At 37.9% G+C, this 72089-nt stretch overlaps 2 protein-coding genes across 2 annotated transcripts; both read left to right on the forward strand.

Moving 5' to 3' along the window:
- Window positions 1-34365: 34365 nt before the first annotated feature.
- On the forward strand, window positions 34366-36834 carry LOC110916349 (cytochrome P450 71A23). The gene is made up of 2 exons (XM_022161094.2): window positions 34366-35289; window positions 36020-36834. Exons 1-2 carry the CDS (start codon window positions 34393-34395, stop codon window positions 36629-36631), a joined length of 1509 nt encoding a protein of 502 aa, XP_022016786.1. The 5' UTR covers window positions 34366-34392; the 3' UTR covers window positions 36632-36834.
- Window positions 36835-41738: 4904 nt separating this feature from the next.
- LOC110919071 (protein MLP1 homolog) lies at window positions 41739-42345 on the forward strand. Its single transcript, XM_022163347.1, has 2 exons — window positions 41739-41883; window positions 42122-42345. The coding sequence occupies exons 1-2, from the start codon at window positions 41739-41741 to the stop codon at window positions 42343-42345; spliced, it is 369 nt and encodes a 122-aa protein (XP_022019039.1).
- The last annotated feature ends 29744 nt before the right edge of the window (window positions 42346-72089 follow it).

Consider the following 72089-nt stretch of genomic DNA (forward strand, 5'->3'; position numbering starts at 1 on the left):
CATAGATTTTTTTGATCGGACGATCCATAAGCGTTCTCACTGTTCTCACACTTTCTACCGTTTTCTCTAAATCCTGACCCTATATATATAGACGGGATCGGGAGAAAACGATCAAAAGTGTGAGAACGGTGAGAACGCTTCCTGGCCTAACACGTGTCACGCCGCTTAGAAAAGAGCGGAGGGGCTTTTTTGTCCTTTCATCTTCTGCTTTTCCTGTTCCGCTTTTTCCCAATGTTGTTTTAATTTTTGGTTTTTGAGATTTTTGGCGTTAACCAAATTCAATAACTAATGGCGTTTTAATGGGTCCATTGTATCAACATTTTGGCGTTTATGGCGTTATTCACATCGTATGCCATTAGAACCCAGGGGGTAGGAAATCTATTTGAATGGTGTTTTCCAAGGCGTTTAAATAAGTTGGTCTATTGATCTGTTATTTTTAATAAACATTTTGGCGTTTGTGGTATCTTGGCGTTTTACTATTGTTAAATTATATTTCAACCACGGGAAAAAAAATACAAGGGAAGGAAATAAATTAAAAATCCTAATCGGATCTCTTTTCCCAATCTTCAGTGTTATCAGTCTCTCTCTTCTTTAATAGTACAAGAATTGTCATCAAAATATATGGCGTTTTATGTAAAACTTAACAAACCCATGGGTTTGATTTTTTTTGCCTGCTCGTCTGTTGAACTGTCTTTTTTTGTGGATGTTTGGGGACATAGATCTATGGCGTGTGAGTGGGTTTTTCACTTTTTCTTTATCTGGATCTTCATCTTTATAGTGAACCCACTCTTCAGTGTCATTGACCTCTTCTCCTTATCCAAACCTTCTTCAATAACAAAAAATACAAAATGCCATATGACTCGTATCAGTATCTTTTTCCTGAAATTTTGTCCCTCTCATTTAGCAAAATCTTTCTGAGGCACTTCCCTCTGATAACAATTCATTCAGTTTATTTGTTGGCGTTTTACAGTGGGTGGTATTTAGTAGTATTGGCGTTTGTTTTTTTGGTTTGATCAAATGGAAGTTGCTGAGATGCATCATTTTATAGGATGTCTTTTTAGCGCCTAAATTAGGCGGTGCATTATTATAATAAAGTATTTGTCTTTTCAGTTACTGTTTTGTAATTAATGTTTTTGATAAGCTTTATCTCTGAAGTCTGTAACACGTCCCATCTTTCAAGTTTGGCGTTTTAGATTCTTCAGTATTTAATGATTTTGTATTTATTGTTTCTAGTTACATTTTCAAGTTTGCTTTTTATTTTATTTTATTTTATTTTATTTTTTTGGGTTGTTTATAATAATTTTTCAAAGTAATTTTATTAAAGTTTGGCAGTTTTTGGTGGCGTTTAACTGGATGATATCGTTTTAAACAAGCATTTTGGTTGTTTTGACGTTTTTATTATATATGGCGTTTTTATTATATAACAATTAACTGAAAAGGAAAATAAAAAAAAGAATACATAAACAATTGATCTTCCAAATCTTCTCTGTCTCCAGTCTCTTTTTTCTCTTTTCTGAATCACGTTAACTGGCTGGTTCGACTTTCGTATGATTCGTTTTGTTTTTTTTTTTTTGTTTTTCAAGTAGATTTTTGTGTTGCTGTTTGGAAGCACACAGTCTCACATCAGCATCTTTTTCTTGAATATTTGTCCATCTCATGCAGCAAAATATTATTGAGTTTATATCCTTCAGCCAACAATCTTGAATTTTTACAATCAACGATGTTTGATTTTTTTTTAACTTTTTTGACGTCTTACCGATAAAAAGAATGCCACGAAATAAGATCACCTTAAACCTCAAATTTTGATCATGCTAAAATCAATAATGTTTTGCTGTATGAGATGGACAAGATTGTTAATCCTCGGTTAAGAAAGATAACTGACAATGTTGTCCACCCCATACAGCTAAACTTTATTGACAACAAACCACAATAATGTTTTTGTATGTTTTGGCGTTATAAATTTGATGGAAGTTTAGGATAAGTCAATGAGATTTTACTCAATGAAATGGACTATATCCTCACTTTAGGATTTTGTCTATTTCATTGAGCGAAATCTTACTGACAGCAAAACTAAATTTCAAAAAAGCGTTTTTGGGGTTGAAGATATTTGATGTTTGGGTTTTTTAGCGTTTCTAAAGCGAATGGATTATATGAAATATGGCGTTTGGTTTTTGTGTGTGTTTTTAACTGAAGCTCTGAGATGGTGTATATATAGGATTTTTTTGGCGGTTTTTTAGGCGAGATTTTACTCTAATTAAGTTTGGCGTTTTATATTTAATGGTGTTTTACTTAGAATGGTCTGTGATTTTTGTTTTTGGCGTTTTATTTCATGATTTGGTGTTTTGTGTTGAGTAGTCAAAAGACTCTTTTACCCTTAATGAAGCGCGTCCACGTAATAAAATTGATGTTATTTACGAAAACGCCACCGCGCCAATCTAGTCCATAGATTGTTTTGATCGGACTATCGTTAAGCGTTCTCACCGTTCTCACACTTTCTATCGTTTTCTCTAAATCCCGACCCTATATATATATATATATAAATGGGATCAGGAGAAACGCCTAAAAGTGTGAGAACGGTGAGAACGCATTCTGGCCAATAGGTGACGCGGGACATGATCAGGGTCCGAGGGGTTTTTTTGTCTTTTTTAATCTTCTTTTATTTTCCCAACGCGCTATAACATTTTCTGGCGTCTAAGATTATTTTGGCGTTAATTGTATTTATTAAACTTTTTGGCGTTGAATTAATTGTTTTTGTGTCACATAGCTAATTTTTTGGCGTTATAGCGTTTTCTGGTCAATTTTTTTGGCGTTTTGTGGCGTTGTATAATAATTCACTACGAGTCATTAATATTTTCATAAGATTACAATAAGACCAAATGTTTTTTATGGTGTTTAGTGAATTTTTTGGCGTTTAATACATTTGACAATGTGCTTTGCCAGCACCCGTTCTCACAGTTTTCATACTACTAGCGTTTTGCTGTTTGTAATTTTTGGCGTTTTATAAAATAATGTATTTTATTTATAGGGAATTAGATAACAAAACAACAGATAACTTGATAACGAAACAATATAAAATGAAAATAAAAAAAAAATTAAAAACGGTAATCTAATTTCTCTTCCGAATCTTCACTGTTATCAGCCTCTTCTTCTTGAATTTGTTTTGGCGTTTTGAACCTTTTGAATACTTTTGCTAGATGCCAACTTTCCTACATAAACCCCGTCTTTTTCAGACGAAGCTGCTTAGTGGCATCCTGTGTTTTGGTGTGATATTCTTGTTTGGTGGCATGTCATTGAAAATCAACTCTTGCTTGATGTTATTTATAATAATGGGAGTCCAAAATAACATTTTACACTTGTGTTGATCCCTTTATTCCATGCCGATATTCATCAAGAACAAAGCTCACATGACGGCATATCACTGTCATCAGTCTCTTTTTCTTGAATATTTGTCCATCTCATTCAGCAAAAGATTATTGAAATAACCTTCTCAGAAGAAGAATCCATTCAGTGAAAGCTTTTCCATCTGTGGTTATTAAACTAACATTTTTTGGCGTTTTAAAGTGAGTGGTTTCTAGAGGATATGGCATTTGTTTTTCTAGGTGTGATCAATTCATTGTGTATAGACCCCTCACTCATAGGAGTTTTTTGGCGCGTAGTTTAGGCAGGATTTTTTTCATTATAATAAATGATAGTAATAAAGTAACCGTCTTTTCAGTTACTGTTTGTATTTACTGTTTTGATCACCTTTATCAGTTTATAGGTGATAGACGTCCCATCTTCCAAGTTTGGCCTTTTTTTTAAATGGCGTTATGCAAACCAAGATGACAAAATACAATAACGGAGAAAATAAAATATTAAGCAGGAAAAATATTTTTTGTTATCTCTAACGTTTTGTAAGCAATAACCCTTTTTAGTATTTTTTTTGGCGTTTTGCAAATAAATAGAGAAATATATCATTTAATTATCTTAAAAAAGAAGATTACACAGAAGAAAAAAAAATTAAAATCCTTTGTCAGAAGGTACTTTATCCGAAAAGTATCCATCACTTGCGTCATCTTCTTCCTCGGAGTCCTCATCTGGATCTTCATCCATGTCATCACCTTCACCTTCATCGGTTTCTTGTTCCTGAAGATTCTGAACACTTAAACATGTTTTGCATTAACTCCAATTTTGAGTCTATTTCTGTGTTCAAACAAGTGGCGTTATGCAATTCTTCCACGAAACCAAGCCCCTGCTTTGTCATGATGTTTTCAAGCCAGTAAAGTTCCTGCTCTCCGCTGTCGTATATAACGGTCACCATGTCAGTTTCATCATCAAAACGCCATGATGTCATGACAGGGTCCGGCTTTACATCTGCTTTAATTGGTCCAAATTTCCTTGTTAATGCTTTTATAAGCATATGTGTTTCATGGCATTCGTTGTCCAGAGCGATGCCAAGGGATAGGATACCCCTATGTACCTCTTCTTCCATTTTCAAAATTGTCTTGATCGTCCTAACATACACCCTCCTTCTGTTGTCAAAACGCAGGACGAATCGCCTAATTGCCATAGTGTATCTCCACCAAACGTTTGTTGCCATTTTTGGCGTTTTGGTTAAATTGGCGTTTTTGGTTAAAGATGTTTTTGCAGAAATGGATAGATTGAAGTGATTATGGAAGCGATGTTTTTACGTCGTTTATATAATGATGTTTTTGGCGTGAAACTTAGGAGGGAATTTCTTCTAATAAATGTTAATAACTGAAATTAAGTTACTGTGTTGTTTTCTCTTCCTGTAATATCCAACGCGTTTTATCACTAATTTATGGCATTTTATTTTTTTGAATGGTGTGTTATCATTTGATGGTGTTTTGAATTTGAGCGGTAAAAGACCCTTTTACCCTAAATGAAGCGCGTCTCAGATAATAAAATTGATGTTATTTACGAAAATGCCACCGCGGGATTGTTTTGATCTGACGATCCATAAGCGTTCTCTCCGTTCTCACACTTTCCACCGTTTTCTTTAAATCCTGACCCTATATATATATATATATATATATATATATATATAGTAGATGGTTCATGAGAAGAAAATTATTTAAGAATACAAAGAATATGTTTTAAACAATAGAAATTCTCTATTTAATATGTGTACTTAATGATATTGTAAGAGCATATAGGGAAATTTACTATTTTAATTAATTTAGTGTACTCTCTTAAATTAGCTAACTAATTTAACTTGTAAGTCTTTTTTTAATATACTTTTTCAAGACAACCTAATTTAGGTTAATGACACCTTTTTATATGTTTTTGATAAAGTGTAGGATAAATGTTGATAGTGTAGGACATATGTACGATAAATTTTAATATGCGTAGGATAAATTTTGCGTAATTAATGAGAGATAAAATAATCAATAGGAAGAATTATAAACTATTTAATCTTTTACCACTATGCCCTTTTTTTGACATTAAATTTCTTCTCAAAAGATCCTTCCTCTTTTTAACTTGCGTTCATTAGTTTTTTAGGAAACATAATATGCAATTGTTTTCATTTTTTTTTCTTGACATTTTGTTATAAGCTTTGTTGAAAATGAAGTTGTATTCAAAATAGAGTAAGCTATACGAGTGGCGATACCGTATTGCTACCGTGATGAACCAAACGATTCCGACCGACAACATTGTTACCAATATCGGAACTTGTACCGGTATTCGTTTTATGTTTTTCGATCATTTAAAAAATGTGTTGAAATCATTTTAGGCATATTACGACTTTAATTTTTTTGGATTTTTTTTCTTTGGATCACTATAATGAGGGCTGCTACCATAATAAATCGAATCAATATTAACAGAATTCATGTTACATAGCGCGGGGTATTCCACTAGTGTGTGTATATATATTAAAAATAACTTAAATGAACCATAACTATTTATTTTTAAATAATATTTTATATTTCATTATTTCACTAATAATTTCCAGTCGTCACATATATGTATGTGTGTATATATACACACACGGTAAGGATTATGAGAAATTTGTTTTATAGGAAAACTCTATCTAATTATTACTAAACCCAAAACTCTAAATCATAATCTCTAAGAGCATTCACATTCAATCCCTCAATTTACTCTATATTACACTAAAAATCACCATATTTTCTATCTCATTTTTAATTAAATAATACTTTTTATTACCTTTATCATTACATTTTCTCTATTTTCTAGTCACAATCACTTTCAAAATATATTAAAAAATTAAAGGGGTGAATATTGTCCCCTCAAATTTACAGATGAACAGTAATATTTTCTCTCTTCTCCACTTACAACCACCTACACCCACTTTTCATGAAATAACCCCCCCCCCCATAATTTGGGAGGTTGGATGCGAATGCTCTAGACCCCAAAAAACTTGACCTTAAAAGCAAAACTCTAAACCCTAAAAGCTAAAAATTAAATCCTTAAAGCTAATCAATAAACTATATAAATTAAACCTTAAACCGTAAAAAGTAGGGTTGTAATCGAACCGAACGAACATGAAAAAGACCATGTTCGTGTTCGTTCGCTAAGAAAATTAACATGTTCGCGAATCGTTCACGAACGCATACCGAACATAAGTTTCTGTTCGTGTTCGTTCGTTAAGGAAATTAAGTTGTTCACGAAACACTAGTTTCGAACACAAACGAATAAAAACGAATGTAAATGAACATTTAACTTGAAAATAAAAAATAAGTAGTTAAAACAACTTTTAAATGATAAACCAAAATGCAAGAAGTCTACTACAACCATCAAACGAGGAATCAAGTTTAACTAACGTAAACATAATTATGCAGAATTACTTAGACATAATTATTCAAAGTTTTACTAACTTAGACATAATTATTCCAAAAAATGTCTTGAATTTCCAAATTTAAGCTAACAAAGAAAAAAATCGGGTTTCAAGTTTTCAATATGTTTATATAAAATGTTTATTACTTATTATTTTTTAAATATAATTAAACGAACACGAACTTAACGGAACATATTACCAAACGTTCACGAACGCAGTCGAACGAACGAGACCTTTGTTCGTGTTCGTTCGCTAAGCTACCAGGTGAAATTTTTGTTCGTGTTCGTTCGTTAAGCTAATCAAACGAACATAAACGAACTTCCTGCCGAACGGTTCACAAACTGTTCGCTGAACGTTCGGTTCGTTTACTGCCCTACTAAAAAGTAAACCTCCAGAAAAAGTTCAACACAAATATCAATCGGTTTATCGAGTTTTCTTAAGAATAAAGAGTTTTCTCATGATTCTCCTCCTATATATATATATATATATATATATATATATATATATATATATATATATATATATATATGGTGTCATAGTGTGAGATTTATTGGGGAACACTAAAAAAGTGGGAAACCGGGAAACACTCTTAAAAATTTAACTTAACATGTTAAAAATCAATTTTTAAATTTTTTTTCGGCGTTTCTTCTTATAAATACTTGTAGAAGAATTTTTAATAAAAAGAATAAAAAAATAAAAATAAAAATAAAACAGTTAAAAAAAGGCTAATTTATTTTTTACAAAAAATTATTTTTTATTCGAATAGTTTCTACCCATTTTTATAAGAAAAAAAAAGCTAAAAAGGTTTTTAAGAAAAGGGTTATTGGATTTTATCACCCCTAACTATTGGCTATTGTCCGTTGCCACCCCAATTATCACTTTGACCCCCGTCACCCCCAACTTAACACCTAGTGTGTTCTGTCATCACATTGTTAACTGATCACTAACTTTTGATCTTGTTACTATACTTTTGGGGGTGTCATAGGGATCTTAGGAAACCCAAAAAGTATAGTAACAAGATCAAAAGTTAGTGATCAGTTAACGACGTGGTGACAGAACAAATTAAGTGTTAAGTTGGGGGCGGCGAGCGTCAAAGTGATAGTTGGGGGTGGCAGCAGCCAATAACCAATAGTTAGGGGTGATAAAGTCCAATAACTCTTAAAAATTGATTTTTAACATGTTAAGTTAATTTTATAAGATATATATTTTTTAGCTGTTTTTAAATTTTTTATATATTTTTTGTTTTTGATTTTTTTATTAAAAATGTTTCTACATGTATTTTTAAGAAAAAGCATCAAAAAAAATTTAGAAAAACTAATTTTTAACATGTTAAGTATAATTTTTAAGAGTGTTCACCGGTTCCTCATTTTTTTATTGTTTCTCTGTTCTTCACTTTTTTAGTGTTCCCCGGTTCTTCACTTTTTTAGTGTTCCCCGGACCCTCCCCTGGTTCTTCACTTTTTTAAGAGTGTTCACCGGTTCACCATTTTTTATTGCCATTTTAGTCCCTGTGGTTTAGGTCATTTTACCAGTTTAGTCCAAATGTTTCATTTTTAACATCTGGCTCCAAAAAGGTTTCGCTGTTGCCAATTTGATCCAACTGACTTAACCCCATCCATGCTTCTCAGTTATTCAAGAGGTATTTTTGTCATTTTGTCTATTATGTTAATTAAAGGTTTATTTTTGTTCTTTTAACTCTTTTTGGGTTTTTATATAAAACCATATATCTGGTTATAAAACCCAACACCCACCCTCCCCCTTCTACCCCTCTCTGATATAGCTACTAACACCATCACCTCCATCTCAACCTCCACCTCCACCTCCACCTTCACCGGCCGTTGGCATACCTCCACCACTACCACCCCTGCCGGAACAATTCAGTAAGACAACAAATCGGAACAGATCGGAACCGCCAGAACAATTCAGGAAGACAACAAGGGCGGCGGCGGCTAGGTCTCTCCCTCTCTTCGAAACCGCCAGATCGGAATAGATCGGAAAGATAATGGTGGTGGTAAACGGTTCTCTCTCTATCTTTATTTCTCTCTTTCTTTTCTTGGTTCTCTTTTGATTAGCGAGACAGCGGTGTTGGTGTTGTGGTGGTTGATGACGGCGGGGCACGATGGTTGTGGTGGTGAATGGTGGTTGGTGAGGGGCGGATATGGGTGGTAGTGCTGTGGTGGATGTGTTTCAGAGAGGTGGAGATGGGTGGTTGTTATGGTGGTTGTTTTTTAGAGGGGTGGAGATGGGTGGCAATGGTGTGGTGGTGATAATGGTGAGGTGTTGGTGTTGGGTGGTAACAGATAGTAAAAGGAAGAGGGTTAGGGTTTGGTGTTGTGGTGGTTGGTGACGGTGGGGCACGGAGGTTGGTGAGGGGTGGAGATAGGTGGCAGTGGTGTGGTGGTTGTGTTAACTGGGTTTGAAATAGCTGAGCAATCTTTTGGAAATAGCTGAGCAATTTTTTCAGCGATTGTGGTTGTTCTGGTGAGTTCCAAGAAACGATCTAGTGGTGCCGGTGGTGACAGACTAAGGGCATCCAAGATCAGCGGTGGTTTGATTTTGGGTCTGATTTTGATATTTGGTTTGAATTTGGGTTTGATTTTGATGTTGGTGAACGGTGGTGTTATGAGATGGTGGTTAGCGGTGGGTGAAGGGTGTTGTTATAAGATGGTTGTGGTCGATGGTTGTGAGACTTGGTGAATCTCAGATGGTGGTGAAAATTGTGGATCTGTATATTTGTTATATTTATTAAAAATTGTGGATCTGTGTATTTTTTATATTTATTAATAATTTGTTTTATAGACAAAATGACAAAAATACCCCTTGAGTAACTGAGAAGCATGGATGGGGTTAAGTCAGTTGGACTAAAATGGCAACGACGGATCCAGATATAAAAAATGAAACCTTTGAACTAAACTGACAAAATGCTTCAAACCACAGGGACTAAAATGGCAATTAACTCTTATTTATTTTTATATCAGGGACGTATAAATGGTTCTATCATTATTTCCACAAATATTCATATTGATTTGTCTAAGAATGACCGTGTTGATTATTTATGTGGCGAATTGCTCCTTCGTATTAATAAATTAAGTTTGCATTTATTTTAAAGTTAACTAGTATTAATTACTCCGAGTTGTGGCGGGGCGTAAAACCATGTTAAATAGCACCAATGCCATATCACCGTCAGCATTCACCAACACTAAAATTGCGCCGTATTAATGCGAAGAAAATAAGATCGAAGCGTAAAATATAGAAAATAATAATTAAGTCGATCTATGACCCGCACGTTACAACGAACTTGTCAAATAGTAAAAATAGATGACATAAAAACGTTGAACCACACACGCACGTTGCGTCGTGTTAATTCACAAAATTTAGAACGAAGCGTAAAACAAAACATGAAAACGTTGAACCACACACACATTGCACTGTATTAACTCTGAAAATTTAGAAAAAAACGTAAAACGAAAAATTTGCGAAAGATGAAAAGTATAGATGATCAAAGTTGAAGGTAAAAAAGTGATGAGTTTAAATTACAAAAGATGAAAAGTTTTGGGTTAAAAATAAAAAAATCAGATAGTTTTAAGTTGAATGTAATTTATCAAATACTTGTGGATTAAAAGTAAAAAAATCAATTTTTTTTGAAAAAACCCTTAAGGACTAAGTACAACACTAATATGCATAAAATTGATGGTAATTTGTGGTGTTTAAATTTAAATAGGTGAATTATAAACTTAGGTTTAGGATCCTGTACAAAGTGCTTAATTTGTAAGAAGTGTAAGAAATATTCCTGGAATGACAAGTGTCCATCCTCTTAATTAATTCAAAAGGGTAGTTTTGTAATTGTACATTTTGTCATTTAATTCAAATATCAGCGAATTATATGGTAACCAGCGAATTATATGGTAACCGTCATCAATCTCCAAAAAATCAACGAATTTCTTCATACTTTATCATAAATAGATCTATAATCAGATTCATGGCGTGGTGTTTTAAAACAACTGGATAAATTGACTATGATGTTGGTCATGGTGTTTTATATAGAAGGTTGCTGGGGATTCCAGATAAAACACCATGACTTGAATCATGGCGTGGTGTTTTATCTGGTGACATTGTTCATGGCATAGTGTTTTAAACATCTGGAGACAAAACACCACGCCATGAACAATGTCTCAAGATAAAACACCACGGCATGAATAATGTCTCCAGATAAAACACCACACCATGAACAATGTCTCCAGATAAAACACCACGATATGAACAATGTCTCCAGATAAAACACCACGCCATGAATAATGTCTCATGATAAAACACCATGACTTGAATCATAGATGTTTTAAAACACCACACCATGAACAAGGTCTCCAGATAAAACACCATGACTTGAATCCTAGTCTTGGTGTTTTAAAATCTGGGAATGTTTTGTATTTATAAAACACTACGCCACGAACAATGTCTCCAGATAAAACACCACGCCATCAACAATGTCTCCAGATAAAACACCATGACTTGAATCTGCGATTACGTTTTAAAAATCTGGGAATGTTTTAAAGTATGAAGAAATTCGCTGATTTTTTTTTGGAGATCGATGGCGGTTACATATAATTCGCTGATTTTTAGGAGTTTGATGGTTGTGTTTGAAACGGTTACCATATTTGAAAGAATGGAAAAGACACTATTGCCCTTCAATTTTACAAAAGCCCCTTCTAATTAAAACACAATTTACATTTTAATACCCTTTTGATCTCAACCATTAGATCAAAGATCCAATGGTTTAAAACACTTCTTACACTTCTTACACTTTGGACACTTTTTACCATATCCCTACCCTATAAACTTAATATACATAACTGAAGTCCCAACCGAGTCAAACTTTTCATACTCCAAATAACAATTGTTATGACCATGATCAATGCAAATCATTACCTGTATATTATTATTATTATTATTATTATTATTATTATTATTATTATTATTATTATTATTATTATTATTATTGTTCTTATTATTGTTATTATTATTATTGTTATTATTACTATTATTATTATTATTACTATTACTATTACTATTATTATTATTATTATTATTATTATTATTATTATTATTATTATTATTATTATTACTACCTGTATGTTACAAAACAAATGAATAGTAACACCATATAGGGATAAACAAATGGTATTGGTATCAGTATCAAATTTATCAAACCGGGTATATTTTCGGTACCGGTTTTTTCCCTCAAATATTTGTACCCTACCTGTGCCGTCATGGCCGGCCCTGAGGGTGGGCAGGGAGGACAACCGGCCAGGGCCCGATATTTTGAAACGCACGTTATTTAAAAAAAATCCGACATGTATATGTAAAAAAATAGATTAATAGGGTATACCCATACAAACACCAACATAGGCCTACTTACAAAACTATTTTTATGGTTTAGATTAGTTATTAGCCCATTGTCATTAGGTTAGACCTATAGTGAGCCCAATACCCAATTTCGTTTTGGGGGTTTTCGGTACCTAGCTTATTTAAAATCGTTTTTAGGACGGAGTAACTATCGTTACTACGTCATTTTTATCTATGTTTTGATTTCCGGTATTCGCTTGCCGTTGTCGGCACGCGTTTTGCAGACATTGGATCCCCGCCGCAACGCGGGGTGCGAAAATCAACTAGTTCTCATTTCATTTGGGTGATGTGACATAAGCCTTTAGAATACTTGCATTCAAGAGGAGGTGAATTTAAGGGTGATAGTATGTGAGGAAGTACTTGCATTTACGAGTAACTAGTAATTAGAGTCGTGCGCGTTGCGCCGCGGGTACATTTTAAACCTCGAATGGATTAGTTCAAATGTTATGTGATGCGTTAACCATATGAAAGCGCACGTTTTGACGTATCCAAGTTAACACATATAAAAACCCTCGGTAAAACCGACACCTCTCATAATAATTCTGTCACCCTAATATATCTTTAAATATATCAACTTGTCTTTATATGCACCCCGTATGTGAAAACCGAGCCCCAAAATAGATTATACTATATAAAATAAATAAAAACAATAATTGTTAAGCTGAGGCGGGCCGCGTAGGGCCTCACCTCAAGTTCATGCGGGCCGCGCGAATAGGAAAACCTGATATCGCCAAAACCATAAGCCCAAGCGGGCCGCGTACATGTTTGGTTTAGTTGATGCGGGTCGCGAGTGCCCAGAATTGTGGCACAGCCCGGTGCGGCCACGTGTCCAACGCGTGTCGAGCCTATAGGGTGATCCGGACGAGCTACGCATTGACCGGAGGTCAACGCGGGCCGCGTAGACCCGGCCCAAACTCCACGCGGGCCGCGAGGGGACTCAATTTCAGCACTATAAAGAGGAGGCATCGAGCCTTCAGTCCATCTCGCTCACTTTCTTTCTTTCTTACTAAAATTCTGAGTAGTATACTCTATACCCGGGCATTATACCCCCTAAAATAGCGAGGTTCTGCTACGATGTAAGTATTATAACCCCTGGAGACGTATTAGGTGCTCTGCCCGATTGATCTAGGGTTCCGTAACGGCTGTCGTGGTTCTGCCCGACGTAGTCGTTGGAATACCGTCTCGGGGAGGGTATTACTAATGTTAAAATGGGTTATTATACTAACACACGTGCATTTGTGTAAATTATAGATATTCACCAGGAAATCATAAAGGAAAACCCTAAAATAGCAATGTGAGTAATCTCCTTTTTACCAACTGTTTTTACAAAACCTTAAATATTTTACAATGAAATTTAGCAGTGATTGAGTCTTTGTAATTCTACAATTACTGCCGGTATGTTGGGGTTTTGTATACAAAATGTGAGTAACGTTACCATTGGACGAAGAGTTAGCCAATGGGTAATATGACCCTCAGTCAGACGTGACACTACTGAATGAGTAATTGGGTAGATGTAAACATTGTAATCGCCCTCAATACTGTTTAAAGTTAAATTAATAATTCTTGATTAAACTGAGATTCATTCACCAGTATTTTCCACTGACAAAACCTTTTTAAAACGCGTTTCAGGTAACAAAATGTGAAAGCCAAATAGAAGCCAGCTGGACAGCACTGAAGGCTTGGAAAAGTGGCTATAAAAGTTACTTAAATAAAAGAAAGCGTTTATTTCAATAAAGTGGGATTTATCCCTGTAATTCAGTTTGTAATAAAAACTTGGGTTTTACCCATGTGTTTGATATTATAAAATAAGGTGGTTTACTCTGATTTAAATATTTCCTAACTACGGTCCTGATGAAAATTCCGCTGCCAAATAAATTAATAACGTGATACCACCGCAACTGGCTCACGGCCGCCCGTTCCCGGAATCGAGGGATCGGGGGTTGTGACAGGAGGTGGTATCAGAGCTATGCCACTGATTCAGCCACAGAAGTGTTCTGCTGACATTCAAAGTGTTAGGAAATAAACTATGGAAATACGTGTATAATTGTATTTCTTGCTATGTGTTATCTGACTATTTGTTAGTTTACAGTATGAGTGACCAAGGACCTTCTGACGCCTATCGTCAACTGTCTAGTTCGCCTAGGAGCGAAGGCACCTCCTCTTCTCAGCCTGCCCTCTCAGGGTATTCTGCTGACACAGAAGAAGGAATCTTTGTGTTTAAGGCTCAGTCTGAAGAGCCATTTCCTCAGAAAAAGAGGGGATGGTTCAGTAGGGGAGCGCACGAGCGTAGGAAAAGAATGAAAAAGTTGCAGGAACAGCGAGTGTTAGCCGCAGCAAAAAGAGAAACTGATGCTTATAATCAGGATATGCTCAATAGGGGTATCGCTAATATCCATATTTTAGCAACCACTGCTGCTGACCCAAACCTGGAACAAATGCTAGCACCCCAACCACAAAATCCTGACCAACCCATGGAAGTAGAAAATCAGGTAGAAATGCTTGATTACAACCCGGAGGAGATACCTAGGGTACCTGCACCTGATCCTCTAGACCCAAACAATTACGACCCCTGGTGGGACGATGTTAGGGACTACGTGCAACAAAACCCAATACAGGAAAATGTGCCAATGCCCAACCTAGGAGCTTACCCAGGGTTAGATCCTCAAGATCCCTACAACATTAGTGATGCATACGTTAGGGAAATTTTAGAGAATCCATACCCATACCAAGCCCCTATGCCTCCGTATCAGGAACCCGTACCTCAGTTTCCAAACCCAGTCCTAGAACCTGCACCCCCAATGAGTGCAGAAAATGTCCAGGAACTTAGGACTTTTGGGGAGGAAATTTTAGAAAGCAGTGATCGAATGCGACAGGTGGGAGAGCGTCTCGTCTGGAAGTACGACGAGCGCAATATGGATTTCTGGATGAATCCATATCAGTGAATGTGATGGCAGGACGGTAGTAGTAATAATAATATAATAATATATGTGTGTATGTGTTAGAAAAAAAAAACTACGGATGCATACTATTAGTATTGTAGCTTTACATTTCAGTCGGTACTGTAATTTTAATTTCTGTACTGGTGTGTATTGATGCATACTATATAAAAAGAGTAAAAGTCGCAATGCTCGACGCTTTTGACTAAAAAGTGCGTGTCGTGTGATTGGCTATATGCAAATATTATTTGTGATATTAATATTTGGTAAATGTTTAAAATTCAGATGGCCGACGAGGGAAATCAAGAAAATCTGAATAACGATAACCAGAGTAACAATAACGTGGTTAACGAGAATCTGAACAACAATAACAACGAAAACCAAATGGATAATAGTGCCGTTCAGCATATTGTGGCACAAGGAATTATAGATGCAATGCCATTTATTATTCAAACAGTTCAAGAAGCGAATAATAAAAGTAAGCATAGCAGTAAGCGACCAACTGAACCAGAAAACAGCGTGAACAATGGACTTATACTTCAAGCGCCTGTTCCCAAAAGAAGAAGAACCATGCCACATGGTTGTTCTTACAAAGAATTCTGGTCCTGCAAACCAATAGAATTCTCGGGCAATGAAGGACCCATTGCAGCTTTACGCTGGATAGAGAAAACTGAGGCAGTTCTGAAAATAAGCAAGTGTGCTGAAGAAGATAAAATAATGTTTGCTTCAAATCTGTTTAAAAATGCAGCCTTAGAATGGTGGAACACTATCCTCCAATCCAGAGGAAGTGATAGGGTTTATAATATGGAATGGGAAGAATTCAAGAACATGGTAGAAAGGAAATTCTGCCCTCCCAATGAAAAAGAACAGATAGCAAATAAGTTCCTAAATCTTAGAATGACCGGGGTAGACAGTAAAGGTTACACTACCACATTCTTTGAATATGCTAGGATGGTACCAACCCTTGCATCACCTGAACCAGTGTTAATCTCCCGTTACATCTGGGGATTAATTGGAGAAATTAGGCATGTAGTCAAGGCAGCTAGACCTCAAACCATAGAAGAAGCTGTAGAACTAGCCAATACCTTGACCGACGAACTAATCCGTACTAGGGAAGAAGATCAGAGGAAAAATTTATCCCAAAGGCTTACCCAAGAATTCCGTTCTAAGAATTTCAACCGTAGGAATGTAGGTTCTACATCTGCACCTTATTGCAAGTATTGCAAAAGGAAGCATTCTGGAAAATGCTCCATATACTGCAATTTCTGCAAAATCTCAGGTCACAAGGAAGAAGATTGCAGGAAGAAAGCCAATAGCAGGGTATGCTTCAACTGTGGGGAACCAGGTCATATCAAGACAAACTGCCCAAAATTGACCCCAGCTGCAAATAACAAGAACCCTAGAAATGCTAGAGCATTTGTCTTGACCGCAGACGAAGCCAAGATGATTCCAGACGTCATTGCTGGTACATTTTTAGTTAATGATATTTTTGCTAAAGTATTATTTGACTCTGGTGCAAACCAAAGTTTTATTAATACTTCGTTTTGCAAACTCCTAAATCAATCATTAACTAAACTACCACAAGAATGTCTAGTAGAAACCGCAAATGGAGAAACTGTTAGGATTTCTGAAATCTTGCAGGGAGCAAGGATAGAAATTTTTAATCAAAAATTTATTGCAAACCTTTACCCAATGAATCTGGCTGGATTTGACATTGTGTTAGGAATGGATTGGTTAATAGCCAATAAAGCCAGTATTTTATGTGATCAAAAGACAATTCAGTTAAAATCACCAAGAGGTGAAAAGATCTCAATTAAAGGAGATAAACCTTTTAGATCCACTAAATTCATCTCTGTGATGAAAACTGCAAGTTGTATAAGAAAAGGATCTATAGTATATTTGATTTCAATAATCACTAACCCTAAAGGAAAAGAATTAAAAGATATCCCAGTAGTATCCCAATTTTCAGATGTCTTTCCAGAAGAATTGCCAGGATTACCGCCAGATAGGGAAGTTGAGTTTAGAATCCATCTGCTGCCAGGAACTGCTCCAATTGCCAAAACACCTTACCGTTTGGCACCCGCTGAAGTACAAGAACTGAAGAAACAATTAGACGAATTATTGGAAAAAAGGATTTATACAGCCAAGTTCATCGCCATGGGGAGCACCAATATTGTTTGTCAAAAAGAAGGACAGATCAATGCGTATGTGCATTAACTACCGTGAATTGAACAAAGTCACGATTAAGAATCGGTACCCATTACCAAGAATCGATGATTTGTTTGATCAACTTCAAGGAGCTCGATTTTTCTCTAAAATCGATTTAAGATCAGGATATCATCAATTAAAGGTACAGGAAGAGGATATTCCTAAAACTGCATTCAGAACAAGGTATTGTCATTATGAATTTACTGTCATGCCATTTGGTTTAACCAATGCCCCAGCCGCATTTATGGACATGATGAACCGAATATGTAAGCCATATTTGGATAAATTCATAATTGTCTTCATAGATGATATTCTAATTTACTCTAAAAGTAAAGAAGAGCATGCAAAACACTTGCACTTACTTTTAAGTCTATTGAGAAAAGAAAAGCTTTATGCTAAATTTTCAAAGTGCGAGTTTTGGTTAGAACAGGTACAATTTCTCGGACATTTAGTGAATCATGAAGGAATTCATGTAGATCCAATAAAAATCGAGGCAATCACTAAATGGAAAACCCCTGAATCACCAACCGAGGTTAGAAGTTTCTTAGGATTGGCCGGTTATTATAGGAGATTTATTCGAGATTTTTCTAGAATAGCCATTCCTTTAACTAAGTTAACCTGTAAATCTGTTAAATTTGAATGGGGACCAAAACAAGAAGAAGCTTTTAGAATCCTTAAGCAAAGATTAACCCATGCACCTATATTAGCATTACCAGAAGGAAACGAAGACTTTGTAATTTACTGTGATGCTTCTAAATTAGGTTATGGATGCGTGTTGATGCAACGTCAAAAGGTTATAGCTTACGCCTCTAGACAACTTAAGAGTCATGAAGGAAATTATTCAACCCATGATTTGGAATTAGGAGCCATAATTTTTGCCCTTAAGATTTGGAGACATTATCTTTATGGTAGTAAGTTTACCATATTCACTGATCATAAAAGTTTAAGATATGTTTTCGGGCAAAAAGAGTTGAATATGAGACAAAGACGTTGGATGGAATTGCTTAGTGATTATGACTGCGATATTCAGTATCATGCAGGAAAAGCCAATGTGGTGGCTGACGCTTTAAGTCGAAAATATTATGAAAAGCCAAAAAGGGTACGTTCTCTTAAATTAAATCTGCAAGTAGATTTAAATGAACAGATTAGAGAAGCACAAGAATCAGTAATCAAGGAAGATACTGAAAAATTAAAAGGAATGATTAAAGAATTGGAACAAGGAACGGATGGAATTTGGAGATTCCATAAAAAGAGAATGTGGATACCCAAATTAGGAAACTTACGTCACCGTATATTAGAGGAAGCTCATAAATCTAAATATACGATGCATCCAGGAAGTGATAAAATGTACCAAGATTTAAGGAAAAATTTCTGGTGGATAGGAATGAAAAAGGATATAGCAGCTTATGTTTCTAAATGTTTAACTTGCTCACAAGTTAAAGCTGAACACCAGAAACCCTCAGGTTTGTTACAGCAACTAGAAATGCCAGTTTGGAAATGGGAATTGATAACAATGGATTTTGTTACCAAATTACCCAAAACAAGAAAAGGTAATGATACAATCTGGGTGATTGTAGATAGGTTAACCAAGTCAGCTCATTTCTTACCAATGAAGGAAACCTTTAGTATGGAACAATTAGCTAAATTGTATGTAAATGAAATCGTTTCTTTACATGGCATTCCTTTATCAATTGTTTCTGATAGAGATAGCCGTTTTACTTCTCATTTTTGGTCAAGTTTTCAAAAAGCAATGGGAACCAAGCTAAACCTAAGCACCGCTTATCATCCTCAAACGGACGGACAAAGCGAAAGAACAATTCAGACAATGGAAGATATGCTTAGAGCTTGTGTAATTGACTTTGGAGGTAATTGGGACGAACACTTACCTTTGATAGAATTTTCTTATAATAACAGTTATCACACAAGTATCAATGCTGCACCATTCGAAGCACTTTATGGACGAAAGTGAAGAACCCCAGTCTGTTGGGCAGAAATTGGGGAAAAGCAACTATCTGGACCCGAGATAGTACAAGAAACAACTGATAAAATTATTCAAGTCAAGGAACGACTGAAAGCAGCACGTGATCGACAGAAGAGTTATGCTAATAACAGACGCAAACCCTTAGAATTTCAAGAAGGAGATAAAGTATTGTTAAAAGTTTCACCCTGGAAAGGAGTAGTAAGATTCATCAAAAGAGGAAAGCTAAGTCCCAGGTATATTGGACCTTTTAAAATTATCAGAAGAATAGGACCTGTAGCTTATCAGCTACAACTGCCAGAGGAAATGGCAGGAATACATGATGTATTTCATGTATCTAATCTCAAAAAGTGTCTAGCTGACGAATCACTCATAGTACCTCTCAAGGATATAGAGGTTAATGAACAACTTAAGTTTGTGGAGAGGCCTCTACAAATTGAAGATAGGAAAATTAAGAATCTCAAACATAAAAGACTAGTTTTGGTCAAAGTGAGATGGGACTCCAAAAGAGGACCCGAGTACACGTGGGAACTTGAATCGGAAATGAAAAAGAAATATCCACACTTGTTCCAGTAGATCTCGAGGACGAGCTCTAAAACAAGGTGGAGAGGATATAACAACCCTCGGTAAAACCGACACCTCTCATAATAATTCTGTCACCCTAATATATCTTTAAATATATCAACTTGTCTTTATATGCACCCCGTATGTGAAAACCGAGCCCCAAAATAGATTATACTATATAAAATAAATAAAAACAATAATTGTTAAGCTGAGGCGGGCCGCGTAGGGCCTCACCTCAAGTTCATGCGGGCCGCGCGAATAGGAAAACCTGATATCGCCAAAACCATAAGCCCAAGCGGGCCGCGTACATGTTTGGTTTAGTTGATGCGGGCCGCGAGTGCCCAGAATTGTGGCACAGCCCGGTGCGGCCACGTGTCCAACGCATGTCGAGCCTATAGGGTGATCCGGACGAGCTACGCATTGACCGGAGGTCAACGCGGGCCGCGTAGACCCGGCCCAAACTCCACGCGGGCCGCGAGGGGACTCAATTTCAGCACTATAAAGAGGAGGCATCGAGCCTTCAGTCCATCTCGCTCACTTTCTTTCTTTCTTACTAAAATTCTGAGTAGTATACTCTATACCCGGGCATTATACCCCCTAAAATAGCGAGGTTCTGCTACGATGTAAGTATTATAACCCCTGGAGACGTATTAGGTGCTCTGCCCGATTGATCTAGGGTTCCGTAACGGCTGTCGTGGTTCTGCCCGACGTAGTCGTTGGAATACCGTCTCGGGGAGGGTATTACTAATGTTAAAATGGGTTATTATACTAACACACGTGCATTTGTGTAAATTATAGATATTCACCAGGAAATCATAAAGGAAAACCCTAAAATAGCAATGTGAGTAATCTCCTTTTTACCAACTGTTTTTACAAAACCTTAAATATTTTACAATGAAATTTAGCAGTGATTGAGTCTTTGTAATTCTACAATTACTGCCGGTATGTTGGGGTTTTGTATACAAAATGTGAGTAACGTTACCATTGGACGAAGAGTTAGCCAATGGGTAATATGACCCTCAGTCAGACGTGACACTACTGAATGAGTAATTGGGTAGATGTAAACATTGTAATCGCCCTCAATACTGTTTAAAGTTAAATTAATAATTCTTGATTAAACTGAGATTCATTCACCAGTATTTTCCACTGACAAAACCTTTTTAAAACGCGTTTCAGGTAACAAAATGTGAAAGCCAAATAGAAGCCAGCTGGACAGCACTGAAGGCTTGGAAAAGTGGCTATAAAAGTTACCTAAATAAAAGAAAGCGTTTATTTCAATAAAGTGGGATTTATCCCTGTAATTCAGTTTGTAATAAAAACTTGGGTTTTACCCATGTGTTTGATATTATAAAATAAGGTGGTTTACTCTGATTTAAATATTTCCTAACTACGGTCCTGATGAAAATTCCGCTGCCAAATAAATTAATAACGTGATACCACCGCAACTGGCTCACGGCCGCCCGTTCCCGGAATCGAGGGATCGGGGGTTGTGACAACACAATAGCATTCTAATATTGGATCAAGATTACTTAAAGCAATCATTTTTTTAATGTACAATCATAACGTATCTATAGGTGACCGATTCATACATAGGAAATGTATCAAAAAAGCATTAAAACGTATAAACGGAAAACTGACACGTGTAATCAAAAGACATAATCACATCAAGGATTGAAATTTTACTTGTAGCACGTTGTGGCGTGGTTGAAACGTAGAGTAATATAATTTATATCGTCGAATGAAAACATATTATATTTCATCCCACTTGATTCGGAATTTAATTTATTGCGAAACATAGAACAACCGGAAACATACACAAAATAAGCATGAAAATATATTATATTTTATCTGACTTATTTTCTAAGAAAATTACTTCGAAACGTATACCAACTCAGATTTATACCGACACGTATATAAAAATACGCAAGTAAAAAATATCTTTTCTTAAGTAAAGGAACAAAAGGGGCAAACGAACAAAATGGACTTTCCAAAAAAAAGTTTACTTCAAAAGGTATACCAACTCGAATTTATACTAACACATATACAAAAATACGCACATTAAAATAGTTTCTTTTTAGTAAAGGAATAAAAGAGCCAATTGCACAAAATGAAGTAATAATGCAGGGGTTAAAAATGCAGATTTCAAAAGTTATTATAAAAATCATGGTTGTAAAACAAGGTCTCCAAGGCCGAGTACTCCCCGAGTAGTCACTACAAGGTAGGCTGCCGAGGCGACTTTCTTCAACTCCGACTAATTACTCGGACTCGATCAAATGCGGTCAACATCGGCCAAAATCGGATCTACTAGGTCAACTTGGGCCGATTTTGACTTAAAATAAAATAAAACACAATTTCTATTCGTATCATATTAAAGAATTAAAGAATGAATATCAATTTCACATATTTTGTTATAAATATTAGTAAATTTATATTATTTGAAACATATTTAATTTTCGAAAACTAATTTCTTTATAATTTGGCATGTCCGAGTACTCCCCGTGTACTCTCCGCCTAGGCCGAGTACTCTTAACTCCCCGGTCGACTGACTAGGGAGCGCCTAGCGACTTTTGCAACCATGATAAAAATTATAAAATGGAGTAGTAGTTTAGGGGTGAAAATACTTGTAACATAAAGTTGTAGTATTCTAGGGATTAAATTTATGATTTTTAAAAGTTAACGAAGTATAAAATAAAAGAGGTTCAAAGGGCAAATGTTTAAAGTGGAGGGGTCTGTGGAAAATCCCACCGACTTTCTTATTTAAGATTATAGATAATGTATAGGTATAACAACGAATACGAACCTCATGAGTAGGGATGTTTTTGATATTTTTTAGGTTATTTGGTTTTTGGCCGTGAAAAAGTGACAAGAAAACTGACCCCTATAATGTTCGAGTTGGTCGGGTTATTCTCAGGTTAGTTCGGATCAGGTTGTTCGGTTTTCAAATTAGATGTAACATAAATAATAATGTTTGTTTTTACAAAATATCATTAAAATTCATATTATTACTAAAAGTATCATCAAAACTCAAACATCATTTCACAGTACGATATGGTTGTTGGACCAGATTCATCGATGAATAAAATAATTAATGATTTCAATAAACCAAGTTTAACCATTTTTTATGCGGAATTAGAAATCAATACCCAATAATCTTGGGGTTATAGAATTTTTATATGTTATCCAATGTGTAAAGTGTTTTAGAAGAATGAATAATAAATATGCTTTCTAGTTAAAATTCATAAAAATTCAACCCAAATGGAACAATTAAGTTTCGGATTTTAGTAATGGATGAGAGAAAAGATTTTGAGTTGTTTGAATGCTCTTTTCAAATCAGTTGTCTTTCTTCTTCGGTTGTATTGCTATTTATAGGAAAATTTTAACTTCACGGGATCAATAAGCAATAGTTATTGTTTATTGATCCAAATGACGAGTTGGTCAACTTGAACTTTATCCCTTTGATGTTTGTGCACACTTTGTCAACTTGTGCTTACTTCATCAGCTTGTAGACGACATTCACTTGGAGTCTTCCATTACCAGTGAGGCTCCACATGTATTGAAGTTGTTCTCTCCTTGAATCACGTATTTTGGGTAAATGGTTTTAACCTTTGCGCTACAGCCGAAAGCTGCTGATAATTAGTTAAGTTGTCTGTAGTTTCGATCAAGCTTTTCATCTAAAGTTTTCTGTCATCAGCTGTAGGCAGCTGGAAACCTTCGGTTCTAATTATAAATACTTCATCTACAACTAGACGCTTCATCATCCAATTCAGCCGACTAATTGATTTTAATGAATTTGGGGACACCATAAACGCCAAAATATTTACTATGCACAAGATCTAAAAAAACAATAAAACGCGAGGTAGTTATTGAATCTAACTAAATGCCAAAAAAGTCATACACGCCAAAAAATAAAGCGGTGTTGTGAGACGCATTGAAAAAAGAATATAAAATGACAAAAAGCCCCTCCATCCTTCATAATATCGCGTGCCACGTGTTGGACCAGGATCCGTTCTCACACTTTAGGGCGTTTTCTCCTGATCCTGTACACACACACACATATATATATATATACTAATTAGCAATTCTTAGTTATATATATATATATATATATATATATAGTGGAATTATATGAGAAATCCCATGTGAGTTGCAAAAACTTTGAAAACCTAATTGATGGAAATCATTCTGCCACGTGTTACACTTTTTCGCTGTAACACCTTTACTGAAACCTGCAACATTTTCTGACAGTAACACACTTTTCGTAACAGTGGAGAGAGGATAGAGAATGTGTTAAATTTTTTCAGCTGTTCACATTTTTTGTAACTCACATGTAACACGTTTTTATTGTTTTTTGACAACAATTTTTTAGATTATATAAAGTGTATGGATTTTAGATTTTATAATTTACGAAGTTTTTATTTTGTAATGCGTAAAAAAATGTTACGTTTTTTTACAGCAAGATTTTTATGTAACAAAGCAGTTGTCAATTTTTTTTATGTCAGAGGAGAGAGAGGAGAGAGAAAAGTGTAACCTTCTACACTTTTTGTCAGACTGTAACGTTTTTCTGAAAAAGAAACTTTTTATATCTTTTTAATATCCACCATTGATCGTATGAGATGAATGGTGGAGATGGAGTTTTCTAGGTTTCTTTAACTTAGGTGAGTTTTCGATTTATCATATATATATATATATATATATATATATATATATATGTAGGAGGGTGAGGTTAGGCTACAAAGTCCATTTTTTCTACAAAGTGTACAAAGTAATAAAACACCACAAATTTAGCCATAAAACACACTCAAAACCCACAAATAACAGAGTGAAGATCAATACAACACAATATCCAAACCCTAACAGCCCATAAAAACTTCAAACACACCAGCGTAGAACTATGAATATAAAACACAACATGATAATCAACATAAAACACACTAATGTTATTCATTCGATAATCAAAGCCTTATCATCCAAAACACAACACAAAACCCACAAATATGGCATTTTAGTAATCTTCAGTTTGGTATTTGTGAGTTTTGAGTGTGGTTTATGGTTGAGATTATGGTGTTTTATGACTTTTTACACTTTGTAGGGAAAATAGACTTTGTAGCCAACTCCCACCCATATGTAGGATGAGGTTCCTGTAAAAAGAATTTTTTATAAGAAGTGTAAAAAGGCATAAGAATTGAAATATAGACATTATGTTTTGGACTTAACCATGATGTGTTGGCAAGAAAAATATCAAACATAACATTTTAAAACACACTACTTAACACTTAAAGCACACTATTTAATGTTCTTGACACGGTGTTTTAAGTTTTAAGCTTAGAATTCATTGCATTGTGTCTTAAATTGTTGTTTTTGGTGTTTTTCTTACCAAAACAACCCAAAACATCATACTGATATGCACCAAATGCAACATATAAATTATATCAAATAAGGTATAAAAACAATCATTTTTAGTACTAATGTTCAAAAGTGCGTTTCTTTGTATACTTTTGATTTTCAGGATTAAAAGAGCTTAGATGTACAAAAGGAACAAATTAATGGCAGAAACCAGCATGAATACAAAAGAAGGGAAGTTGATACAGTATACCAACCCTCCGAGCTTCACCCCAAGACCAAGAACAACGAATTAGAAGCTAAGCACGGGTCGTGCCTGCTGGGCATGGGGCTGTGCACCACCCAAGGTTCCATGAAGAAGAAGACAAACAGAAGGAAACAAGGGACACAGGGCCGTGTCTCATGGACACGCGTCGTGGTCAACTCTCATATTCATAAATCTTGGATCGTACAACAAGTACAATGGCCACGGGGCCGTGCCGTTGACACACGGGGCTGTGTGAGCATCTGGACTGACAAGCTCATTAAATGAAGGTAGAGAAGGAGAAGGAGAAGGGCACGGGGCCGTGCCTATCAGGCACGAGGCCGTGTAAACCTTCTGTTTTCAGCTATAAAGAGAGGTGCTTGGTTCAATTGCAACTCATCCCTTGGCAAACAACTTCTCTCACACATGCCACCACTCCACCACCACAATATCACCATCATCCATCTTTAGAGTGTGTGTAGTAGTCTCGGGATCCAAGATTGATCGTAAGAGTTTTTGTCAAACAAAGGTCATGCTTGGCTAATCTCTTACATCACTTGGTGAAGACAAATCATTTATGTATTATTTTTGATTTCCAATCTTTGGTAAAACTTTTAATTGGGTTTGCATTAATGACTTTAATAACTAGTTTTTTTATATTGAAAGTAAACTTTATTCTATCATCTCTTCATGTTTTGTTGATTCACTCATTCGTGTTTTTACGGTATATATAAAACGTCTTAACTGCTTGGAAGGGGGTTAGAAGGTGGTATGGGTAAAATTCTTGCCTCGTTCAGTGTATAGATCCTACGAGGACTTGATTCAAGATTATTAGGACTTCCTTTTAAGAAGATAGCATCAAACGGGGGAAGTAAGAACGACTTGAATCCCTTATGAATAAATTACTATTAAAACTTTAAACCGGCCTTACGGGACTGTATCCCTACTGACTCAGATCAATATGGCTGAGGGTAGCATTGCCTCCAAAAGAGGGACATGCCACATTTTGCATTAATAACTTACTTAATTATCTTTCAATATTCTAGCCTTTCTTGGATTGTATCCCTGCTGACTTAGACCAATATGGCTGAGGGTAGCGTTGCCTCCAAAAGAGGGACATGCCACTATAACTAAGATAATCTCTTAAAAACCCTAATGTGCGGAAATCATCAAAGGATGAGTCGGAACCAAATGATTCTATCTTTCCTATTTGTTTCTTTATTTATTTAGTTTCTTTATTTTACCTATTAAAAATCTTTGCTCAAAATTTGATTAGAATAGACGTCGACGATATTACAGTATTAAATGCTCTTGTGCCCTTGGACGACCTCGGTATCTTACCATTACTATACTACGCCAACGATGGGTGCACTTGACTTAGCGTGTTGTAGAGAGTGATAGTGTTATATCGTGTTTTATAAATTTAAAACTTGATAAAAGAGTGAAAAATACTTAAAAATATAATAAAAATCATATGAACTCCAACGCACGTCACATGCCTAAGTCCAAAACATGATGCCTACATGTCAATTCCTATGTCTTCTCACACTTCTCACGAAAAATATCATTTTTATAGAAAAGTAGGACTATATATATATATATATATATATATATATATATATATATATATATATATATATATAGGGTAAGTATCCGTTAGGAACCACCCCTTATTGTGAGAACAATGAGAACCAATGTGAACACAACCAAAACTACTTAAAAATCATGACTTTTTATTTATATTTTTCTTGTAAAAGTCGCGATTTAACTGTTAAAAAATAAGAACAAACATTTTTATCATTTAGTTCTGGGGTTTAGATTTAGGGTTTAGTTTTTAGCATTTAGCATTTAGCTTGGGCGGGGGTGGGGGTTTTAGTTTTTTTTTTTTTTGGGGGGGGGGGGGGAGGGGGAGTTATGTTTTTAGGGGGTTATTGGTAGGGATATAGTTTTTAAAGGGGGGGGGGTGTTTAGGTTTTTGAGTTGTGGCGGGGGAGGGTGGGGGTGGGGGTTTAGGTTTTTGGGTGGTAACGGGGTGGGTATATTTTGGTTTTTTCACATTGGTTCTCGTGATTCTCACAATAAGGGTGATTCTCACATGAACCTACCATACATACATATATATATAGAAAAGGGATCAGGAGAAAACGCTCAAAAGTGTGAGAACGCATCCTGGCCCAACACGTGTCACGCGAAATAGAGAAGGGCGGAGGGGCTTTTTTGTCCAATCATATTTCTTTTTTTAAACGCGTGTCACATCCCGTTTCCATTTTTTGGAGTTTAATAAATACGCGATGTTTTTATTGTTTTTAGATCAAGATTATAGTAAATATTTTGGCCTTTTAAATATGTTTTGGCGTTTTTATTGTTATTAGATCAGGATGCATGCCTATAATGTAAAAAATATCAGTAATTTTCTTGATGTTTATTATGTCAAGTAGGATACAGGTCTATAATATGACAGACAATTATGGCGTTTTGAAAAGATAAATAAATTCAATTTTCCATCTAGTGACTTTTAATATAATAAATGTTTGGCAATAATGTTACCGTCTCTTCATTTTACTGTTTAGCAATTACTGTTTTGTTCAATTTCATATGTCAATTAGTGTTGATTTTTCCAGTAATACTTTGTTTGACATTTTTGGCGTTTTATATAGCAACATCGTGCTTTGCTAGCATCCGTTCTCTCAGTTTTCACACTATCAGACGTTTTGGTGTTTGTAGTTTTTGGCGTTTTATACTCAATTTCTTTTTATTAGTAGAGGATTAGATAATAAACAACAGAGAATTAGATAACAAACTAATAGAAAATGAAAAAAAAATTTAAAAATTATAATCTAATTTCTCATCCAAATCTTCACTGTCATCAGCCTCTTCTACTTTAACCTTTTTGGCGTTTTGAACCTGTTTTTGAATACCTTATGTAGATCCTTATTTTCCTACATAACGCCCGTCTTTAGAAGATGCTTATTTTTTGTGGCATACTTTATTGTGGGTTGATATATACTTGTTTGATGACATGTTGAAGAGCAACGCCTGCTCTAATGTATTGATCCCTTCATGCCATCAATATATCCATCAAGAAAAAAGTGACATGATGACATATCAGTGTCATCAGTCTCTTTTTCTTGAATATTTTTCCATCTCATTTAGCAAAAACTTATAGAGATACCCACCTCAGAGAAGAATCCATTCGGTGAAACTTCATTCAGAACAATACTCAATATAGAAGAAACAAGGTTCCGCATCTGTGGCTTTTTTTAACTATTTTTTGGCGTTTTTAAAGTGAATGGTTTCTAGGTAATATGGCATTGTTTTTGGTTTGTGATAAGTTGATTGTGTAGAGACGTCTCTCTTATAGGATGTTTTTGGCGCGTAGTTTAGGTGGAATTTTATTTATAATAAACGACATTAATAAAGTAGCCGTCTTTTCGGTTACTGTGTATTTTTACTGTTTTTGTTCAGCTTTTTATGAGTTTTTAGGGTCATAGACTTTCCATCTCCCAAGCTTGGCGTTTCTAATGGCTTTAAGCAGTTTTTGGCGTTTTTTTTTCCATTTTTAGCGTTTAATAATACTTCTGCAAATTACTTTTATTATAGTTTGAGAGTTTTTGGCGTTTTACTGCATTTATGGCGTTTCACAAGCATTATGACTATTTGGCATTTTATTAATATAATGTATTTTTTTTATTCTAAGTTGAAAAATACATAACAAACAACAGAAAAAGAAATTTAGAAAAAATAAAAATAGAAGCAATTCATCTTCCAAATCTTCACTGTCATCAGTCTCTTTTTTCTTTGAAAGATGTTCACTGGCGATTTGGCTTTGTCATGCTTGTGTTTTTTTGGCCATTTGGAAAGACAAAATGACATAAGTTTTTTCTTTGAATATGTATATTCAAACAACTCATCAGTGTCATTCGTCTTTTCATGCCATTATAATATTCATCAATATAAGTCTGACCCCAACAACTTTTTGTTTATGATTTGTCCATCTCATGCAGCAAAATGTTATTTGCCCTTCAATAACAACACCTCAGGGAAGAATGCATTCTCCGTAACTTGGCGTAGAACAAATTTGAATATACAAGAATCGATATTTGCCATTTTTGGCGTTTTATTGAGGAAATAGTGTATCTGAAAGAAACGTCGATTTTTTGGAATCTTTGATGTTTTGAGTGTTTTGGCGTTTTCTAAGATGATTGGTATATAGTAAAATATGGCGTTTTTTGAGTAGGTGTGTTTGATGTTTTGGGGATTTTGGCGTTTGTAAGATGAATGGTATATAGTAGAAAATATGGCGTTTTAGGTTCTGGGGGGTGTGTTTTTATGTTTGGTATGTTTTTGTTTACACAGGGATGTGTTTTGGTCCGTAATGGCATTTTATTCATTAGTTGGCATTTTGGTATGGAAGTGTAAAGACCTTTTTACCCTCAATGAAGCGCGTCCACTTAATAGAATTCGTGTTATTTACGAAAACGCCACCGCACCAATCTAGTCCATAGATTGTTTTGATCGGACGATCCATAAGTGTTCTCACTGTTCTCATACTTTCCACCGTTTTCTCTAAATCCTGACCCTATATATATATATATATATATATATATATATATATAGGATTAGGTTCAAGAGTGAACACTAGTGTAGTTTGCGAACTGAGCGAACTAATCCTGGCCATACATGTGTGTAGATCAATGACCAGGATTTGATGATGAAATACACTAGTGTATTTTACGATTTGATGATGAAATCCTAGCCATCCACGTGTGTAAATCAATGGTCAAGATTTGTTCACTCTGTTCGTAAATACACTAGTGTTCACTCTAGAACCCCATCCTATATATATATATATATATATATATATATATATATATATATATATATATATATAGGGTCAGGATTTAGAGAAAACGGTGGAAAGTGTGAGAACGGTGAGAACGCTTATGGATCGTCCGATCAAAACAATCTATGGACTAGATTGGCGTGGTGGCGTTTTCGTAAATAACACGAATTCTATTAAGTGGACGCGCTTCATTAAGGGTAAAAAGGTCTTTACACTTCTATACCAAAACGCAAAACTAATGAATAAAATGCCATACGGACCAAAACACATCCCTATATAAAAAAAACATCCCAGACATAAAATCACACCCCCAGAACCTGAAACGCCATAGTTTCTACTATATACCATTCATCTTACAAACGCCAAAAATCCCAAAACATCGAAGACACCTACTCAAAAAACGCCATATTTTACTATATACCAATCATTTTAGAAAACGCCAAAACACTCAAACATCAAAGATTCCAAAAAATCGACGTTTCTTTCAGATACACTATTTCCTCAGTAAAACGCTTGGCAAATATCGTTTCTTGTATATTCAATATTGTTCTACGCCAAAGTTTCGAAGAATGCATTCTTCCCTGAGGTGTTATGACTCAAATAACATTTTGCTGCATGAGATGGACAAATCATAAACAAAAAGATGCTGGTGTCAGACTTATGTCATTTTTTGTGTTTTGTTATTGATGAATATTATAATGGCATGAAGAGACGAATGTCACTGATGAGTTGTTTGAAGATACATATTCAAACAAAAAACTCATGTCATTTTGTCTTTCCAAACGGCCACAAAAACACGAGCATGATAAAGCCAAACCGCCAGTGAACATGTTTCAAAGAAGAAAGAGACTGATGACAGTGAAGATTTGGAAGATGAATTGTTTCTATTTTTATTTTTTTTAATTTTCTTTTTCTGTTGTTTATTATGTATCTTTCAACTTAGAGTAAAAATATACATTATATTAATAAAACGCCAAACAATCATAATGCTTGTGAAAAACCATAATGCAGTAAAACGCCAAAAACTCCCAAACTATAATAATAGTAATTTGCAGAAATATTATTAAAAGCTAAAAATGAAAAAAAAAACGACAAAAAGTACTTAAAGCCATTAAAAAACGCCAAGCTTGAGAGATGGAAAGTCTATGACCCTAAAAACTCATAAAAAGCTGAACAAAAACAGTAAAAATACACCTTTATTAATATCATTTATTATAAATAAAATCCAGCCTAAACTACGCGCTAAAAACATCCTATAAGAGAGACGTCTCTGCACAATCAACTGATCACAAACCAAAAACAAACGCCATATTTCCTAGAAACCATTCACTTTAAAAACGCCAAAATAATAGTTAAAAAAGCCATAGATGCAGAACCTCGTTTCTTCTATAGTGAGTATTGTTCTGAATGAAGTTTCACTGAATGGATTCTTCTCTGAGGTGGGTATCTCTATAAGTTTTTGCTGAATGAGATGGACAAATATTCAAGAAAAAGAGATTGATGACACTGATATGTCATCATGTCACTTTGTTCTTGATGGATATATTGATGGCATGAAGGGATCAATACATTAGAGCATGCCTTGGTCTTCAACATGTCATCAAACAAGTATATATCAACCCACAATAAAGGATGCCACAAAAAATAAGCATCTTCTAAAGACGGGCGTTATGTAGGAAAATAAGGATCTACATAAGGTATTCAAAAACAAGTTTAATACGCCAAAAAGATTAAAGTAGAAGAGGCTGATGACAGTGAAGATTTGGATGAGAAATTAGATTATAATTTTTATTTTTTTTTCATTTTCTATTGTTTGTTATCTAATTATCTGTTGTTTATTATTTAATTCTCTACTAGTTTAAAAAAATTGAGTATAAAACGCCAAAAACTACAAAGACCAAAACGCCTAATAGTGTGAAAACTAAGAGAACGGATGCTAGCAAAACACGATGTTGCTATATAAAACGCCAAAAATGCCAAACAAAGTATTACTGGAAAAATCAACACTAATTGACAGACGAAATTGAATGAAACAGTAATTGCTAAACAGTAAAATGAAGAGACGGTAAAATTATTGACAAACATTTATTATATTACATGGAAAATTGAATTTATTTATCTTTTCAAAACGCCATAATTGCCTGTCACATTATAGGCCTGTATCCTACATGGCAAAACACTTGATAGAAAAAAAAAAAATAAACATCAAGAAAATTACTGATGTTTTTTACATTATAGGCCTGCATCCTGATCTAAAAACAATAAAAACGCCAAACATATTTAAAACGCCAAAATATTTACTATGATACTGATCTAAAAACAATAAAAACGACGCGTATTTAATAAATGCCAAAAAATGGAAAGGTAATGTGACACACGTTTAAAAAAAAGAAATGTGAAAGGACAAAAAAGCCCCTCTGCCCTTCTCTATGTCACGTGACACGTGTTGGGCCAGGATGCGTTTTCACCGTTATCACACTTTTAAGCATTTTCTCCTGATCCCGTTTCTCTCTCTCTCTCTCTCTCTATATATATATATATATATATATATATATATATATATATTTAAAAGAAGAACTTCATAACACCACTTATAGCATTCACATCCTATCCATCAACCCGTCTCATATCTTTAGATTGAAAAAAAAATCTATTAAAAATTCACTACATTTATCTACCCCACTCGTATATTTAAAAAAATTGTTACAATAAAGTTACAATTCATACTCAATAAAATTATTACAATTCATACTCAATAAAATTATTGTGAGTAAGAGGAATATTGTAACATCCGGCCTCTTGCACCACCAATATTGTCCGCTTTGCCTCCGATGGGTTGTCCACCCAGGAAGTCACGGCTTTGTTTTTGGTCACCCGGTGGAGACTTCCCAGGAGGTCACCCATCCTAGTACTACTCCCATATCAGCATGCTTAACTACAAAGTTTTCATGTGCTTCACAGCCAATTAAGTCCAAAAGCGTTGGTGATTTAAGAGGCGGGGAATGTCTTATGAACCAATAATCTCTCCTGGCCACGGCTGATGTGGGATTTGTTTAAGGTGCCACAATGGTCTATGTTAATCTTCTCGGTATCGGTATTGGTATCGTTACAAATATATAAGATAATAAATGCTTGTAAGTAAGATAAATATAAAAATGATAGACGAGATGTGACAGATTTAAAAAAATGAGAGATAAATTTTGAAAAGTATAATATTTTGTTAAATTAAATGGTAGAAAATGGTGGATGACAGGTGAATGCTCTAACAACCTAAGATTTGAGGTTACTTTATTAATAAATTTTAACATGACTTAAACTATGTGTAATGATTATGTGAGCGTGAGAGGGACTTAGTCGCAATAGCACCACAACCACGGAACACCACGTCTCGATTTCGTGAGTGCGGCGTAAACCTTCCTTCCGTGAGCCACACAACGGGTGTGGTGAGCGTCTTTAAATGATTTTAGTAAATAATGACAAGTATATTCATTACGGTCTTTCACTCTCACTAAACCTTTATGCATCGTTAGTTTCTTCTAAGATATAGAAAATATGGAGCAGGATAAAATACAAACCACATTTCGTATACAAACTGTAAGAACCATTTAAAAAGTGTCATGTGACATCCAATCAATTATAGAGAAATGGTAAAATAATAATCTAAATAATATCAATTATATTAAATTCCCTATAATTATGCTAACAAGCAATTAATTTTTTATTTGGATATTACTTTTGTTTTCATTGTGCTGATATAGTTCTTCATAAAGAAAACAGTTGATATCATTCACATAGGTGCTAAAATCAATTATCTTGATTAATTTTTATGTGCTAGTATAATTCAAAATTGCTACTTTTATGTATGTATTGTTTTAGTATGTGCTAATTTAACTTTTTTAGATGTTAAGATATTTTTTTTTTATAATTTGTAGGATAATTTTAGTTTGTAGCGAAACCAATCCCTAGAAAACATTATCAACCTAGGACATTAATAAATTATCCTACCTAGGACTTTTGGTTTTTGTTCGCCTATAAATAGAGACAAGTGCACAAACCATTACACACCAAGACATTAACCATGATTCCTTTGGTGTATGTTCTTGCTTTTGTACTCCTACTCTTATTTATCCTCAAAACACTCTACTTTAACCCCCCTACCACCAATAAGAACCTACCACCTTCACCACCAACACTGCCGGTGATCGGCAACCTCCACCAGCTCGGCCCACTGATACACCACTCCCTCCATTCTTTATCCCAGAAGCTCGGTGGACCACTCATGCTAATCCATGTGGGCTCAGTCCCAACCCTTGTGGTCTCATCAGCCGAAGCAGCCAGTGAGATAATGAAGACCCAAGATATCAAATTTGCCAACAGACCCAACGTGAAAATGTGGAAGATACTCTTTCGCGAGCTGAAAGAAGTGACGGTGGCGCCTTATGGCGAGTACTGGCGGCAGGTGAAGAGCATCATGACGCTCCATTTATTGAGCAATAAAAAGGTTGAAGATAATCGCGATATTAGGGAAGAAGAGATCGCGGCTGCGGTTGAGAAAATCAACAAGTTGTCTAGTAGATCAGAGCCGGTGGATATGCGTGAGTTGTTCGAGACGTTTACGAGTGATGTGGTGTGTAGAGTGACGTTTGGAAGGAAGTATAGTGAAGGAGAGAGTGGGAAGAAGTTTAAGAAGATGTTGGATGAGTTTTTTGAGGTGTTGGGTGCTCTTAATTTGGAGGATTGTATTCCTCAGCTTGCATGGGTGGATAGGTTGAGAGGGTTTAATGTTAAAGTTGAGAGGGTTGCTAATGACTTCGATGAGGTCTTGGATGAGGTGGTGGAGGAGCGGCTGAGGATTCTATCGACTGAGGGTGGTGATGGAATTAGAGAAGACTTTGTTGGTATGCTGCTCAAGGTCCAAAAGGATGACAAGATTGGAGTGACACTCGACAGGCAGGTCATCAAAGCCTTGCTAATGGTAACTTATGTTACACCTTTCCTCTCTTAACACACTTTTCCTATGTTACCATGTATCGGTAAATTCTAGAGGGGATTGAAAAACATTGGCTTCTAGAGGGGGATTGAAAAAAGAAGCCCAAGACCAAAACCAAAAACAAGTCCAAACTATTTAACAATCGATATCACCGGGGCCCCACGTTCAAAAAGTCTAGCCACCAGCACCCTTATCCACTACCATGTTGGCCACTCGTTGAAAATTCATAAAATCATTTGTTTATTAGAGTTAATTGCCCGGATGGTCCACGTGATTTTACGTTTTTTTTTACGTTTAGTCCCTACCTTTCGGAAATAGCAGGTATGCCCCCTATGGTTTGTCATTTTGTTACTCGGATAGTCCCCTGACATTTACTCAGGGGACTATCCGAGTAAGTAACAAAATGACAAACCATAGAGAGCATACGTGATATTTCCAAACTAACTGACATCTACTCAGGGGACTATCCGAGTAACAAAATAACAAACCACAGAGAACATGCCTGCTATTTTCAAAAGGTGGGGGACTAAACGTGAAACCACAGGGACCATCCGGTGTTTATTATTAATAATAGTTTCTAATTTGTTTGTGTAATATTTTTCTGTTAGAGAGAATGGACTTCATTTTGTCATAGTTATTCACTAAACTTGCTTAACATAAAATTTACCTGTCACCTTTCTGGAGTAATGGCTTAATTTTTTTGTTCTGATTGTAGGATGCTTATGTTGCTGGAACAGACACATCGTCAACACTATTGGAATGGGCATTTGCAGAACTTCTTAAACACCCTAGCATACTAAAGAAAGTACAAGATGAAGTAAGGACGGTTCTTAAGGGTAAGCAAGTAATAAACCAAGATGACATAACTAACATGAAGTACTTGAAAGCTGTAATGAAAGAAGCTCTTCGTCTTCACCCGCCACTCCCAACTCTAGTTCCTCGAGTAGCGAGACAAGATGCTAAAGTCATGGGCTATGACGTTGCAAAAGGAACTAGGGTTATCATTAACGCATGGACCATTGCAAGAGATCCTAAAGTATGGGATGATCCTAATGAGTTTCGACCTGAGAGGTTTTTAGATTCTAGTATTGATTTCAAAGGCCGTGACTTTAGTTTGATTCCATTTGGTTCCGGAAGGAGGGGATGCCCAGGGGTTGCTTTTGCAATGACGACGAATGAGAGTATGTTGGCTAATCTTTTGTACAATTTTGATTGGGCGTTGCCGAATGGAGGAAAAGAAGATGATCTAGATATGACCGAACAAATTGGTTTTACGGTCCGTAAAAATACTCCTCTTTTGGTTACTGCGAAGCCATTTTCTGTTTAACCCATGTATTATATGTACCTAAGCATCTGAAGTGATCATTGATTCACTGTTTACGAGATTTGCATCATCAAATTTCAATTACATATAGTTGATGTGGAATAAGAAAACTTAAAGTTTACGTGGAATAATAAAATATAGTGTTGTCACTAAGAAATATTTGTATACCCAATTACTACATGATAAAATTGTTCTTAATTAGTGAATTTCCTTTGCATTTCGTGACGGGCGCCGTTATCGTGCCAAATTGAATCAAAACTGACTAAACAACATTTGTATAATTGTATTTGTATTTGCTTTCAATAACCTGACATCGTATCACTAACATACTGAATCGAACCCGACAACATCAGTACCTACATGTATTTATTTTATGGTTTTCTGTTTGATAACGGATACCATGCCGCTACTGTAGTAAACCAAATCAACAACATCGTTTCGGTAACACTATTTTCTATTGTTTTTCTCTTGATAATCTGACACCGTATCATTGCTATACCGTACCGAACAACATCGGTACCTGTATTTGTATTCATTTTTATGTTTTCCGGTTATTTTTTTTCTTTTATACAACTTTGTCTGCAACAATAAATGAATATTGGCACCAAAACCATGACAATTTGAACCAATGGATACCTTTCGAACCACATCAGTGTCAGTACCACTGTTCGTTTTACCGTTTTCATCCAATGTAAATCCCTTGTTGATTTTTATACCGTATCGTACCGGTACTATAACGAATCGATATCGATCCATTGCTTGTGATAACGTATTATCACAACGCGTGGTCAAATAACCTCGAATGTTAAAAAAAATAAATGTTAATAAAACAAATAAACATATATATGGTTTTTGATTTTTTTAAAGTTAATGATCACAAGTTATAAAAAACAACTGAATAATAAATAATAAAGGCTAAACCTATTATTAAATAATTAACAAATATAAAACAACTAAACATTTTTAGACAATAAAACTAATAAGCTCATTTTGATCCTAACATATTATCTCTAACTTAAAAATAAATGCCGGTGGCTTTTACGCCACCGACCCTCCACTTTTCAAAAAAAGACAAGGCCACCCCTACCCCTTGTAACAACCCGTACTTCGACTGTTCCTACTTTTATCGTATTTTCTTTCATAAACGCCTGTACTGTCGATATTTGATTAACGTTATAGGTTAAACTATATTTTTAACACATACAACACTTACTTAATCACGATTGTCGCATTTAAACGCTACTTATAACGCTTACTACTTAAACGCATTTTATACTAAGCACTTATCGCAACACAAACTCAATGCAAACTCGAAACGCGGATTTGATTATAGTTATGTGTGTTATTTGTGTGATTACTTGTTTAAATGTTATGTGGTTATCAACGCAACGCTTATACACTCAACGCTCACTCGCAACTCGATTAAATGCAACGCAACGCTTAACAATCGAACCAAAGTTGGAAAACTAACAAACGCAAACCTGGCCGTCCGAATGGCCATCCGCCCGGATGACCATCCGTCCGGATGACCATTCGCCCGGATGGAGCCATCCGGACACCGCCACTCGTACCGACTTAAACCCTCACCCTCCTCTATAAATACCCGTCGTACACCTTCATTTCAACACTTTGACACTCCCATCCGCTCCCAAGTCTCAGGCGCGATTTAAGGTCTTTTTGTAAGCTTTTTCTCTCAAATCTTCACCAATCTTCATCTCTATTCACTTCTACTCCATCTTCTTCATCAAAATCACACTCACACATACTCACACTTTAACTTTTCTCAAAAACCCTTGATTCCAGCCATCTCGAAGGTGGTTTCCACTCATCTTGCTTAGGTAAACTGTTGTGGAGCATCATTCACTCGAGATGGGATCAAGTTATGGAAGATTTCAACGTTTCTCAACTTATTTCTAATCTCCTTTTCAGTTCTTACACAATATTGGAGGAATCAGGACCTGGTCAGACTCTCGACTTTTTCTATAGTCGAAAGCCGGCTCGAAAACTGATTCCCACCAAAGAGATGGACCGATTAACGGGTTAAACATGAAACTTCATCAAGGACAACCCGTTTGTCAGAATGGGCAGAGCCCATCCGGACGAATGGACTGGATCTGGTATTTTCCGTTGTTTGACACGTCGTCACACCATCTCCGTTAACCAAAACTGTTGTTTAAAGAAAAGTTTTACAAAACTTCAACCACAGACCATCCACTCGAATGGCCATCCGTCCGGATGACCTGACCCTGATAATATCCATTGTTTAATTTTGTTGCCATGACTGTTAAAAAATTCTTAATCCAAAAACTTCGAAAATTTTAACGGTTCACAGACTATCCGCCCGAATGGCCCTCCTTCCAAATGGCCATCCGTCCGAGTGGCCATCCGTCCGGATAGGCTGGACCCATCCATTCGGATAGCCTGTTGAACGCTTAACCCACTTTTTACCCCACTCGACACCCAAAATTCCACCGTTCAGCCCTAAGGAAGATTTATACATTTGTTTTCGTATGCAGGCTGACCCGACGCGCTCCCTTCAATCCAATCCAGATTGTGCTTACTTGCTAAACACACACCGTGAGTATACTCGAACCCATTTTCATTTAACGCACTTTTGGGTGTTACATACGTTCTATATCAAAACACAACACACAACGCAAACACTTTATAAACGCTAACCGCTTCCGCATGCTATACGTGATTTGTTGAATGCCTGTTGCTATGCTTATACAGTGTTACACTAGACTGCCTCTAGCAACGATAATACTATAGTTTGGACTCAACAACTGTGTGACAGGGTTGCTAGGGATCATATTACTTTACGTCACGTGTTCGCTTCGGTGAACATGTGTCGCGCATACTCTCCAACGCAGTCTCGTGGTTAGGTTGTATCATTGTTGATAGTTACATGCTTCGCCCGTTACGTCTTACATGCTGGTTATGCGTAAATGCTTTTATACTATTATCAATGCAAACTTGTGTACTCACCTTTACTTTATGTATTGACTTTTTTTTTAACGTATGTGACAGGTTAATTGGATGTTATGCTGCAAACAAGTTAGGAGTCTAGAAACTCACCAAATAAAATCTGAGTTGTCGGAATGGAATTTGTTTTTGAGACTTAATATCTGTAATGACTGTTATGACTTATCTGTTTAATAGTATGGGATGTTAAACCTTAAAAATATTGTCTCTTAATAGTTGTTGTGGATTCTTTTGAACAATCTGTTTCGCTCAGTGCCACGCCCTGATGATTCCGCCATAAGTTGGGGTGTGACAGATTGGTATCAGAGCCATAACTATAGATAATTAGGTTGAGTCGTGTGGAATTGACCTAGTCTATAGTCTAAGCACCAACAGACCGGTTTCGTACGAACCCAATAGGGGCATTATGCGAACCCAGATCCTATTATACTCTCGTTCGAACCTAATATACTACATCTTCGTGCGAACCCACATACTACAGCTTCGTACGAAGGCAGCCTTTCCTAAGGCAAAATAGTATTTCGCCTTTCCTAAGGCTAACACAATACACACGTTTTCAAAAGCGCTCGAATAACATAAACGGGTGATTGCATCGAGATTAGATCTGAAAACCAAGAACTCTCGATAAGATCACTCACTCCGCGTATCCTACTCACAGCACGAGAATCCCTGTTGAGTTAGGAGTGATATCCATATCTCAACGGGAATCTCCATCTCTATCTTGTGGTTTTACTACACTCTTAGGAGCGAAGTTGTTAAGTTAGGGGTGAAACCCACATCTTAATGACCCGTTCCACTCCCTACTTTGGTTTTACAAAACTCTCACCAAAGTCTCGATTGTTTCAATGACCCAAGTCACGTAGTAACTGGAAGGATGCATGCCGTTCACCGCGTTGCGGTGAGAGCATAGTCTACTAGGCCAAAGCGTGTACTCGAACTCATTGGAAGTAGTCAAATAACTTTAGGTAGTCGATGTCTAACACCCAAGGCACTCTATTATATTTTTAGCCTTCGATCGCCGATTTTACGCGTTATCGATTTTATGTATTTATGTGTTTCGATTTTGGAGATTTTACGCTTTGTCGCTTTCACTTCTCGCTGCCATATAAAGCACAAGATCACACCACTCTCGCAATCTAAAACGCTAACTAATCGCAAACCAAACTAAGAACTCTCGTGCGCTAAAACTCGTCGCTTACGCTACTCGCTATCTCTCGCAACTCTCGAACGCGTTACGCGACCTTGAAAGATAGGTGAATACGTGCAAAACATGTACGTGAATACGTGCAAAATATGTGTTTACGTGAATTATGTGCTCATACGTGCCTATGTGATTTATGTGCCTACGTGACTATGTGCTTGTGTGTTTGACGTGTTACTGAGCTTTACATAATATTAATAATAAGTATGAAATGCTACACTTTTCGAACGAAACCCAATATAATCGAATCTCATCCCTCGTGTCAGAATCTGTAGAAGAACTCGATAAATGTCTTCTTTCGGCTCGCAAGCTCATCGCGCCGCCCGACGAAACCATGTTGACAAGCGTATCGCATCACTTGTGGCTAAGGAAATGGCCAAGGTCATACCACAGATTTTCAGTGAGATTAATGAGGTCAACAGCAAATCTTTCGTTGAATAGAAGAGTGATGCACCCAAAGCTCCTTTCAGCTTCAAACAATTCAAAGCCTGTGGTCCTCCAAACTTCACTGGCGAAGATGGACCCAGTTCTATGTTCCAGTGGTTTGACTCTATCGAAGTCATCTTCAGACAAAGCGGATACCCAGAAAATCTCTGCACTGTGAATGCTACTGGAGTCTTCCAGTCCAGGGCATTGAACTAGTGGACCGCTGAGCGCAACAGGCGTGGTAACAATGCAGCTTATGGCCTCTCATGGGAGGAACTCAGGGAGCTTATGATGAAGGAGTTTTGTCCTCCTCACGAAGTCCATAAGCTAGAAAATGAATTCTGGCACATCAAGCAGGAAGGAGGTGACAATGCTGGTCTCACCACTCGTTTCAAGCAGCTGAGTATTATCTGTCCTAGTCAGGTGGACATGCCTGATAAGACGATCAAGAAGTACATTCGATCTCTCCTCGACTGTGTAGCCGACTTTGTTTAGGCAATGAGACCTGCTACTATTGAGGAAACTTATCAGCTAGCAGCCGAGATCAACGACAAACGAGTCTTGGTTGGAGCTTTCAAAACCTCAACCAAGAGTCTCAATCAAGCAACCGCAACTCCCAGCACCGACAATGCAGCATCTGAAGGTTCAAAGTCTTCACGCTAGATCCGCAAGTGAAGGAACAACAACAACAACAAGAACTATGTGACTACCGCCGTCGCACCACTCAACGTCGTCCACGTACCACCCAACAACCAGAATCGTCAAGTTGCTGTTACTAACGCACCGCTTGCCAAGCGTGCGTACACTGGTATCCACCCTTTGTGCCCTACTTGCACCTAATTGCAACATCTATGGGCACTTTACTGCTCACTTTCGTTCAGGCCCACGCCAGCAAACTGCTCAAGCTCTTCCAACACCACCAGTTCAACCTCTTGCTATTCAGGGTAACCCAGCAGTTCCAGCACCGGTTGCTAATGCTCGAACCTGCTACACTTGTGGTGACCCTAATCATTTTGCTAATATCTGCCCGCACCGCGTTGTGAAAAAAGAACCACAGCAACAGCAACCACCGCAGCAACAGCATCCTCAGCAGCAGCAGCAGTAGCAACCACAACAAGCAGCCCGCGGAAGAACCTTTAACATCAACGTCCACCAGGCTCAGACTGAAAACAATGTTGTAAACAACAGGTTCCTTATTAATGGTACTTATGCTTCGTGTTTATTTGATACTGGAGCCGATAACTATTTTGTGTCGTTTGAATTTGAAAAACTCCTAAAACGTAAACGCGCTAATCTCCCAACGACCTTCGACGTAGAAGTTGCCACCGGAAGAACCGTTACCGTCAATTCTATTCTCCATGATTGTACTCTCGAACTCAATAATCACGTCTTCCCGATCGATCTCATTCCTATGCAATTTGGTAGTTTCGATGTCATAGTAGGTATGGATTTTCTTCGTGAGAATCGTGCTGAAGTTGTTTGTTTCGAAAAGATGATTCGTTTCTCTCTTTCAAACAGTGATCAATTGTGTGTTTATGGCGAAGTATCCTCGAAGGAACTGAAACTTATGTCGTGTATTCAAGCAAGCAAGTATCTCCACAAGGAATACTTGGCTTTCTTTGCCCACATCATAGTAGCGGAGAAGAAAAAGAAGCCGATGGAAAAAGGTACTTATGGTTCGTGATTTTCCTAATGTCTTTCCTGACGATTTACCCGGTCTACCCCCTACCCGCGATATCGACTTTCGTATTGACCTTATTCCTGGAGCTAACCCTGTCGCTAAATCCCCTTATCGTCTCGCACCGTCCGAAATGCGTGAACTCTCTAGCCAACTCCAGGAGTTACTTGATAAAGGCTTCATATGCCCTAGCACATCTCCTTTGGGCGCGTCTGTCCTTTTCGTGAAAAAGAAGGATGGATCGTTCCGAATGTGCATCGATTATAGGGAACTTAATAAGCTTACTATCAAGAATCGCTACCCTCTACCCCGAATCGGCGACTTATTTGACCAACTGCAAGGCGCTACTTGTTTCTCTAAGATCGACCTACGTTCTGGTTATCACCAGTTGCGTATTCAGGAGCAAGACATCCCTAAAACCGTTTTCGTACCCGTTATGGCCATTACGAATTCGTGGTCATGCCTTTTGGTCTCACAAATGCACCCGCAATCTTGATGGACTTGATGAACCGTGTGTGTAAACCCTTCCTTGATCGCTTCGTTATTATGTTTATCGATTATATCCTTATCTATTCGAAGTCAAGAGCCGAATATGCGCAGCATCTCCATTTAGTTCTCGAGCTTCTCCAAGGGAATCACCTTTACGCCAAATTCTCCAAGTGTGAATTTTGGCTCGAGGAGGTTCAATTCCTCAGTCACATCGTTAATAGTCAAGGAATTCATGTCGATCCCGCAAAGATAGAAGCTGTCAAGAGTTGGATTACACCGAAAACCCCATCCGAAGTTCGTTCTTTTCTCGGATTGGCAGATTATTACCATCGATTTATTGCTGATTTCTCTAAAATCGCCGTTCCTCTCATTGCCTTAACGCATAAAGACAAGTCTTTTGTTTGGGGAACCGAACAAGAGAATGCCTTTCAAACCCTTAAGCTTGTGCTTTGTAACACTCCCGTTCTCGCTCTACCAGATGGAAACGACGAATTTGTTTTTTATTATCATGCCTCTAACCTAGGTCTTGGTTGTGTTCTTATGCAACGAGACAAGGTTATCACGAACGCGTCTCGACAACTCAAGGTTCACGAGAAGAACTACACAACCCACGATCTCGAACTCGGTGTAGTTGTTTTTACGTTAAAGATATGGCGACATTACCTTTATGGTACCAAGTGTACAGTCTTCACCGACCATAAGAGCCTACAACACATCCTGAACCAGAAAGAACTAAACATGCGCCAACGCAGATGGGTCGAACTTCTCAATGACTACGATTGTGAGATACGCTACCATCCAGGCAAAGCAAACGTTGTTGCCGATGCTCTTAGCCGACGAAGCTATTTACATAGTGTATGGAACCTTCAAGCCCAACACGACCTCGAAGCCCTCATTCGCGACGCTCAACACGCTTGTTTTCTCGAGAACACCTTGAAGGAAGAAAGAATATGTGAAACCAAAAATCAGCTAGTGAACAAACCGAACGGTATTTTTCACTATCTCGACCGTATTTGGATTCCTAGTCGCAATAACCTCTGAGAGATTTTGCTGACTGAAGCCTACAAGTCTCGATATTCCATTCACCCCGGTGCCGACAAGATGTACCAGGACCTCCGTGCCAGGTATTAGTGGCCGGGAATGAAGAAGGATATTGCTCTCTACGTGTCGAAGTGCCTAACTTGCTCAAAAGTTAAGGCCGAACATCAACGACCCTCTTGCTTACTCGAACAACCCGAGATCCAGATGTGGAAACGGGAGAGCATAGCTATGGACTTTATTACGAAACTCCCTCGCACTCCTTCAGGTCACGATAGCATTTGGGTTATCGTTGATCGTCTTACGAAATCCGCCCACTTTATACCAATACGAAAACAAGTCAAGGTAGAACTATTAGCACGAATCTATAACGACGAAGTCATTTGTCGACATGGGACGCCCAGTGACATTATCTCGGACCGCGACGGTCGATTTACCTCACGCCTCTGGGAGACTTTTCAGTCCGCACTCGGTACTACTCTTAACCTCAGTACAACATTCCATCCCCAGACCGACGGTCACACTAAGCGCACGATCCGCACACTTGAAGACATGATTCATTCGTGCGTTATAGATTTTGGTGGTAATTGGGAATTGCATTTACCTTTAGTAGAATTCTCGTACAATAACAGTTATCACGCTAGTATTCAAATGGCACCCTTTGAGGCATTATATGGTAGGAAATGTCGATCGCCTATTGTATGGCACAAGATCAGAGAAGCACAAATCACCGGTCCCAAGTTACTACAAGAAACAACAGACAAAATCCACCAAATAAGAGACAATCTGTTGAAAGCTCGGAGTCGTCAAAAGAGTTACGCTGATAAACGCCACAAGCCCCTTGAGTTTGAAGTTGGTGATCACGTACTCCCAAAGGTTTCACCTTGGAAGGGGGTGATCCGATTCAGCAACAAAGGAAAGCTAACACAATGATACGTGGGCCCCTTTAAGATTATGGAAGGAATTGGCAAAGTGGCCTACCGACTCGAATTACCGGAGGAACTCAACAACGTAAATCCGACTTTCCATGTCCCAAACATCAAAAAGTGCCTAGCTGAAGAAAATCTTCACGTACCTCTTGAAGATTTGCAAGTAATCGAGACTCTTCACTTTGTGGAAAAGCCGGTAGAAATCATTTGGGTGGTTGGTTTAGCCCTTGTTCCTGTAACTCGAATCCTAGCCCGGTATATCCCATTTTAATTTTACACCATTGTGAACCTTACGCCATTTTTACTCTCTGATCGTGGTTCTTGGCATTGAAAAATCTTTGTAAACTAAATCACACGTGTATATGTTGACATTTAAGAGATATACAGTCAAGAAAATCAAGGGCAATGGTGATATAAATGCGGATTAGACACCAAAAAAAAACACTCAACAAATGGCTACAATTTAAGGAATGTGTTTAGTGACGGCATCAGAATCCTAATTGATGGAGAATGGTCTGGTGGCAAGAAAAGCTGCTTCTAGGAGGTTGTCAAGTGTTTTCGCTCGATGATTCCATTCTTGGGTGGTTGGTTTGGCCCTTTTTCCTGTAACTCGAATCCTAACCCGGTATATCCCATTTTAATTTTACACCATTGTGAACCTAATGCCTTTTTTACTCTCTGATCGAGGTTCTCAACATTGAAAAATCTTCGTAAACTAAATTACACGTGTATATGTTGACATTTAAGAGATATACAGTCAAGAAAATCAAGGGCAATGGTGATGTATATGCGGATTAGACACCAAAAAAAAACACTCAACAAATGGCTACAATTTAAGGAATGTGTTTAGTGACGACATCAGATTCCTTATTGATGGAGAAAGGTCTGGTGGCAAGAAAAGCTGCTTCTAGGAGGTTGTCAAGTGTTTTCGCTCGACGGTTCCATTCTTAGGTGGTTAGTTTGGCCCCTCTTCCTGTAACTCGAATCCTAGCCCGGTATACCCCATTTTAATTTTACACCGTTGTGAACCTTACGCGTTTTTTACTCTCTGATCGAGGTTCTCAGCATTGAAAAATCTTCGTAAACTAAACAACACATGTATATGTTGACATTTAAGAGATATACAGTCAAGAAAATCAAGGGCAATGGTGATATATATACGGATTAGACACAAAAAAAATACTCAACATATGGCTACAATTTAAGGAATGTGTTTAATGACGACATTAGATACCTAATTGATAGAGAAAGGTGTGGTGGCAAGAAAAGCTGCTTTTAGGAGGTTGTCAAGTGTTTTCGCTCGACGATTCCATTCTTGGGTGGTTGGTTTGGCCCTTGTTCCTGTAACTCGAATCCTAGCCCGGTATATCCCAATTTAATTTTACACCATTGTGAATCTTACGCCTTTTTACTCTGTGATCGAGGTTCTCGGCATTGAAAAATATTCGTAAACTAAATCACACGTGTATATGTTGACATTTAAGAGATATACAGTCAAGAAAATCAAGGGCATTGGTGATATATATGCGGATTAGACACAAAAAAACACTCAACAAATGGCTACAATTTAAGGAATGTGTTTAGTGATGGCATCAGATTCCTAATTAATGGAGAAAGGTCTGGTGGCAAGAAAAGCTGCTTCGATGAAGTTGTCAAGTGTTTTCGCTCGACGATTCCATTCTTGGGTGGTTGGTTTGGCCCTTGTTCCTGTAACTCGAATCCTAGCCCGGTACATCCCATTTTAATTTTACACCATTGTGAACCTTACGCCTTTTTTACTCTCCGTTTGAGGTTCTCGGCATTGAAAAATCTTCGTAAACTAAATTACACGTGTATATGTTGATATTTAAGAGATATACAGTCAAGAAAATCAAGGGCAGTGGTGATATATATGCGGATTAGACACCAGAAAAAAAACACTCAACAAATGGCTACAATTTAAGGAATGTGTTTAGTGACGGCATCAGATTCCTACTTGATGGAGAAAGGTCTGGTGGCAAGAAAAGCTGCTTCTAGGAGGTTGTTAAGTGTTTTCGCTTGACGATTCCATTCTCGGGTGGTTGGTTTGGCCCATGTTCCTGTAACTCGAATCCTAGCCTGGTATATCACATTTTAATTTTACGCCATTGTAAACCTTACGCCTTTTTTACTCTCTGATCGAGGTTCTCGGCATTGAAAAATCTTCGTAAACTAAATCACACGTGTATATGTTGACATTTAAGAGATATACAGTCAAGAAAATTAAGGCTAATGGTGATATATATGCAGATTAGACAACAAAAAAACCACTCAACAAGTGGCTACAAATTTAGGAATGTGTTTAGTGACGGCATCAGATTCCTAATTGATAGAGAAAGGTCTGGTGGCAAGAAAAGCTGCTTCTAGGAGGTTGTCAAGTGTTTTCGCTCGACGATTCCATTCTTGATGGGTTGGTTTGGCCCTTGTTCATGTAACTAGAATCCTAGCCCGGTATATCCCATTTTAATTTTACACGATTGTGAACCTTACGACTTTTTAACTCTCTGATCGAGGTTCTCGGCATTGAAAAATCTTCATAAACTAATCACACGTGTATATATAGTTAAGAAAATCAAGGACAATGATGATATATATACGGATTAGACAATAAAAAAAAAACACTCAGCAAATGGCTACAATTTAAGGAATGTGTTTAGTGACAGCATCAGATTCCTAATTGATGGAGAAAGGTCTGGTGGCAAGAAAAGCTGCTTCTAGGAGGTTGTTAAGTGTTTTCGCTCGACGATTCCATTCTTGGGTGGTTGGTTTGGCCCTTGTTCCTGTAATTCGAATCCTATCCCGGTATATCTGTGACACCTGGGTCACTGAGACCATCAAACAAATACCAAGCCAATGAAATACTGTATATCATACTTGAGATCTGTATAAAAATGTGTACCTTTGCACATATCAACTCTTGTTCGATTAGAAGCTCTAAATCGCTTTCTAGAAGGTTATACGCGCGCTGATGCGTAAATATAAGCAGTTTAATGCAACAAACACTCCGGAATAGTGAAATAGGCTTAACATACCTTAAATAACCTTTACATAACTTAGAAATAAGTTTTGGAAGGCTTTGGTATGGCAAAATCTAGCTAATTCGCTTACAGGGACTAAATTTGACAAACTGCGAAAGTATGCCAATTTGAACTGTAACAGACATTCCGGAACATGACCATAAGTTAAACACACCTTAAAAATCCTTTACATAGCTTAGAAATAGGCTTTGAGGTGTTCGGTGTGCTAAAATAAACTTTTGGATCATTCAGGGACTAAAAGTGTCAAAAAGTGCATAAGTTTGCACTTTCGCGCATAACTTACGTTCTGAATACATCCGGACATCCAAAAATTTATGTAAGCATTATAATATTATGCCTTAGTGTTTGGCATGAGAAAAATCCATTCGTCGCGCAATTTGGATCGTTTTTCACGCTTATGCGCATTCCGTCGTAATTAAGCGAACATCGCGATCGTACGGCCAAACGAACCAACATCCGGCATATTTTTGAGCATGTTTCATGTCCTCAATGTTTAGGCATCATTTTAGGGCCTTAGAGATGGCTTAACGGGCATTGAACGTGTCGGAAATGGCCTTAAACCATAACAGGGACCTAAACTGTCATTTTTGAAACTTGGGTTCTGATTAGAACCTCCAGGCGGCCCGCGTAAGCCTAGGGGCAACCTTTATGCGGCCTGCGTCAGCCCTGCAGATGCAGAAACTCGTTTTTCTTGCTGAAAATGGCCTTTCAAGCATCCAAGGGGCAATGCCTCTTCACAATATCTGGGGTTGGGGTCACATTTTGATACCACAACATTTTGACAAGTGTACGAATGAGATCAAGGCACGATATTCAAGAAACGATCCTAACGGTCTTGCATATCCTATAAATACCCCCCCATTCTTGTTTAAACCCACAAATCTGATCAAAGAGCTCTAAGTTAATGCCATTGCTTCATACCTGAGCTCCTGGATCAAGATTAGCTTTCGGGGACCCTTCGTAAGTGTTCTTTCGTTCTTTTATTCGCTTTTCGAGTCCGAAAGTCAAGCTTTGTTTGACTTTCTGCGTTGACCAGTTTATGGTCAACACGAAGTTCGTTTGAACTTCATAACGTGAGCGTGATCACGATGGTTATAGTCCCTAGTGACTACACCTACTGATCACCACGTTATCTAGGCTCAGTGACGAGTCGTAGTTTCGGCCAAAATGCGCATTCTTGCGTATTTTGTAACCAAACTACTCATGGGTATCAAAACCGTTTGTTTTGATACCAAACCTGTTTTCTAAACTTAGTTAAGCATGTGTTGACATGCTTAGCTCGTCAGTTTTAGTATAGTGCTTAAATAGGGTCGTAAGGTAAGCGATCTAAACAATCGCTTATACTTTCGAACCCGACCCATTTGGTCGATCATTAGGATCCGACCAAACACATTAGGTAACCATTGATGTATAGGGAATAACCTTCCGAGGTTATACCTTATGGTCACGATGTTAGGCGTTCCAAACGCGTTTTACGCGAACGACGCGTTAAGGTAGCATAAGCTACCTAAACGGGTCGTAATGGGTCGTAAGCACTTAGGTTAGGTTTCATTTTATTATGAAGGCTTTGTTAAACCATATTACACGAATCTCCATACTCGTTTGGTTTACAAACCCTCATTCTATCCAAATCCTCCGATTTAGGTCCGGTATATTAACATAGTTACCTATATTAGGTGCCGTTTGATATCCGTGATCTCTAGCATTATTTGGTTGTTATACAAGGACTTCAAAGCAATCTCAAGTGAGTACATTGAACCCCATCTTTTAAATGTTTTCAAGGTGTTTATGTGAGTACATAGACCCCTATTTTACTGTTTTCCAAACTGTTTCGGGGTGAAACACATGTGCCTACTTGTTACTTTCATGCTTTCCTGTTTTCACATCATATACTTGCTATGTTCATTAGTACATTTATAGTACATGTTTTACATTACACTTATGCTATGTACGCCCATTGTGTGCATACTTAGTACATCAGTTCACAATACATTTCATGCTATGTACGCCCATTGTGTGCATACTTAGTACATTGTTTTACATTACACTTATGCTATGTACGCCCATTGTGTGCATACTTAGTACATTGTTTTACATCGCATTTCGTTTGCATATGCTCATCCAGCATATGAACACATTATACTACATTTTGAACCGTTGTAACCATTTGACTAGCGTCTTTGAGAAACGAGCGAAAAGTAGAATTTGCATCTAGCGTCTTTGAGAAACGAGCTTTGACATGGTGGAATGGTGTGATGAGAGATAGGGGTGCCGATGTGGCATTGGCTCAAACATGGCAAGAGCTTCGAGCTCTGATGATGAAGGAATTCTGTCCTCGTCACGAGATCAGGGCCTTGGAAACGGAGTTCGACGATCTTAAGCAAGTTAGCGGTGAGCATCGAGCCTACACGGATCGTTATGAGGAGTTAAGTTTGTTATGCCCGAATATGGTTACGCCTTTGGATAAGGCAACCGAAAAGTACATTGATGGCCTCCCTGACTCAATACAAGACATTGTGACTGGTAGCAACCCTACTACAGTTAGACAGGCCATTGAGCTATCTGCAACCTTGACTGAATCAAAGATCAGGAAAGGTAAACTTTTCCGAAAAGGTTACAAGAAACCAGTCGAGGAATCAAACCCAATCGAGGAATCAAAGACCATGGATGAACAGACTGGATCCCCTAAGAAGTTAAAGAAGCGAAAGACTTCTCAGAACTTCGCCATGGTTACTCACAATGGTCAAGCCGTCCCCAACCAACAAGCTCAACCCCCTACTAGGAAACCATACAATGGAACTGCACCCTTGTGCAACCAATGTAGCCTCCATCATCATGCCAATGTAACGTGCCGCAAATGCCAGACTTGTGGACTTATAGGCCATACAGCAAGAGTCTGCCCAGCTGTAGCTGCGCCAAACCCAGCTGGCAACAATCCTGCTCAAGGTCGTTTTCTACCAGGTTCTTGTTTCAACTGCGGTAAGATGGGTCATTTCCGAAGAAATTGCCCAAAGCTTGCTAATGCAAATCCAGCACAGGGATGAGCATCTGACTGACTAGAAGACAACATCGTTTAGAAATAATCACGTCTTATGTATTATTTTCTTTTGTTGTCAAGGTCAAAGAAACAGTTGTTATCGTTGTTTATAAATAAATCTTTTATTTACATTGCAATGTATTTATGTGGTTGCATGTATAAACAACATATCCCTTACAATACCGACAATCAAGGAACCGTATTCCTTGAAGAACAAACTACCCCCAAAATTCTCCCATTCTATGATCTCTTGCGTTTTCCACGAAATTCCTAAGTACCCGTTTCTTTTAAGGAAACGAAGTACAAGGCGCAAGTTACAACACGAGATGAATACCCAAAGTACCACTGTAAATCCTTAATAGGGCACCTAGGGTATTTCCGTAAATCCTAAAAATTGATGTGTTCCTTAATTCGAATATTACGTTTCTTTGAAAACAAAATTGAATTTTTGGGAGATCTTCCTATCTTTTCAGATAGATCCCAGAGGACATTGTAGCCCATCGACTGGTTTCCATATCCATTCTCAATCGATAACAAATTAATAACAAATTAATAACCAAGTTAAACAACTATGTGATTATGTGCTTATGTGTTCCTTTTTATGTTTTTGGTGTAATCTAAGTTTTTGTTATCCACATCCTCGTAGAATCTTCCATATCTACGAATAAGGGATTATAATGTACTACTCCATAATTAGACCCCTTGAGTGGCCTAGTTAAACAGATTGATCCAAAAATCTGGTTTGGAATATCATGTGATGATATAGCTGGAAAGACTCCTTGGTGGTCTAATTAAAGAGATCATCTGTCGATCTAATTAAAAGGACCCTATGGTAGTCTAGTCACCCTCATCACAGGTTTGATTTTCCTCCCCTAAACATTACAAGAAAAACTGTGTGGACTATGCAAGGAATTACATAATTATAGATGCATACATAATTATGGAATTTAGTGCACAGAAACCACAGCGAGCTTTGTCATGTGCCTAGAAGTTAACTCTATTCATTTCCATTTCTGAGGAAACACCCGTTGAAAATGACTCTGTTTGTTCATTTTCGTTTCTGAAGATTGTCCGTTGAGGAAATGAATATCCGTTTGATTATCCTTTTCATTTCCAATTCTGATGAAGCACCCGTTGAAAATAACTCTGTTTGTTGATTTTCGTTTCTGAAGATTGTCCGTTGAGGAAATGAATATCCGTTTGATTATCCTTTTCATTTCCATTTCTGATGAAGCACCCGTTGAAAATAACTCCGTTTGTCGATTTTCGTTTCTGAAGATTGTCCGTTGAGGAAATGAATATCCGTTTGATTAACCTTTTCATTTCCATTTCTGATGAAGCACCCGTTGAAAACAACTCCGTTAGTTGATTTTCGTTTCTGAAGATTGTCCGTTGAGGAAATGAATCCCCGTTTGTTTATTCCTTCATTTCCGTTTCTGAAGAATACTCGTTAAGGAAATGACAGGATTATGCCTTGTATATCTGGTGGTTACTTGACACAAAGTCACAGATGGACTCCTACGAATAAATTTCGGGACGAAATTTCCTAAAGTAGGGGAGACTGTGACACCTGGGTCACTGAGACCATCAAACAAATACCAAGCCAATGAAATATTGTATATCATACTTGGGATCTGTATAAAAATGTATATCTTTTGCACATATCAACTCTTGTTCGATTTTAAGCTCTAAATCGCTTTCTAGAAGGTTATACGCGCGCTGATGCGTAAATATAACCAGTTTAATGCAACAAGCACTCCGGAATAGTGAAATAGTCTTAACATACCTTAAATAACCTTTACATAACTTAGAAATAAGTTTTGGAAGGCTTTGGTATGGCAAAATCAAGCTAATTCGCTTACAGGGACTAAATTTGACAAACTGCGAAAATATGCCAATTTGAACTGTAACAGACATTCCGGAACATGACCATAAGTTAAACACACCTTAAAAATCCTTTACATAGCTTAGAAATAGGCTTTGAGGTGTTCGGTGTGCTAAAATAAACTTTTGGATCATTCAGGGACTAAAAGTGTCAAAAAGTGCATAAGTTTGCACTTTCGCGCATAACTTACGTTCTGAATACATCCGGACATCCAAAAATTTATGTAAGCATTATAATATTATGCCTTAGTGTTTGGCATGAGAAAAATCCATTCGTCGCGCAATTTGGATCGTTTTTCACGCTTATGCGCATTCCGTCGTAATTAAGCGAACATCGCGATCGTACGGCCAAACGAACCAACATCCGGCATATTTTTGAGCATGTTTCATGTCCTCAATGTTTAGGCATCATTTTAGGGCCTTAAAGATGGCTTAACGGGCGTTGAACGTGTCGGAAATGGCCTTAAACCATAACGGGGACCTAAACTGTCATTTTTTGAACTTGGCTTCTGATCAGAACCTCCAGGCGGCCCGCGTAAGCCTAGGGGCAACCTTTACGCGGTCCGCGTCAGCCCTGCAGATGCAGAAACTCGTTTTTCTTGCTGAAAATGGTCTTTCAAGTATCCAAGGGGCAATGCCTCTTCACAATCTCTGGGGTTGGGGTCACATTTTGATACCACAACATTTTGACAAGTGTACGAATGAGATCAAGGCACGATTTTCAAGAAACGATCCTAACGGTCTTGCATATCCTATAAATACCCCCTATTCTTGTTTAAACCCACAAATCTGATCAAAGAGCTCTAAGTTGATGCCATTGCTTCATACCTGAGCTCCTGGATCAAGATTAGCTTTCGGGGACCCTTCGTAAGTGTTCTTTCGTTCTTTTATTCGCTTTTCGAGTCCGAAAGTCAAGCTTTGTTTGACTTTCTGCGTTGACCAGTTTATGGTCAACATGAAGTTCGTTTGAACTTCATAACGTGAGTGTGATCACGATGGTTATAGTCCCTAGTGACTACACCTACTGATCACCACGTTATCTAGGCTCAGTGACGAGTCATAGTTTCGGCCAAAATGCGCATTCTTGCGTATTTTGTAATCAAACTACTCGTGGTTATCAAAACCGTTTGTTTTGATACCAAACCTGTTTTCTAAACTTAGTTAAGCATGTGTTGACATGCTTAGCTCGTCACTTTTAGTATAGTGCTTAAATAGGGTCGTAAGGTAAGCGATCTAAACAATCGCTTATACATTCGAACCCGACCCATTTGGTTGATCATTAGGATCCGACCAAACACATTAGGTGACCATAGATGTATAGGGAATAACCTTCCGAGGTTATACCTTATGGTCACGATGTTAGGCGTTCCAAACGCGTTTTACGCGAACGACGCGTTAAGGTAGCATAAGCTACCTAAACGGGTCGTAGTGGGTCTTAAGCACTTAGGTTAGGTTTCATTTTAGTATGAAGGCTTTGTTAAACCATATTACACGAATCTCCATACTCATTTGGTTTACAAACCCTCATTCTATCCAAATCCTCCGATTTAGGTCCGGTATATTAACATAGTTACCTATATTAGGTGTCGTTTGATATCCGTGATCTCTAGCATTATTTGGTTGTTATACAAGGACTTCAAAGCAATCTCAAGTGAGTACATTGAACCCCATCTTTTAAATGTTTTCAAGGTGTTTATGTGAGTACATAGACCCCTCTTTTACTGTTTTCCAAACTGTTTCAGGGTGAAACACATGTGCTTACTTGTTACTTTCATGCTTTCCTGTTTTCACATCATATACTTGCTATGTTCATTAGTACATTTATAGTACATGTTTTACATTACACTTATGCTATGTACGCCCATTGTGTGCATACTTAGTACATCACTTTACAATACATTTCATGCTATGTACGCCCATTGTGTGCATACTTAGTACATTGTTTTACATTACACTTATGCTATGTACGCCCATTGTGTGCATACTTAGTACATTGTTTTACATCGCATTTCGGTTGCATATGCTCATCCAGCATATGAACACATTATACTACATTTTGAACCGTTGTAACCATTTGACTATGTGAACCGTCTTAATCCTTTGATTATATGAACTGTTTGTAGCTATTGAACCGTGTGAACCAGTCGTATCTGTTGACATGATTTACATTTGACAATTGACATTTGACTATTCATAACCATCTCTACGATTGTTAAACATTTCATCTTGATGGTTTGGTTTGACTAAGTGATTTAAGTAATGAGGCGTATGTAATATGATACAAGCATGGTGGATACGCCGCTGGTACTTCCTATATATAAGTGTTTGTATGGTATTACATATCGTAGCGTTATTTGAATCATTTCAATTTGAGACATATAACATTTTATACAAATAACATACTTTTCACAAGACATTGATTTACAAACAACTTATCTTATACAAACTCATTTTACATGGTTATTCATTTAACCATACATTATTCTCTTATTTATACATATCATCTGATCTTATCGTTTTTCAAATGATTTACAAGACAAAGCAAATAACAAGGTTCATGACTAAACATTTTCTCAAACATAAGTCATGAATTCTGTTTTCACAAAACCTATGTATCTCACAGGCATTTTTATGCTGACGTACCTATTTTCACATGTGTTTTCAGGAGATGATGCATAGGACTTATCAAGACATACTTAGGCGGACCTGTGCCTTAGTGACTTAAAACGAGACAAGAGCTAGTTAATTTATGTTATGTACTCTTTGGTTCTTGTCTAAAACAATGTAAACTTTCATGTTTGATTAATAAAACGAAACTTCAATTGCCATAGATTTGAAACAATAAATTCTGTTACAACACTCCCCGATGTTTCCGCCACATTTTTATGTTTTTCAATTGCCAAAAAAAAACACTCAACAAATGGCTACAATTTAAGGAATGTGTTTAGTGACGGCATCAGATTCCTAATTAATGGAGAAAGGTCTGGTGGAAAGAAAAGCTGCTTCTAGGAGGTTGTCAAGTGTTTTCGCTCGACGATTCCATTCTTGGGTGGTTGGTTTGGCCCTTGTTCCTGTAACTCGTATCCTAGCCCGGTATATCCCATTTTAATTTTACACCATTGTGAACCTTACGCCTTTTTTACTCTCTAATCGAGGTTCTCGGCATTGAAAAATGTTCATAAACTAAATCTAAGTGTATATGTTGACATTTAAGAGATATACAGTCAAGAAAATCAAGGGCAATGGTGAAATATATGCGGATTAGACACAAAAAAAAAACTCTCAACAAATGGCTACAATTTAAGGAATGTGTTTTGTGACGGCATCAGATTCCTAATTGATGGAGAAAGGTCTCGTGGCAAGAAAAGCTGCTTCTAGGAGGTTGTTAAGTGTTTTCGCTCGACGATTCCATTCTTTGGTGGTTGGTTTGGCCTATGTTCCTAAAACTCGAATCCTAGCCCGGTATATCCCATTTTAATTATACGCCATTGTGAACCTTACGCCTTTTTTACTCTCTGATCGAGGTTCTCGGGATTGAAAAATCTTCGTAAACTAAATCACACGTGTATATGTTGACATTTAAGAGATATACAATCAAGAAAATTAAGGGCAATGGTGATATATATGCGGATTAGACACCAAAAAAAAACACTCAACAAATGGCTAAAATTTAAGGAATGTGTTTAGTGACGGCATCAGATTCCTAATTGATGGAGAAAGGTCTGGTGGCAAGAAAAGCTGCTTCAAGGAGGTTGTCAAGTGTTTTCGCTCGACGATTCCATTCTTGGGTGGTTGGTTTGGCTCTTGTTCCTGTAACTCGAATCCTAGCCCGGTATATCCCATTTTACTTTTACACCATTGTGAACCTTACGCCTTTTTTACTCTCTGATCGAGGTTCTCGACATTGAAAAATCTTCGTAAACTAAATCACACGTGTATATGTTGACATTTAAGAGAGATACTGTCAAGAAAATCAAGGGCAATGGTGATATATATGCGGATTAGACACAAAAAAAACACTCAACAAATGGCTACAATTTAAGGATTGTGGTTTGTGACGGTATCAGATTCCTAATTGATGGAGAAAGGTCTGGTGGCAAGAAAAGCTGCTTCTAGGAGGTTGTCAAGTGCTTTCGCTCGACGATTCCATTCTTGGGTGGTTGGTTTGGCCCTTGTTCCTGTAACTCGAATCCTATCCCGGTATATCCCATTTTAATTTTACACCATTGTGAACTTTACGCCTTTTTTACTCTCTGATCGAGGTTCTCGGGATTGAAAAATCTTCGTAAACTAAATCACACGTGTATATGTTGACATTTAAGAGATATACAGTCAAGAAAATCAAGGGGAATGTTGATATATAGGCGGATTAGACACCAAAAAAAACACTAAAAAAATGGCTACAATTTTAGAAATGTGTTTAGTGACGGCATCAGAATCTTAATTGATGGAGAAAAGTCTGGTGGCAAGAAAAGCTGCTTCTAGGAGGTTGTCAAGTATTTTCGCTCGACGATTCCATTCTTGGGTGGTGGGTTTGACCCTTGTTCTTGTAACTCGAATCCTAGCCCGGTATATCCCATTTTAATTTTCCACCATTGTGAACCTTACGCCTTTTTTACTCTCTGAACGAGGTTCTCGACATTGAAAAATGTTCGTAAACCAAATCACACGTGTATATGTTCACATTTAAGAGATATACAGTCAAAAAAATCAAGGCAATGGTGATATATATGCGGATTAGACACAAAAAAAAAAAAAACACTCAACAAATGGCTACAATTTAAGGAATGTGTTTAGTGACGGCATCAGATTGCTAACTGATGGAGAAAGGTCTGGTGGCAAGAAAAGCTGCTTCTAGGAGGTTATCAAGTGTTTTCGCACGACGATTCCATTCTTGGGTGGTTGGTTTGGCCCTTGTTCCTCTAACTCGAATCCTAGCCCAGTATATCCCATTTTAATTTTACACCATTGCGAACCTTACGCCTTTTTTACTCTCTGATCGAGGTTCTGGGCATTGAAAAATCTTCGTAAACTAAATCACACGTGTATATGTTGACATTTAAGAGATATACAATCAAGAAAATTAAGGGCAATGGTGATATATATGCGGATTAGACTCCAAAAAAAACACTCAACAAATGGCTAAAATTTAAGGAATGTGTTTAGTGACCGCATCAGATTCCTAATTGATGGAGAAAGGTCTGGTGGCAAGAAAAGCTGCTTCTAGGAGGTTGTCAAATGTTTTCGCTTGACGATTCCATTCTTGGGTGGTTGGTTTGGCTCTTGTTCCTTTAACTCGAATCCTAGCCCGGTATATCCCATTTTACTTTTACACCATTGTGAACCTTACGCCTTTTTTACTCTCTGATCTAGGTTCTCGGCATTGAAAAATCTTCATAAACTAAATCACACGTGTATATGTTGACATTTAAGAGAGATACTGTCAAGAAAATCAAGGGCAATGGTGATATATATGCGGATTAGACACAAAAAAAAAACACTCAACAAATGGCTACAATTTAAGGATTGTGGTTTGTGACGGTATCAGATTCCTAATAGATGGAGAAAGATCTGGTGGCAAGAAAAGCTGCTTCTAGGAGGTTGTCAAGTGCTTTCGCTCGACGATTCTATTCTTGGGTGGTTGGTTTGACGCTTGTTCCTGTAACTCGAATCCTAGCCCGGTATATCCCATTTTAATTTTACACCATTGTGAACTTTACGCCTTTTTTACTCTCTGATCGAGGTTCTCGGGATTGAAAAATCTTCGTAAACTAAATCACACGTGTATATGTTGACATTTAAGAGATATACAATCAAGAAAATCAAGGGCAATGTTGATAAATATGCGGATTAGACACCAAAAAAAAAAACACTCAACAAATGGCTACAATTTAAGAAAGGTGTTTAGTGACGGCATCAGATTCCTAATTGATGGAGAAAAGTCTGGTGGCAAGAAAAGCTGCTTCTAGGAGGTTGTCAAGTGTTTTCGCTCGACGATTCCATTCTTGGGTGGTTGGTTTGACCCTTGTTCCTGTAACTCGAATCCTAGCCCGATATATCCCATTTTAATTTTCCACCATTGTGAACCTTACATCTTTTTTACTCTCTGAACGAGGTTCTCGGCATTGAAAAATGTTCGTAAACCAAATCACACGTGTATATGTTCACATTTAAGAGATATACAGTCAAGAAAATCAAGGCAATGGTGATATATATGCGGATTAGACACCAAAGAAAACACTCAACAAATGGCTACAATTTAAGGAATGTGTTTAGTGACGACATCAGATTGCTAATTGATGGAGAAAGGTCTGGTGGCAAGAAAGGCTGCTTCTAGGAGGTTATCAAGTGTTTTCGCTCGACGATTCCGTTCTTGGGTGGTTGGTTTGGCCCTTGTTCCTGTAACTCGAATCCTAGCCCAGTATATCCCATTTTAATTTTACACCATTGCGAACCTTACGCTTTTTTTACTCTCTGATCGAGGTTCCGGGCATTGAAAAATCTTCGTAAACTAAATCACACGTGTATATGTTGACATTTAAGAGATATACAGTCAAGAAAATCAAGGGCATTGGTGATATATATGCGGATTAGACACAAAAAAACACTCAACAAATGGCTACAATTGAAGGAATGTGTTTAGTGACGGCATCAGATTCCTAATTGATGGAGAAAGGTCTGGTGGCAAGAAAAGCTGCTTCTAGGAAGTTGTCAAGTGTTTTCGCTCGATGATTCCATTCTTGGGTGGTTGGTTTGGCCCTTGTTCCTGTAACTCGAATCCTAGCCCGGTACATCCCATTTTAATTTTACACCATTGTGAACCTTACGCCTTTTTTACTCTCTGATCGAGGTTCTCGGCATTGAAAAATCTTCGTAAACTAAATCACACATGTATATGTTGACGTTTAAGAGATATACAATCAAGAAAATCAAGGGCAATGTTGATATATATGCGGATTAGACACAAAAAAAACACTCAACAAATGGCTACAATTTAAGGAATGTCTTTAGTGATGACATCAGATTCCTAATTGATGGAGAAAGGTCTGGTGGCAAGAAAAGCTCCTTTGTGACAACTCATATTACAAACCTTTCGTTGTACTCTGATGTATCATGCTTGAATGTTATGTGATTATGTGACACGTTGATGTTAATGGAATGTTATGTTTATTGTGTTTCGTGATTTTGTGTAATGTATGTATATATGTAAGGTGGTCGCACAACACGAACCTAGCTGCACAACACATGTTCATTAACACAAGCCCATTTGGGCCACACTCCTTGTATTCGAACCAAGGGCAGCCCATGATGGGTTTGGCCCACTCCCTTACACGCATAACCTATGAGGAGGGTGTATACTCCTCATTATTTTGCAAAACACACAACACACCAAACCCTACTCTCTTTTTCTATCCTCTCGAAGCCGACAGCAACATCCCCTACTCTCGAAGCTTTCTTGTTCGGATCAACCCTTGTTCTATCCTCTAATCGGTTAGTATTTCACTATTGATTGTATGTTAGATGATGTTGTGGTCCGTATGTTTATACATAATGATTTAGGGACGATATGTGATTGTTTATGGTGTAAATTGTTAAGGTTTGGTGTTCATATAATCGGCTCACATGTGTAGTATGTGTGGATCAATATAGGATTGATAATCGTATGATGTAAAGATGATTGAGAATCGAATGTATGTTAATCGGCTGTGATATGTTCATATTCGGATGATCGGTTGTGTTGAACTTGTTAGGATGCATGCTAGAAATCATTAATATGAGCCGTGCTAATGTGTTTAATGTTATGGTTGTTGCTTATGTCTTGAATGTGATTAGGGTTCATAAGGATTTGATGTTAAAACCCTAGTTTGATCGATTATTGTATGCTTGGAAACTGTTAGATTGAATCTTGCAAATTAAATGGAAACTGTTGAGGATTATAACTAAATTGCTTGAATTATGGAAATTACAACTGATCGCACAAGTGTATAATCGCACAAGTCAGTCGCACAAGATATGTAGGGTACAACTGTTAAAGCACATTGAACAATCTCTTAAAGCTCAGTTGCACAACATCTTGTGGATTGCACAAGGTTGTGCTGATCGCAAAAGATGTTGGGCTGCATATATAATAGATTATGTTATGCTGTTGGGCTGAACAATCCAAAAATCCGATCGCACAAGTTAATTCGGGTCGCACAAGATTATATGGACCGCACAAGTTAATTGTTTGTTTAATTAGTTAGGCCGTACAAACTGTTAGGCTAAGGATGTAATGGGCTGGGGTTGTTTGGATCGCACAACCCATTGTCGATCGCACAAGTTGTGCTGATCGCACAAGAAGTTGGGCCAAATGTTTATTGGGCTTCGATAATTGAATCGCACAAGATGATTGGGCTCGCACAAGCTCAACGGCCCAATCATCTGAGTTGCACAAGTTTGGGTTATGTTTACATGAACTGTATGCTACTAGTTGACTAGTTTCCATGATTCTACATGTTTGCCATGATCGCTATGTGCTCGTAGCTTGTTAGCTTATGTGTAAAACTACGTGCACTACTTGAACCTAGACATGACTTGTATGGTAACCATGTTAGGACGTGGTTGACCACAAATAGCTCAAGTGACCTTTTGTTTATCTGCCGAGCTAACCTAAGGTGAGTTCACACTTTCTACAAGGCATGGGATTCCCGGTGGTTGGAATTGGGTAAATGATTGAAAGGAAACCTGCGTATTCTCTTTGGTTAGAATACGTACCTCCACCCTTCAATTAATTGAAGGGTGCCAACATTGATACTAGACCAAAAACTCTATCATAAGTCCCTCATTTTTATATCGACTTAATCGTGAGGCCAATGGCGAACGGGTCATTAGTTAAATAGCGCTATTAGGTTTGACAAGCCTCACACCGTGCCGCAGAGGACGGGAGTGGACTAATGGATCTGGGCACGTCAATGATGATAGCCATTGACTTAGGGCACCCAACTTTCTCAGTTAGTGGTCGACCTGGTAACGGGTCTAGTGGGATATTCATGGGGTAGCCCCCACGGCTGGGAGCCAGAGAAAAAGCAAAGGATTAATCATGTTTTTAAACTATGGGGTAACCCCCACGGCAAGTAAGCTAGCTAAAGGAAACCTATGTTTTTGAAATAACTTAAAACAAACACCCAACTGTGAACTCGCTCAACTTTGTTGTTGATTCGTTACTATATGCCTTGCAGGTCATTAGGTGCTTAGATGGAGCTTGCACAGGAGGACGAGGTCGTTGCGGGACATGGATTGTTGAGTTCCATGTTAAACACTTGAACTTTTAAACTTACGAGTTGGTTTTAAACTTTATGCTTCCACTGATAACTTGAACTTAGTTAATTTGTTTTGGACACCAATTATATTGTTGGCTGGTTTTATATTTACTTTATTATATTGTTCAATATGATTGGTGGCTTGATCCTGGTCATGGCACGCCCCCTGCGGTGATACTCCGCTTGTGGATTTTGGGGGTGTGACAGATTGGTATCAGAGCCATTGGTTATAGTGAACTTGGTTTTAAAAAGGGAAAAGCTTTTTGACAAAACCAGACTATAACCTGTACAGTGCTCAACGATCCACAACGACACTTCGCTCCACGTGCAAGGCTCAACACTATAGGTGATATGGATTATGTTTCTATTGCATGCTTGTTAGTTTAAATAGTGCATCGATCATGGTATCCTTAGTTAACGTAGTGGCATGTTGCCATTTGCTGTAATGTACCTTTTTAACATGCACCTGTTTGTTTGAAACCCTACGTGCTTGCTCTCTTCTGTTATCTCATACCTTCCACATCTCTACGCCACTATTCTTACTTGTGCTTCTTCCAATGTAAAGATCATGATTGGATGCGGAGGAAAATGTGGTGGTGAAATTAGCCTGACACAGGACTAGTTAATGATCCTGATAGATGCTCGGGTCGCTGAGGCTTTAGCAAACCAATCAGGGGGCCAACCCCCACACACCCCATTTGGCACCTTCAAGTCGTTCTTGGAATGCAAACCTCACACGTTCGATGGCACCGAATGAGCGATAGGTCTCCTACACTGGATCCGAAGGATCGAATCTGCATTCGAAGGAAGTGAAAGCCATACCAGCAAACGAGTAGAGTACGCTGCTGGTACCTTGCAGGGGAAAGCGTTTTCCTGGTGGAACACACAAGTTCAGATGCTCGGGTTGGCGGACGCAAACGCCACCCCCTGGAGCGACTTCAAGGATTTGATCAAGGAAGAATTTTGTCACAAGGACGACATTTTGAAACTTGAAGTGGAGTATTATGGTTTGAAGATGGAAGGATTAGAGATCAAGGCGTACACAAAAAGGTCCAACGACTTGGCAGCTTTATGACCTAACTTGTCGCAGCCTGCCTATAAGCGAATCGAGCTAGACCTTAGAGGCTTAGTTCCGGAAATCCAAGGGTCAGTAATTACGGCCAACCTCTCCACAATCCAGCAAGTCGTTCGTTTGGCGCACCAGCTCACTAATAAGGCGATGGAAGAAGGCAAACTGCCCAAGCATAATTTTACTACTGCAAATGCCCTTGGTATCGGCAAGCGTGTATTGAATGATTATTGAGAGGGTCCTAGTTCTAAGAAACAACAAGATTCGCAAAAGAAACTTAAGCAGCGTGGACTGAACCACCGAGGTCAGGTTGGCTACCTAGGGAAGAAGCCGAAGTGCAACAAGTGCCAACGACACCACAACGGGACATGTGCAAGGAAATGTTGTCAACGATGCAATAAGAAATGGCATGGGGCTAGGGATCGCAGGAGCCCATATCCTGCGGGTCAGAATCGTCAGCAGGAGCAACAAACTCCCCAGAACCAGCAACAACAACAACAACATGGCAACAATTTGGGGTGCTTCTAGTGTGGAACAGAGGAACACTTTAAAAGAAACTGCCCACGGCTGAATCAGGATCGCAACAACAATAGCAACAACCAGGACAATGGAAACAACAACAGGGACAACAAGGATGGTAATGGTGTCAGGGGACGTGCGTTCGCGTTTGGGCAAAATGAAGCAGGGAACAATCCCAACGTTGTGACAGGTAAGTTTCTACTTAATGATTATTTTGTTTCTGTTTTAATTCGATTCGGGTGCCGATGCTAGTTATGTGTCCTTAAAAGTTAGTCAGATGCTTAAGCGTACCCCAATCCCCTTAAACACCAAGCATGTTGTAGAAATGGCAAATGGTAAAAGCCTTGAGGCCACACACATAGTTAAGGGTTGTAATCTCGCTTTAGCCTGGTCATATCTTCTCTATTGATCTTATTCCCATCCTTCTTAGTAGTTTCGACGTCGTCATCGGGACGGATTAGTTATCCCAACATCGAGCAGAGATCCTTTGCAAGGAGAAAATCGTCCGCATTCCTCATTCTGGTGAGGAACCTCTCGTAATTTGTGGCGACAAGAGTGGTGCTGTTGTAGGCTGTCGGGCAACAAGTGGTATCAGAGCATTTTAACCGTGAAAACTTGTTAATTGTGAAAAAGAAGGTGTAGAAGTCAGAAATTATGGCTGTTTTGATAAGAACTCTTCTTCCTGAGCTCTGATACCACTTGTTGGATCGTCGTGTGACCCTAACGAGTCAATCAGAAGAGTTTGTGATCCATATCAAAGGCGGAATCAGTGATATAGACGTAAAACAGCTTGATTCTCCTTAGTTATCCTTTTATTAATGATTTCCAAGCAATTCTGATCGTTTGACAAACTGGCAGCACCTCGACTTAGAAATCAAGACCGTTACAAATGATTCAGCATGAAGGGTATTTATAGAACAAGTAATTTCGCACGGAACTGCGCAAGCGAAATTACCTACAAGCGAAATTAGTAATTTCGTGCGGAATTACCTCATGTGTAATTTCGTGCGAAATTACCCATTCACATCCAAAACCTGTTTTCCGTCCTGCTGAACACTGGTTTATCCTATCTAGACACAAGACTCTATAAAGACGAAGTTAACAGACATTGGTGCACCAACATGGGCATCATCTCTTTCCTAGAGGCCCAGAAGTGTCTGCGAAAGGGCCACACTGCAGTACTAGCTCTCGTTACTAACACTTCAATGAGAGAAAAGAAGATAGAAGACATTCTGATCGTACGTGACTTTCTTGAGGTATTCCCTAAGGAATTACCTGGTCTTCCGCCTCATCGTCAGGTCGAGTTTCAAATCAAGCTAGCCCCTGGAGTAGCGCCTATAGCTCGTGCACCTTATCGTTTAGCCCCAACAAAATTGGAAGAACTGTCCGCTCAACTACAAGAACTCTTGGACAAGGGTTTCATTCGTCCTAGCTCTTCGCCCTGGGGAGCTCCAGTCTTGTTTGTGAAGAAGAAAGACGGTACCTTTCGTATGTGCATAGACTATCGTCAACTCAACAAGGTGACCGTGAAGAATCGTTATCCTCTTCCTCGTATCGATGACCTGTTTAACCAGTTGCAAGGGTCGAGCTTTTACTCAAAGATTGATATGAGATCGGGCTATCATCAGCTGAGAGTCCAAGACGAGGACATCTCCAAGACAACATTCAGGACTCGTTACGGACACTACGAGTTTCTGGTTATGCCTTTCGGAATGCCAAACGCACCTACGGTCTTCATGGAACTTATGAACCGAGTTTGCAAACCTTATTTGGATAAGTTTGTTATTGTATTCATCGATGACATCCTGATCTACTCCAAGAGTCAGGAGGAACACGAGCATCATCTGCGACTCATTCTGGAACTTCTTCGAGTAGAACAGCTTTATGCTAAGTTTTCCAAATGTGACTTCTAGCTTCGTGAAGTCCATTTCTTAGGCCACGTAGTTAATGAGGATGGGATTCGCGTTGATCCATCCAAGGTTGACTCAATCAGGAATTGGCCTGCACCTCGAACACTCACTGAAATCCATCAATTCTTGGGTTTGGCGGGTTACTACAGAAGGTTTATCAAGGATTTCTCAAGGATTGCGCAGCCTCTTACTGTTCTTACTCAGAAGGGTGTCACCTACTGTTGGGGTGATGCTCAGGAATCTGCGTTTCAGACGATTTTGTGGTTTATTGTGACGCGTCAATCCAAGGACTTGGTTGTGTGTTGATGCAACGTAAGAAAGTCATTGCTTACGCATCGCTCCAACTTAAAGTTCACGAAAATAACTACACTACTCACAACTTGGAGTTGGGAGCAGTAGTGTTTGCACTCAAGATATGGAGACATTACTTGGACGGTACCAAGTACACCACTTACACATATCACAAGAGTCTCTAGCATATCCTTGACCAGAAGAAATGGAGCATGCGACAGCGATGATGAGTCGAACTCCTTACCGACTACGAATATGCAATCAAGTACCGTTCAGGCAAAGCCAAAGTTGTGGCTGACGCCCTCAGTCGAAAAGAAACCAAACCTAAGCGTGTACGTGCGTTACAACTTACTATTCACTCTAGTCTTCCTGCCCAAATTCGTGATGCTCAGGTCGAAGCATTGAAAGAAGAGAACATCAAGGTTGAGTCCTTGCGAGGATTGGAGAAACGGTTAGAACTAAAGGAAAACGGGGCTTACTACTTAGTGGCGCGCATCTGGGTCCCATTTCATGGAAATCTACGTGAGCTTGTGATAGATGAAGCACACAAGTCTCGATACTCAGTACATCCTGGTTCTGATAAGATGTACTACAACCTCAAAACTACGTACTGGTGGCCCCACATGAAAGCTAACATAGCGACCTATGTTAGTAAATGTCTGACCTATGCTAGGGTCAAGGTAGAATACCAGAAGCCATCAGGCCTACTTCAACAACCAGAGATCCCGACATGGAAATGGGAGCAGAATTCCATGGACTTCGTTACTAGCTTACCTAGATCTCAACGAGGAAACGATACCATTTGGGTGATAGTGGATCGACTAACCAAGTCTGTACCCTTCCTGGCTATCAAGGAAACGGATAAGTTCTCTACCTTAGCAGACGTCTACCTAAAGGAAGTAGTCTCGAGGCACGGGGTGCCAACTTCCATCATTTCTGATCGTGATCCACGTTTTACCTCTGATTTGTGGCAAGCGATGCACAAATCCTTTGGCTCGCGTCTAGACATGAGCACAGCTTACCATCCATAGACGAATGGGCAATCTGAACACACCATTCAAACTCTAGAAGACATGCTTCGAGCGTGTGTAATCGACTTTGGTAACGACTGGGAAAGGCATCTACCTTTGGTGGAGTTTTCGTATAATAACAGTTACCACACTAGCATCCAGGCTTCTCCGTTCGAGGCGTTGTACGGACGGAAATGCCTATCACCCTTATGCAGGACAAAAGTTGGCGACAGCCAAATCAATGGCCCAGAACTCATCGTCGACACGATAGAAAAGATTGCCCAAATACGACAATGAATGGCGGCAGCTCGTGACCATCAGAAAAGCTATGCTGATAAGCGTAGGAAACCACTCGAGTTCCAGGTTGGGGATCGAGTGCTACTTAAAGTTTCGCCTTGGAAAGGTGTGATTCGCTTTGACAAGCGAGGCAAGTTGAATCCATGCTATGTTTGACCTTTCGAAATCACTGAGAAAATTAGCAAGGTGGCCTACAGGCTGAATCTACCTGAAGAACTCAGTGGAGTCCACAACGTGTTTAATGTGTCAAATCTGAAGAAGTGTCTGTTAGATGAGACCCTCATAGTTCCTCTCAAGGAACTCACCATTGACGATCAGCTGCGATTCGTCAGGGAACCAGTAGAAATCACGGACTGAGATGTTAAGGTTCTCAAGCGTACCAGGATACCCCTTGTTCGAGTTCGTTGGAACTCCCGTCGTGGCCCAGAGTTTACCTGGGAACAAGAAGACCAAATGAAACACAAATATCCCCATTTGTTCGAGAGAAGCTAAACCACTACTGCGGCTGAAGCTACTACGGAATTTCGGGATGAAATTCCAAACCAACGGGGGAAGGATGTGACACCCCAAGAAAACCAGGAAACCACGCAACCTAACTAGCTTCCTCAGTGACTACGTGCTAAATTTCGGGACGAAATTTCGTTCAACTTGGGGATGATGTGACAACTCGTATTTCAAACCTTTCGTTGTACACTGATGTATCATGCTTGAATGTTAAGTGATTATGTAACACATTGATGTTAATGGAACGTTATGTTTATTGTGTTATGTGATTTTGTGTAATGTATGTATATATGTAAGGTGGTCGCACAACACGAACCCAACCGCACAACACATGTTTATTCGCACAAGCCCATTTGGGCCACACTCTTTGTATTCTAACTAAGGGCAGTCCATGATTGGGGGCTTGATCCTGGTCATGTCAAGCTCCCTGCGGTGATACTCCGCTTGTGAATTTTGGGGGTGTGACATACTTCTAGGAGGTTGTCAATTGTTTTCCCTCGACGATTCCATTCTTGGGTGGTTGGTTTGGCCCTTGTTCCTATAACTCGAATCCTAGCCCGATACATCCAATTTTAATTTTACACCATTGTGAACCTTACGCCTTTTTTTCTCTCTGATCGAGGTTCTCGGCATTGAAAAATCTTTATAAACTAAATCATACATGTATATGTTGACATTTAAGAGATATACAATCAAGAAAATCAAGGGCAATGGTGATATATATGCGGATTAGACACCAAAAACAAAAACACTCAACAAATGACTACAATTTAAGGAGTTTGTTTAGTGAGGGCATCCGATTCCAAATTGATGGAGAAAGGTCTGGTGGCAAGAAAAGCTGCTTCTAGGAGGTTGTCAAGTGTTTTCGCTCGACGATTCCATTCTTGGGAGGTTGGTTCAGCCCTTGTTCCTGTAACTCGAATCCTAGCCCGGTATATCCCATTTTAATTTTACACCATTGTGAACCTTACGCCTTTTTTACTCTCTGATCGAGGTTCTCGGCATTAAAAAATCTTCGTAAACTATATCACACGTGTATATGTTGACATTTAAGAGATATACAGTCAAGAAAATCAAGGGCAATGATGATATACATGCGGATTAGACACCAAAAAAGAAAACACTTAACAAATGGCTACAACTTAAGGAATGTGTTTAGTGACGACATCAGATTCCTAATTGATGGAGAAAGGTCTGGTGGCAAGAAAAGCAACTTCTAGGAGGTTGTAAAGTGTTTTCGCTCGACGATTCCATTCTTGGGTGGTTGGTTCGGCCCTTTTTGCTCTAACTCGAATCCTAGCCCGGTATATCCCATTTTAATTTTACACCATTGTGAACCTTACGCCTTTTTTTCTCTCTGATCGAGGTTCTCGGCAATGAAAAATCTTCGTAAACTAAATCACACGTGTATATGTTGACATTTAAGAGATATACAGTCAAGAAAATCAAGGGCAATGGTGATATATATGCGGATTAGACACCAAAAAAAACACTCAACAAATGGCTACAATTTAAGGAATAGGTTTAGTGATGGCATTAGATTCCTAATTGATGGAGAAAGGTCTGGTGGCAAGAAAAGCTACTTCTAGCAGGTTGTCAAGTGTTTTCGCTCGACAATTCCATTCTTGGGTGGTTGGTTTGGCCCTTGTTCCTGTAACTCGAATCCTATTCTGGTATATCCCATTTTAATTTTACACCATTGTGAACATTACGCCTTTTTTACTCTCTTATCGAGGTTCTCGGCATTGAAAAATCTTCGTAAACTAAATCACACGGGTATATGTTGACATTTAAGAGATATACAGTCAAGAAAATCAAGGGCAATGGTGATATATAGGCGGATTAGACACAAAAAAAAACACTCAACAAATGGCTACAATTTAAGGAATGGGTTTAGTGACGGCATCAGATTCCTAATTGATGGAGAAAGGTCTGGTGGCAAGAAAAACTGCTTCTAGAAGGTTGTCAAGTGTTTTCGCTCGATGATTCCATTCTTGGGTGGTTGGTTTGGCCCTTGTTCCTGTAACTCGAATTTTAGCTCGGTATATCCCATTTTAATTTTACACCATTGTGAACCTTACGCCTTTTTTACTCTCGTATCGAGGTTCTCGGCATTGAAAAATCTTCGTAAACTAAATCACACGTGTATATGTTGACATTTAGGAGATATACAGTCAAGAAAATCAAGGGCAATGGTGATATATTTGCGGATTAGACACAAAAAAAACACTCAACAAATGGCTATAATTTAAGGAATGTGTTTAGTGACGGCATCAGATTCCTAATTGATAGAGAAAGGTCTGGTGGCAAGAAAAGCTACTTCTTGGAGGTTGTCAAGTGTTTTCGCTCGACGATTCCATTCTTGCGTGGTTGGTTTGGCCCTTGTTCCTGTAACTCGAATCCTAGCCCGGTATATCCCATTTTATTTTACACCATTGTCAACCTTACGCCTTTTTTACTCTCTGATCGACGTTCTCGGCATTGAAAAATCTTCGTAAACTAAATCATACGTGTATATGATGACATTTAAGAGATATACAATCAAGAAAATCAAGGGCAATTGTGATATATATGCGGATTAGACACCAAAAAAGAAAACACTTAACAAATGGCTACAACTTAAGGAATGTGTTTAGTGACGGCATTAGATTCCTAATTGATGGAGAAAGGTCTGGTGGCAAGAAAAGCTGCTTCTAGGAGGTTGTCAAGTGTTTTCGCTCGACGATTCCATTCTTGGGTGGTTGGTTTGTGTAAGACCCATTCTAATTTAATGTTAATATATCAATAAAATATGCATTTTATATAAAAATACGACTTAATAAAAACTTTTCCATCAAGAATGTTCACACAAGTTTGAAACATTCATAATACCAATCTTAATTGTTTCCATAATTCATATTATGCAATCAAAACAAAGTTTAAAGCGGAAGCTTCGTTATCATGTGTTCGGTTCTTCATCGAGCTTGATCTTCATCCGGGCACTCTTGACATTCACCTATGATCAAAACCAACTTAAAAGTTACTTTAGATAGTTAAATAATAAGTTTAAACAAGTTACATGGGTCAAACAAACAAGATTTAACAATTTTTGGATTCATGGGGGGCTAGACGCCCCACCTAGCCCCCTTTTTGACAGCAAGTTCTTATTATGTTGCTGCATATTCCCAGCATAACCCGATTTCACGGAAACGAGCACAACTCTCTCGTTTTTAATCCGTTTTACCCGATTCTTTTTCCTACGCGTCCGTAATTCAATTCTCCATCTTTTGAAGTCGAAATCCAACATCCGACATAACAAAATTTCAGACCTTTAAGTCTTTGACTTAATACCTTTTTTCAAAGTTTTGACCCGTTCATGCGTTTATCAAACAAACATGTTTGTTTGATCCCAAATTCACATGAATCTTAAAATTTCAATGTTGTCTATCATATTAGGTTCAATTCACGAGTTTATGTATATTCTTAAACCCGTTTGTACTTAAAGGCTTATTTTGACCCGTTAAGGGTATTTAAGCACTTTTCCGCATAATTCGTACTCGTTTATTTCTAGCATCTTATTTTCGCAATATTTATCAAATGATCTTCCACCACAACTATTTTTATGGTGGATTAAGCATAACTAACCTATTATCCCAAAATTTACCCATCGGTTGGTCATTTTACGCAAATGATCATTTTTATGCATTTGACCCATGAATGTGTATTCTTGTAACTTTTATTCATATCTAATGATTCCATAATCTTGATGCAAGTTCCTAAACAACCCCTATGGGTCCTTTACTCAATATACCCTTCAAGGGTGTTTTGGTCCACTTTAGTCCCTCACTTTACGACGAAGG

Source organism: Helianthus annuus, chromosome 16 (assembly GCF_002127325.2).
Source record: "Helianthus annuus cultivar XRQ/B chromosome 16, HanXRQr2.0-SUNRISE, whole genome shotgun sequence".
NCBI lineage: Eukaryota > Viridiplantae > Streptophyta > Magnoliopsida > Asterales > Asteraceae > Helianthus > Helianthus annuus.

Coding starts and splice junctions, on each gene's coding strand:
- LOC110916349 (XM_022161094.2), top strand. CDS start 34,393: ATGATTCCTTTGGTGTATGTTCTTGCTTTTGTACTCCTACTCTTATTT. Junction 35,290..36,019: donor TCATCAAAGCCTTGCTAATG/GTAACTTATGTT, acceptor TTCTGATTGTAG/GATGCTTATGTTGCTGGAAC.
- LOC110919071 (XM_022163347.1), top strand. CDS start 41,739: ATGAGACCTGCTACTATTGAGGAAACTTATCAGCTAGCAGCCGAGATC. Junction 41,884..42,121: donor CGACAATGCAGCATCTGAAG/GTTCAAAGTCTT, acceptor ACTTTCGTTCAG/GCCCACGCCAGCAAACTGCT.